This window comes from Sceloporus undulatus, chromosome 7 (genome assembly GCF_019175285.1).
Source record: "Sceloporus undulatus isolate JIND9_A2432 ecotype Alabama chromosome 7, SceUnd_v1.1, whole genome shotgun sequence".
Classification (NCBI taxonomy): Eukaryota; Metazoa; Chordata; class Lepidosauria; order Squamata; family Phrynosomatidae; genus Sceloporus; species Sceloporus undulatus.
The window spans coordinates 5378486-5448324 of NC_056528.1; the positions used below are offsets into that span (position 1 = coordinate 5378486).

The following is a 69839-nucleotide window of genomic DNA, read 5'->3' on the forward strand; positions in this document are numbered from 1 at the left end:
CCGGAAAGAAGAAACCCTTAAAGTGAATAAAATTTGGCTACCAGTCCTGAAGAACAGAAAAATAAGGACTCAGCAAATGCAAATGGGAACCCATTCAGATTCAGGGACTTTCCCAGCATATAACTGATCACCTGTTAGCAGACATTAATCCTCTTTTGCATTAGCCTCCCAGGCTGAGGCCAGCCATCAACACAGAATACATTCCCAGGCTCACACACTATATATACACCCAATTTTTCCAGGAAAAGCACTTTCCGAAGATGCCAGCCACAGAGGCTGGCCAAACGTCAGAAAGAAAACTCAGCAAGAACATGGCCACATAGCCCAAAAAACCCACAAAGAACTATGTCAGGGGCAAGTTTGTGAGATATCACAGAACAGCCTAGATTGAAACAGGCACCACGTTGAATCCAGAATCCTTCACATTTCACCTCCTATGCCGGCTATGGCCATGATGGTCTCTCTCATAGTGATGGCTTGGCCTTTCATAGGGGTGTGGCCGCTCATGCCTCTGATCCCTGTAGTAGTGGCTCTTCTTCTTGTACTTCCCAGAGTGATCTGAACGTTCCCGCGAGCGGCTCCTGGACCGGGATGAGCTGCGGCTGCGGGACTTCTGCTGCTTGGGGGAGGCATACTTGTACCCCTTGGCCTTTTTGTAACTCCTCATCTTGGAACCTTTGTAACTGGAACTGCTGCGACTGAATTGACGTGGGGGAGAATCGCTGCGGCTCCTTGAACGGCTATGGGATTTGGTGCCACTTGATGCAGAGTAGCTTTCGCTTTTCCTAGGGAGCGGACAAGAGAGCAATGGTAAGCTTTCTGCTGCGGCCCCCCATCAAGTACAGCATTAAAAATGTCCACTTGTACAGATAACACAGCCAACATGATTAGAATTACAAACCAAGAGTGAAACCATTTGACTAACAAATGTTAAGAGACACTTTGCTATTCCAATTCCGAGGAACAAAAGATCGCTACACTTGAAGAGGAAGCTACATTGACCATATGTACCTAATAGTGTTAGTACCCCTGGGTCTCACTGCCAAGATGGGTTACAGTTTGACTAACAAACAGACACACTTTGATATTAATGATGTTGACAAAACTGGAAATCCAAGATCAAGCCATCAGAAGCAGCGTCAAGGCTGCAGTGGCTGTGGTGAAAGGGACAAGTAAGGTCTCAGTGTCTTTCATGGAACTAGGATGCAAGACATTAGTCAAAACTCCAAATTTAATTTAAAGACAGTAAACAGGTTGGTCTCAATCCACTGTATAGTCCTACCTAGAAACCAACTGAAACAGTAAGTGTTAAGTTGACCTATCATTCAAAAACTTATTCAATGAGTCTACTCTTATTGTTACAAGCAATCAGATTTAGGCTGTAAGTAACAGCACTAATGTGTTAATAATCAAACCATTGAAGGGATTTAGTTTGTCAATGCTAAGAAATAAATATAAAATTGTTACATTATGACAAGCATGTAAAAGTACTAAAACGGCAATTACTGCTCAAAAATAAGTGTCATGGACATTTAATAATACAAAAAGCTGAAATTTGGTGTCAAAAATCGAGCAAAAAATTCATTTCCCATTAATTACTTTTAGACTCGTGTGACTTGCCCTAAGTGGGGTTCCATGGCCAAGTGGGAACTGAAATGATGCATGCATCCTAAGAATCCAGAAGCTGCGCCAAAGCTGCACTCCAGTGCTTAGGAATGGAGTGTGACTTTGGCGTGACCTCCAGACTCTTAGGACCCATGCATCATTTAAAGAGCATACCTCCAAAGAGACCTGAAGCAGCTTTATTTTGGTTGTCTGTAACAGGCCCTAGTCTCCAGAGTCATAGTGCAACACTCAAATGGCTTCACCTCATTGGCTCTTTGTAACTATCATGACATTAACCAGGGCAAAAAGATAGGAACCAGCTCCTTTGGCATCCACCCCTGAACAGAATGTAGAGGCTCCGTTCTTTGGTGAAGTACAAATGGATGCTCTCTTTTAATTCACATTTCTATCCCATCAAGATCCTAGTCTCTTTACATACAGCAATTCATTACATACCTCCGTTTTGGAGAAGGTGATCTTGAGGGTGACCTTGAATAACTCTGGTCTCTACTTGCACTCCGACTCTTGCCTTTCTGAATGCTGTCAAGTTAAGAAAGGAAATTAGGTGTCAACATGGAAACAACTGTCTACAGCCACTTTTGAGACCCAATTTCAGTGCATAAATATAACAACAACAAATACTTATTCTCCACCGCTCCCCATCTGTGCACAGATATGCTGGAGACAACATCTTTTGTCTGCATGAAGCTCAATACTGTAATCTCCTCAATGGCAATACTATGACTGATTGTTGTTGTTGATATCCACTCCCAAGTTAGGATACCCATGGCACCCCTGTAAATGAGACATCTCCAAGACTCCCTATGCTCCGCTGCTCTGCTCAGGTCCTGTAAATTTATACCCATGACCTCCTTAACAGTAATTTATTACTGTGGTGACCAAGCTTTTTGGAAAATATGCTTCACACCTTTAATGTTTCTCTTGTGCACATCAATGTAGCCTCCCTCCCCCCATGGCTGGGAGGACATTTAAGTCAGAGAGCTGCACACCTTAAAATAAGCAAAGAAAGGAGCACAAATATGACACTGTCACAGCCAAGTTCACAGTCCCTAGAGGTTCTGTCCAGCAGTGGGCGCATTGAGAAAACATCCAAAACAACCAGAACACAACATCCTTACCCATTGACGGGACTATTTGATTTCACTCTCTTCGTTCCTTCCATTTTTCTCTTGGCATTTTTTATCACCTGCACAGCAAGCGGGGAAGGCTTGGCACCTTTAGTTTCTTTTGGCGACTCTAAAGAAGCAAGAAAAAGAATCCAGTCAGGTAGTCTTCAGCAATGAGAATTGTGTTTTATAACACTCTCAGCACCCCCAAGCTGCAAACAGTCTTTCAGGGGGAGTGTTAACAGTAAGCTTTTCTGTCATGTCTGGATTCAGCTTCAATTTGTTTTCCCTCATCCAACCCATTATCTCCTCCAGGACACACTATCCTGAGTCTGTATTTGAAGGCATGGAGAAATATATTTGTGTATCATCAGCATGATGATAACACCCTGCCCCATGCCTGTGGATGATCTCTTCCCAGCAGTTTCATGTGGATCTGGAACCTGCCCAAGAGATAGGACTAGAACCAATGGAGCACAGTGCCTCCAATTCCCAAATCCCCAAGGGATTCCAGAAGAATATCATGGTCAATGGTATCAAACACTACTCAGAGGCCCAAATACCCTAGCAGGGACACACACACCATCAATGCTCAGGTAAAGATTATCCACTAAGCCAACCATAGCAGCCTCAACTCCATATCCCACTCTGAGCCAAGTCTGAAATGGGTCTAAATAGTTTGTATAATCTAAGACTTCCTGGAGTTGGAAGGCAATAAGAATTCCTTATAAGAAGAAACTGGCACAGCATGCAAAGGGCTAGAACAGAGACTCCCAATGCATTCTGTTTCCATTGTAAGAAATGTTTGTTGTGAAGTGTTAAGAAGCATTTAGAAGTGCTAGCCTCCTTCCAATAGAGACTATGAAGTACAGTAATGAATTCTGTTGCCTTGGTACTCTACTGCAAGTACTATTCAGGCCTATTTGCTATCAAAGGGGTGGGAACCCATGCAGAGGATCGAGAAGACCAACCAGTTTTGGGGACAGGAGAAAACCCCGACACAGTATCCAAACTGGGTGTCCCATCAGGTAAGAGGCCTTTTGCATGCGCTTTCTCCTCTTCTAGGGCCAATTTCCTCTTCTCTATTCGGCTTTCCAGGATAGCCAAATCAACCTAGGAATCCAAAGAGAGATGAGACTTTAAGAAAATACTTACAGGACAGAATAATGAATGAGGATATGTCTAACTACATGCACATGTATGGTTTAAGTATAGTCCACACAACAAGCCTATGTGGCATAAGGGGATGACAAACAGGGTGGACAAAATCCCCTGACTTGTAACAAGACATTTGAATTCTGGCTTCACCTTGAACCTGTGCACTGAAGTCTTACACATACCTCCCCCTCGCACTTGCATTTTTGGAAGGGCTCACAGAATAAGAAGCAACCAACCTTTTTCCATGTATATAGTTGTAAGATTTTAGTGCAGATATCCTGAATTTCCTCCTCTTTAGCTCCGAAAAGTAGAAACCAGTGGGGACGATTTGGAAGTGGAATCTGTAAATAACAGGACTTAAATTATTATTCAAGAGAAGCAATCTCCGAATTCATTATAAGGCAGCTTTCTGTGTTTCTATGATGGCATAATCATGTATTTTCAGGCTTGCACCAAAACAAAGACTATCTACTCCTTCCTGTGTATTCTGCACAATTTACAAGACACAGAACCAAGATGCAAAGAGGCTTGTTATTACTCAGAGCGCCATACAGGCTGTGAGAAACTGAGTTCAAAAAGGAAACAAGTTCTGAAAGTAAGTTGAGACACAATGGCCCCATACAGACAGGCCAAAATAAAGCTGCTTCGGGTCACTTTGGAGGTATGATGTTTAAATGATGCAAGCGTACTAAGAGTCCGGAAGCCGCGCCAAAGCCACGATCCAGTTATAAGGACTAGAGTGCAGCTTTAGTGCAACTTCCGAACTCTTAGTACGCATGCATTATTAAAACAGCATACCTCCAAAGTGACCCGAAGCAGCTTTATTTTGGCCTGTCTGTATGGCGCCAATGCAAGTCAGAAATTCCACAGCACTACAAGTCTCTTACAGAAGCCCAAGCTGGATATCAGTTTAAGCAAGGCTTGCTCTTTGGGCATCAAGATAGCTACAAGAGAAACATTCTTCTGAATAGTAGCCCTTTGCCTGACTAGTACCTTCTAAATTCAATCAGCCTGGTGCCCAAATTTGTCACATTAGACTTCAGGCTAATCCTTCCTGGCTGGGCAGCTGTTTGAATTCCCCATTATAGAAAGAAATACCAGGAAACACTAGAAAACATGAGACAAACTTCTACAAACCTGAAGAGTCCTAGCAGCAAGATAAATACAGGCACAAGCAATAGTCTCAGGGTGGAATCTTACAAAGACATCTGTCCTCAGGCTATCATTCATATAATTCCTGAGAAGACAAAGAAGAACGAAAATTGGAGAGCCCTACCACATTCCTTCTTGTGCTATCACTTTTTAAATGGATGTTGTGGCTAGCTCTCTAGACATCCTACAGCTAGCTTTGAATGTTAAATAACCCTGTGAAATCTGACAAGATGTTACAATGGACAACCTCCTTCCAAAGAAGGCTGTCCAGCAAAAACTTAATGATCTGGATGTATGAAAGAGAACCAATTTTAACTTCACTTTTCTGCCAGCTAACACCTACTGGCCTATTCTCATTCAAAGCATCGCCTTTATTTTATTTTGGAAGATAGGTACAACTTGTAGCATAGTAATAGTAATAAAATTTATTCGGTCTTTTTTTTCCTTGTAGCATAGTTTGAAGAATACTCATCAAGATCTAGGCTTAATCCCTTTGCAGAGAGCAGCATGCAAATTAAAACAAACAGACAGTCTGAGGTTGCAGATCCAGTGGAGTTTCTTTGGGAGAAGCAAGGATTTCTTCCATCCCTTTAGTCTCTTTCTTCTGTTGTAGTTTTCTATTGGAGGGAAACGTGTCCACTCAGGAAAATCATACGGCACAAACATTTCTTTTAGACAGCAAAACACAGCCTCAGTAGTTCAATCTCAGTGTTTAGCACTATTGCTGCTGGTGGATTACGTTCAAGTAGTTTTCTTCAATGAGTTGTCACTGGGCTGCCTCCAGATTGCCCTCACTGTAACAAGGTGTTTCAAAACAAATGTCCACAGAGTAAGGCAACTGTAAAACATTGCACATGACTCACAGTCAATACATTCCACACACTGCATTTATATGATTTTAAACAAATCTGAAGAACACACATTACTTTTTGGCAACTGTAAAGTGTAGTCATCATTTAAAAAAAAACAAAGGTTTCTACAGTTTTATCTAGTAATGGGCAACTATGCACTGTCAAGAATAAGGGGCAGAAACTGAATTCACACATGGCAATTGATGTCAGATGGGCTGCTCTAGCTTCAACTCAAGAATTGCTGCATTCATTAAAATACAGTTTGCTAAAGCATGGGGACCACCAGCTCTGTATATCTGAAAGTTATGCTCTTCAAATGGGAGAAATGAATAGGACTAAAAAAATTGCAGTTTCTTTCTCAAGATAGGTCTAAGAGGAAGCTTCCTACAGAGAGGAATTGGGACAGATGTCCTCTCATTTCCAAAGTCTCAAAGTAACTGGGTCCAAAGTTTCCTGATGCCATCTTCAACCCATGCGGAACAGCAAGCCAGCCTTTCCGAATCTGGCACAATTTTAGAGGTGTACAGTGCAGCTGAAATACTTGCTATCTTCTGCTTTTGTAGCTGACAAAAATGATATGCCAGACTTGCAAATAAGTTGTGCCACTCCTTTACTCAGCTTCTAAACGTTACTGGTTTGGGTGCCTCTTACAATTCTTTAAGCACCACCTTATCTAAAGCTAGGGCACTACAGACAGGATGCAGAATAAAAGCTAGTTACTGTGGGAGTGAGGTCAATGCTCAATCAATGCACATTGTTTAATTGTGGGGGGTTTTCCATCAATAATAAACTGTTATGCATGGAGGAGATTCAAATAATTACCATGCAAGGAACCAAAAGGTTTAGTTATATCCAGTGGGATCATGAATTTCTTTTAACTAAACTGATGATAAGAACATAAAGTAAATTTCAGAGTCCCACAAATGTCAAGCTGATTTGCTACGACGCACAGAGCAGATACTGAGGAAGCCTTACTGGGCACCTTTCAGCCACATCATCTGTTGCAGTGTGTAATGTGGGGCTACAATAAGTTAACACATTTCTTTGTTGCAAAACTCAAATGTTATATTTAAAACCACAGAAGTATCAAAATGTTACAAATGACACCATTTTCTAAAGAATTCCTCTCCCTCCCCCAACCCAGTACATCTTTAAACCCAAGTTTAATAAAGTATGTGCAATGAAAAAAATGCAAACCATGGCATCAGAACATCTTGTCAGTAAAACAGCAGTACTTCATCCGTTCAAGTGTGCAAAGAAAATTTCAACAAGTTGGAAAAATAACAGCAAGCAGAAGTCGGCCAGTTTTTAACTCTACTGGCGTACGCATACCACCTGTCTAGTCAGCCTTCTCTCTGTGGAGCCCGCTTGGGTTTGACTGAAGACGGCAGTTATCCCTGCACCATAGCGCTTGGGCAGCAGAGGAGAAGTCTTAGTCACTTACCCTCAGAGGCTACCCTTTGATCAAAAGAGTACAGAAAAGAAGAGTCAAAAGAGGTTCTCCTTCAAAATAGCACCAGACAGTTCATACATTGCGTCTAGATCATTTCAAATCATGTCAGTTTCACAGGTTAGCCATTGGTAAAGTACAAGACATTATAACATTGACACTGCGTAGCAAAAATCTTTTGTCGCTGCAGGGTACAATAGGTATGTGTGAAAGGGGGAGTTTCTCCATTCATTTTCAAGTAAAACAACTGAATGCCAAAAGAAAGCACTCTAGTAGACTTTATTTGGAGGCAGTATACCTTTTGGACAACAGCTGTAGCAAGGAAGAGCTGTCACCATCGCACCTGCTTCTGAGCACTTAAAGGGCAACCTGAGCACTGCAGGAAATGCAGCACTGACATACATGGGGCTTTGGTTGACCCAGCAAGACTGCTAAATTCTCACACAGAGGCACTTTCATTTAAGCACAGCTAAAAGGGCTGGGATAGAAGAAGAAAGAGCACGGGGTGTACTCATGAGAGTTTCAAGTTCTCTTACCATGGACAGTTTCTGAACCTTTAACAAAGAGGCCCTGTCAACTTCAAGGGTAGAAGTAGTATTCCAGGTTAAGACTGAAATACCACAAACTTGGCAGCGGAGTAAACATGGACTGCCCCCAAACATGACATATTTCTGCCACTGCCCTGCTGGCCTCAATAGAAACAAGAAACATCAACTTACCATGAGGTCTGGACCAGGTGATGGTTACGTTCACATTCTAATACCTGAAGGTACATAACGATAATCTGGAAGATATGGGTGATTGAGTTATACAGGTGACCAGGTTGTAGAGAGGTTTTAAATTAGACAGGAAAGTGGTCCAGGCAATCCAGCTTGCTTTGATATGGACCAATACACTTCAAGAGCATGCCTCTGGGAGGCAGAGATGTAATATTCAAAAGATGGATGCACAGAAGTTTTTTGCCTTTACATGCAAGTCAGGATCATAAATGTATGGGTTATAATTTGCTTTCAAGTGTCTCTTTACATACTCAAAAGACTGTTAAAGAGTAGTGATGCCTTCTTTCACTGCCCACCTCAAAGACACAGGAGGTTTAACGCAATGTATTACTAAGGCGGGTTACAGACCGCCATAAGGGATGTCCTTAGGATGTCCCATTTTGAAAAAAGGGTGTCTCTTCCAGATGCCCCTTACCCTGTTACGGACAGAATCTGTAACAAATGGCGGTGGCCGTTCCACACGGCTGTCGCCATTTTGATGTAATGGACGCTCTGTGCTTTGGCACTTGCGGCGTCTCTTCCGGGTTGCTGGAAGGAGCGCGATTTTCGCGCTCCTTCTTTGCAGCGCAGAGGAGTCGCGCGGGTTGGCTGCTGCGACTCCTCCGCGCTGCAACCGGCAGCGGCCCGAGACCGCCCCTTTTGGGCGGTCTGTAACGGGCCTAACAGATGAAAGAAAAAGCAGACTGTGGAGGCAGGGGAGCAAAATGGAAGTTAAAGTAAACTTCTGATTTAGGAGCCAGGGCTCCTAGAATTTTGTGACAAATAAAGGTGAAAGATCATGATAAAAGACAAAAACAAAACAAAACCATCCAAGGACTGAAAAGCTATGGAAGAGATAAGGTCAGGACTGCTGCATTATCAAGCACTACTGGTCAAGATATTCCTACTGATGTCTGAAAGGTTCCCATGCTGTTCACAGCAACAGATTTAATCCAACTTTCTATCCAATCCTTCCCTGTAAGGAGCACAGCCCTAAAACTTATGTGATAGTAGATGGAGAGTGGCTATCAAGTGACAATGCAAACTGAAGTCATTCTACCCATCACAGTCCTCTAGTTTTCAGTATCCTAGGGAAGCCAGCCTTGAAAGTTATTGCTGATGTTGTTCTAATACAAGTTGGCAGCCTACTGCATAACTACCAAGGGAAACAGAGTGATTTCCCTGCCCTACTTGGACCAGCAAATCCAACTCCCTGCCATGCAGGAATACACAATCAAAGTACCCCCAACAGCCATCCAGCCGCTGTCTAAAAACTTCCAAAGAAGTAGAATCCACCACACAATTTAAGTGAAAGTGGCCAACTACAACTCTCTCTTTCCTTCTTCAAATACTGTTTTGCTTGAATGACACTTCTCTCATATAACTTTAGGCAAAAAGAACCAGTTTGGTAAAGCATAGAGAACAGGAGACAAGATCAGGAAAAAAAGAGTATGGCCCCCTATATTACCACTAGCCTAAAAATAACTTTGCAAGTTCAGTGCTGTTGCATACAGCACTCATTGAAAGATCAAGCCCAGAAACGTATCACATATCGTTGCACAGTCACACAACGGTGTTACCTGCATGTACAAGAATACGCTCCTTTCATGCTAAGGACTTAGAATGGGGAATCTAAGTCTAATCAGCACTTAAAATCTGAAGCCACCAGTCTTCGCTCACCACATGAGACACAGGACCAACTGGTAGGCATTTCTTGAAATGAGAAACAGAGACAGCAAATGCTATTAACTACAGCTCAGCTACATTAAGCACAGGCTCTGGTCTATTCCATTCCACACTTACTCAAAACATGCACTGTTTCAATAAGAAAAATAAAAACAAACCTTGTGAGGATGCTTCACATGTACACAAAAACCCAGTTCCTTAAGAACTCGCCGCTCAGCCTTTATTATTTGGTTCTTCAAGTTAACATAATCCTGATCCAGTATCAAAGGCACAGGCTTCCTGTTTAGAGGAAAGAGAGAAAAAGGTTTGATCTGATGCCCAAAGACTAAAGCAACAGTGGGCATACGTCATAGTACTGTCCTCCTTATTGACAAGTCATAGAATCATAGAGATGGAAGAAACCACAAGGGCCATCCAGTCCAATATCCTGCCATACAGAAACATACAGTCAAAGATCTCTGGACACATGGCCATCCAGTCTCTTTTTAAAAACCTCCCAAGAGTTACAATGCTGGATGTTTTGTACAATTCCTCTTGGAATGAATCTCCAAAGTCCTCTCAGTCCAAAGAGCTGAGGAGGCATTTCATTAAATTTACATAGGCCCCATATAGACTGCCCAAATAAAACTGCTTTGGGTCACTTTGGAGGTATGCTGTTCAAATGTTGCATGCATCCTAAGAGTCTGGAAGCTGTGCCAAAGCTGCACTCCTGTCCTTAGGACTGGATTGTGGCTTTGACACAGCTTCTGGACTCTTAGGACACATGCATCATTTAAACAGCATAACTCTAAAGTGACCCAAAGCAGCTTTATTTTGGCATGTCTGTATGGGGCCATATTTAGTAACTGAAATTCAAAGTTTCCTACAAGTGCTCTACAAGTTTCTTATCAAACCCACAGAGTATGATCGCTAGCTCAGGTTGTCCCAGTTAAAGAGAACAATTCTGTGTTCTGTATGGGCTTTAAAGTCACTACAGTCAGAATACTTCATGAAAAGTGTATTTAAATGATTACTTAAAACCCTCAAAATACACATTTCATTCTGCATGGTACTGGGACAACATTCTACTATTCTCCTGGTCACCAGCCTTAATTCAAACTGTGCATGAGACATTCAACTGAAATTTCCACATCCCTCCCTACCTCTCTTGGCATCCTGATTTTCAATTAGTTTCTCCTTTGTCAGTAGGGGTTATTTCTAGACACTGAGCATGCAATGGCCAGGTCTATGGGTAAACTATGACAGCAGACAGAACATTAAAGAAAGCCCAATTGACTCTCAAAAGTAATATTTTAGTGGTTGGTAATTAGATCTAAAGTGACGTCCTTGTGACCAGTACCAGAGAATCTACAATAACATCTTGCTTATAGGCTGGAGAAGAAAATAAGCTATTTGCTGAACTTCAAAGACCAAGCCACATGCACATTAGATGTGGTCTACAGATGCTCACATGACTTGACATTTGGGATGGAAGTACAACACTGAGAGAGGCAGCAGAGCAGCATGGAAGCAGAAACAGGGTTGGGTGAGCAAATGACCTGAGACAGTTAGTGCAAAACTTCTGGTTGGTAATTTCACTCCTTTATATTCTACCTACCTCTTCTCTCTCAAGTATCGGAGTCTGTGGAATACGTTCATTACATCCCTTATACGTCTTGGTGCTTCTTCAATTTTTGATGCCAAATGGACACAGGCCATAGCCACATGCTGGAAAGTAAGCACATGAAATGTAACTGACATTTTCTACTGACTTATAGTAAGCCATCTCTAGCAGGTGACAGCCTGGAGGAGCATATTACACATTCTCAAGGAATTCCTTTTTGTGTATGTCTGTTTCTAGGCCTAACTGAAAGTAAGGTTTTTGATCTTTAGATCTCTCAACTGTCTGGAGTGAGGGTGGGTGAAATAACGCCTACATCTTTTTGCTTATGCTTGCCTGGGCTTTTCAGTAACAGGAGCATCAAATGTCTCTTAAAAGAGATTCCAAGCTCATTACAGTAGAGGGAAAGAAACACATTTCCTTCTATATTTTTGCTAGATTTCAGGGACAGGGAGAAATCTGCTAGGTTGGCTACTGATTTAGGAAACTTTTAAGTCTCTTGGTTTGTTTGAAAAAACCATGTTCAGACGTGGCATATGAATGACCAGTAAAAACACAGACTACTAAAAGCCCTGTATTGTATGTTCCATGCTAAAAGTAAATCATGATAGATATAAATGGCAAAGGTAGTCAAAGAATCATAGAGTTGGAAGAGACCCCAAGGGCCATCCAGTCCAACCCCCTGCCATGCAGGAAATCTCAATCCCCAACAAATGGCCATCCAGCCTCTGTTTGAAGACCTCTAAGGAAGAAGACTCCACTACACTCCGAGGGAGTTTGTTCCACTGCTGAACAGCCCTTACTTGACATGACTTGACATGAATGTCTAGTTGTAACCAACTGTAGGGGTCGGTGCTCATCATTGCTAAGCCGTAGAGCCAGCATTGTCCAAGGACTGCTCTGGTGGTCATGTGCCCAGCATGTCTGAATTGAACGCTATTACGTTCCCACTTAAGTGGTACCTATCTACTTGCATTTGCATACTTTCGAACTGCTAGGCTGGCAGAAGCTGGGACTGGTGGCAGGAGCTTACCCCATTATGCAGCACTCTGGCCTCCAACTGCCAACCTTCTGATCTTCCGATCATCAGAACTGTCATCTTAACTACTAAGCCACCACATCCCTTATAAGATACAGTCACCCCTTCAAGTCCATGGACTTGAAAATCGCAGAGGGGTGACCACCATTAACCGTAATGGGATGCCCGCCCACAAGGCCCATTCAAGCCTATGGGGCTTGAGTATGCGCGAGTTTTAGAACTTGCGGGGGTTCCGGAACAAATCCCTTGTGAGTTCCAAGAGGCAACTGTATACTGTACTAAACAGAATAAATAATTGATGTATATTTTGCCTTTCTCCCAGAAGTGGAACATAAGCCGTGCATGTCCATAGGATAGTAAATTAAATTATATGAGGACTATTAAAACATAAAATGAATAAAAGCATGAAAATTAAAATATATCAACAAAACACATTATCCACACAGATAGAAGAACCCTCTGGAGCAATTAGGTCAGTTGCCAAATGAGGCCTGTTTGTTCTTTTTCTGACTCCATATAGTTGTATACACCCCAGTTTTCTGGCAGAAACTTGTTTTTCAAAATACATGAACAAAATAATTTTAGAGCTCAGTTCCAAAATTAAAAATCAGTATATATGGAACGCAGGAGCTTAAGAATAACTTATCAACAGCAAACTATAATTATAACAAACTTGTCTGCGAGAAGCAACTGAGATATGTGGAAATTATCTGCAACTCAACATGATTAAGAATAGGATACCAAGCAGAAAGCTCAATCAATAGGCATCACATTCTGTTACAGAATCTAGGCATGTGCCTAATAATGTCATTAAAGAATTCCCATACCTCCATGGAATGCTTCACAAACGACTTTGTGTAGAAGAAACGCTGGAACAAGACCTGCCCAGTAGCCATGGCCACCTAGGAAGAACAAGCAACATTAGTGCGCCTGTAATGGAGATGCTCAAAGGAACTGCAAATGGATAAATGGGTCATTCTGAACTTACAAGGAGCTTGCGGACTGCGTCTGCCTATCTCTTTACTTCAGCACTGATATAACAGCAGCAAACTACCTTAAAGAACAACTGTGTATCTCAAATTTTTCCTTAAATCATGGTGACCACTAGTACCTTAAATCTTATGACCAGTGATTGTGGGTTAAGGGAATATATTGTCTGCACTTGGACAGCTTGGTATTCTCCCTCCACATATAAGAGGAATGAAGACACGAAGGCCTGTTACAGACTGCCAAAATAAAGCTGCTTTGGGTCTCTTTGGAGCCATGCTGTTTAAATGATGCATGCATCCTAAGAATCCGGAAGCTGCACCAAAGCTGCACTCCAGTGCTTAGGAATGGAGTGTGTCTTTGGCGCAACCTCCGGACTCTTAGGACCCATGCGTCATTTAAATAGCATACCTCCAAAGAGACCTGAAGCAGCTTTATTTTGGCAGTCTGTAACAGGCCAGAGAGTCCAACTAGGGATACAACTGACAAAGTCACAATACCTCTCTATATACTAACAGGTTCAAGTGATCGGAAAACAGCAACACCTTATCAATTTCGGTAATGACCTGAAATGTTTGGTTCTGATACTGAAATTTAGGTCTTGCAAATCCTATGCCCAAAATGCCTAGATCCACCACCCTAAACACAGAAAATGAAAAAGCTAGTAGCTCTTGAAAGCTGAGTAAGCCCAAGGAAGTATATGCATATACAAGTCTTTCCAAAGGTAATTCCTGGATACCAAATGCTAGACCAACATAGATATGAAGGCAACAAGAATCAAATCTTGTAAAAGGTTAGAATCAAGGCAGGATGGTTCAGACATCTTCAGCACAGAAACCAAAACTGTTATAGTTTGTTCATACACACACAAGAAAAATACAGTATGTCCTTCTCAGAGTAGTACTTAGTGGACCTTCCAGGAATACCTTGCAAACACAGAGGACTAGTAAGAAAGGGGACAGCTGTCATTTCCGGCGCAGCCTCTTGCATCACTCACTTCCTGGAATTGAAGGCTGGCAGTAAGCTTGGGAACCTCCATTAAGCAACATTTTCCTCTCTGCCTTCCTCCTCCTTCTGTCAGGGAAGCTCTAAAGACCTCTTCAAACATTATAGTATATTTAGGAGCCTAGAATATTTTTGTTCTAGGATTCAATTGCATTGTTTTGTCCAAATGAAGGAACAAAACCTCTGACATTCCCATGAGGGAAAATGAACTTCGGGGCAAGTCTAGTAGCGTATCCCCTCTCATTCATTTCCCTATTATGTCCTACAAACCAGAGTCCCTTATAGGAAGACTTCCCTCAGCCACAAGCCCAACAAAGTGACCCTCCACCAAGATGGTTTTTCATTGGCTCCATACAGACAGGCCAAAATAAAGCTCCTTTGGGTCACTTTGGAGGTATGCTGTTTAAATGATGCATGCGTCTTAAGAGGCCAGAAGTTGCGCCAAGGATGCGCTCCAACCCTTAGGATTGGAACATGGCTTTGGCGTGGCTTCTGGACTCTTAGGACGCTTGCATCATGTAAACAGCATACCTCCAAAGTGACCTGAAGCAGCTTTATTTTGGCCTGTCTGTATGGGGCCATTCTTTCCGAATCTGACTTCAACCAAAATCTTCCACAGAAGGAGTATGGCTGCTGTGACTTTCAATAAGTAGCAAAGTTTCTACCAAGATTATCTAGCAACTACATTTTCTAGACCCATCTCTATATTATATATAGCTTAGGTTTATTGCACAGAAGCTAGCTCTCTTGTTTTTCCTTTTAAGACCTTTTTAAAAGCCTTTGCTTTTAAGGGAGGGGGAAATCTCAGCCACGAAAGGCCTGGGCAGCAGAGCCATGGTGAAACCCTTGGAAGTCCATCGAATCCCCACCGCTTTCTTCCTCCTTTAAGAATATCCTCAGCCTTCTGTGCTGAAGATGTCTGAACCATCCTGCCTTGATTCTAACCTTTTACAAGATTTGATTCTTGTTGCCTTCATATCTATGTTGGTCTAGCATTTGGTATCCAGGAATTACCTTTGGAAAGATGAGCAAAGGCTCATCTACTACAGACCTATCCTCCAAAGAGTGCCAATAGATTACTAACTCATCTGAGTCCTGATACTAATAAGTACATTGTCCCCAACTGAATCAATATTAAGCCCACAGATGTATTCATAGGTGTGTAACTGATGCGTTGGGATCAATGTGTAACAAGATATAGAGAAGATGCCAAATGTGACCCTAAAAGCAGAGATATCCTCATTCAGTGAAGCATAGCCAACAAGAGACATGAACTGTGGTGGGATTGGTATGAGTATTATTATTGTTATTATCATTATTATTATTTAGGCATTGGACTAGGAGACTGGCAGACCAGGGTTCGAAACCCAGCTCAGCCATAGAAACCCACTGTGCAACCTTGGGCAAGTCACACTCTCTCAGCCTCAGAGGATGGCAGAGCCATGATTCGGAAACAACCCGAAGGCACACAGCAAGAAGTCAGGCGCATGGAAGGATTTCAACAGGAATCTAATTTAATCCCAACCTACTTTGACTGCAAAGAATTTAATATACTCACTGTAACAAACCATATTCGTTAGTGTCTTCTTTCTAGGCACCAAGCTGCGGGAATAACCCAATTTGGGACTGCTTTAACTGCCCTGGTTCAATGCTGGGGGATTCTGGGAACTGTAGTTTGTTGGCCCCAGAGCTCTCTGACTTAAGCCCACTTCCTCAGATGCCTTTGCAGCACCTTTGAGACTCATAGGTTGGCGGTCTGAGCTTTCCTAGACTTCAGTCCACTTCCTCAGATGCATTTAGAAGTCCAGGGAAGCTCCTGCTTCTTCCTTTCGGTGAGTCTCAAAGGCGACATTTAGCCAGAGAGCTCTGGTGCCACAACAAACTACATTTCCCAGGGACCCCTAGCGCTAAGCCGGGGAAGCCAAAATGGTCTCAAACTGGGTTATTTCCGCAGTGTGGACTGGACCCAAACTAACCCTTCAAGGGGGGAAAAACCAGTCCAATAAGCAGAGACCATTCGAAGGACTGGAAAGCGAGGCGCCAAGGAGAAAAATGGTGGCTGTGAAGGGCTTGAAGTCTGTCTTTGGAGCGCATTCCCAATTGGGGCACTGCCATCTCAGCCTAGAAAACAATGAGGACCCCAGACAGGAAAGCCATTTTAATAGATCTCTATCTATCTATCTATCTATCTATCTATGTCTGTCTGTCTGTCTGGATATCTATCTATCTATCTATTTGGATATCTATCTGTCTATCTATCTGGATATCTATCTATCTATATCTATCTCTATATCTATCTATCTATCTATCTATAGCTCTATCTATCTATCTATCTATCTGGATATATCTATATCTATAATGGCTTCTCTGCTCCTGAAGGGAAAGCATACATTGGATGCTGGAAAACAGCCCCCAAAGTATGACTTTTAGAACCTAAATCCATTTAGGGTTTGTTTAGTATTATTCTTATTCTTATCATCTTATTCTCCTAAACGTAAGACAGCCTCGTTAAGGGATGCTCCCCTGGAGCCCTGGAAGGCCCGAGCGGCGTTTCCTGACCCTCCTCCCGAGGCTCCTACCTGCGGGAGGCGGAGCAGGATTCCGGCGGCCTGGATGAGTTCGCAGCCGGTGATGCGCAGCTGGGTCTCGGTCTCGGCGTCCAGGCCGTTGGCCATCGAAGGGGTGAAGCGGAGGGCTTCCTCGGGGAGGAGGCAGTTCTCCAGCGTGAGCAGGACTCCCGAGTAGAGCCGGTCGCCGATGCGGATCGCGCCGGGGGGCGGAGGCAGAGCCGGCGGAAGGAAAGGTGTTGCCGAAGCCGCCGCTGGGCCGCCGCTGGAGGTCGAGGAGGTCGAGGAGGCCGAGCCAAAGGCTCTCGCGGAGCCAGGCCCAACCGCCGACATCCCCATCGCCGCCATTTTGTCTGGACGACGACGACGTCCTCCTCCTCCGGGTGACTCACTCACTCTCGCCCCCACTTCCGCCTCGCGCGAGGCTTTTGTCTCCCCTCTCCGCGGCCCCTCGTCTCCCATTGGCCAGCAGCCGCAGGCCAGGCCTGCCATTGGAGGAGGACGCCGGCTCTGCTTTGTGACGCAGGAGTGACGTCACCTGTTTATTTTCCCCCTCCGCTTGACATGGAAACAAGGGCGGTTGGGGAAAACGGCTGGAAGCGGAAGGTCCGTTGAAGGGAAGGGGAGGGGCGCCAACTCCGTCCCGGCATGCACCGCGCGGGAAGAGGCCGTCTCGCTTTGGAACGTACCACTTCCGCTGCGGGGGGCTCCCTTCACTCCAAAGCCACACAGAGGCTGCTGCTATCTGCTTTATCTCAAGAGGCAGCAGCCGGCAAACAGGGGTTAAACCAGAGTTAAACAGGAAATGCCTGGTGTTTATCACACACTTGTTGTTGTTGTTGTTGTTGTTGTTGTGTTACAAAAACAGAATCAGTCAGAACAGAGTTGAAGCCCCAGCCAAACACGTTTCCTTTTTTTTTTAATAAATTTTTATTTTGACATATAAAAATTGCAAATCATAACATTAAAAATACCAAAAGAGCTACTACAACATATACAGATCTCACATAACCATCCTTAATCCTGCTCTCTATCATGTTACTATCCACTATGTACTTCCTTAGGCTGTAACTCAAATTCCCACCTATTGTTTCTATTAACAGTCTACTAACTCTCATTGTAATAAACAATTCCATCCATTAGATCTATTAAAAATAAAATATATCAGTGCCTAGCGAAATAACTTTAAATTAAGATTAATCTTCATACCCAAATGCTATTTAAACCTCTATTTTCATCGTGTCTTTGTCTCATAATTCAAATGATCGACATTCCCTTTTCTCTCTTAGTATATAATTCTTCCAAGTGTTTCTAATGTTTCTTTACTTAGTAGCACTGTCAGTTTTTGCATTTCGCAGATTTCCATCACCTTTAATCTCCAATCATCTACTGTTGGACTAACTTCATTCTTCCAAAACTTGGCAAAGACCATTCTGGCTGCGACAATGAGGAAAAATAGAAGTTTGTCTTGATTTCTATCCAAATTTAGATTATCTGAAAGGTTTAGAAGATACAGTCTCGGGTCCATCCTTTTTACCATTTCCAATATTTTCTTAATTTCCTTATGTATGTTTTTCCAATAATTTTTTGCTTTAATACAGTTCCACCAGCAGTGTAGATATCTACCAATATGAGACTTACATTTCCAGCAACTATAATTCTTATTTTTAAACATTTTGGCCAGTTTAAAAGGCGTTAAGTGCCATCTAAACATCATTCTATAAACATTCTCTTTTATAAGAACACATGGTGTGTATTTAATTCTTGCCTGCCATATTTTTTCCCAAGATCCTAAATGAATTGGTGTGTCCAAATCCTTTGCCCATTTTACCATATATTCTTTAACTATTTCTTTTTCCAACTCCAATTTCCTGATTAAATTACTATATAATTTTGAGATTTGTTTCTTAGGGTCTTTCAGGATTCTTTCTAATTCCAATTCCATTGGTCCAAATCCCTTTTCTTTTGAGTCTAGTATGAAACGTTCCTTTAATTGCCTATATGTAAACCAGTTACATGTAAATCCTTCTTTATTCAGTTCTTCTTGGGATTTTAGGATTATTTTTCCATCTTTTAATTTCAGTATATCCTTATATGTCACCCAATATTCTCTCTTCAGAATTTCCCTTTTATATAATGCTTCGTTTGGGGAAGCGTGCATTGGTAAATGGGTACACCAAACCCTTTTGTATTTATTCCAAATTTTTAATAAACTTTTCCTAAAAATATGATTATCAAAATTTTTATCTACTTTCAGTTTGTCATAAAATAAGTAACCATGTAATCCGAATTTTAGTTCAAATTTTTCTAAATTAATTGTTCTCTTTTTTTGCAGTTTTACCCAGTCTAGTAACCAATCCATAACACAAGCATTGTGGTACCATCTTAAATTTGGAAATGCTAGACCCCCATTTTCTGTAGAATCATACAGAACCTTTAATTTTACTCTCGGTCTTTTATTGTTCCAAATGAAATTCGATATGTCTTTTTCCCAATTTTTAAATGTTCTCTCATTAATACTTATAGGAACATTCTGAAATAAAAATAATAGTTTAGGTAATATATTCATTTTAATTATTGACATCTTCCCAATCCAGGATAAGTTCAGATTTTTCCATTTTCTCAGATCAGATTTTATCGCATCCCACAATTTCTCATAGTTATTTCGAAATAGATCAACGTTTTTACTTGTTAGGGTGATTCCTAAATATTTCACTTTTTTCACCAGCTGAAAACCTGATTTTTCCTCCAACTGTTCTTTTTCCTCTTCATTCATATTTAACGTAAGAATATTTGTTTTTTCAACATTAATTTTGTATCCCGCTACTTTCCCAAATTTTTTGAATATCCTTAACAAAATGTCTATACTTTCAATTGGATTTGTAATAGTTAGGACCAAATCATCGGCATATGCCCTCAATTTGTATTCTTCCCCTCTTAATTTATAGCCTTCAATTTTTTCATTTTGCCTAATTTGTATTAATAATGTCTCTAATATAATTATAAATAACAACGGTGAAAGTGGGCAGCCCTGTCTAACTCCCCTAAAGATTTCACAAGTCTTGGTTCTTTCCCCGTTTATTATAAAGCGTGTGTCTTGTTTTGCATATATTGCCTCTATTGCTTTTATAAACTTTCCACCAAAATCCAATCTATTTAAAAGTCCAATCATAAATTCCCAGTTCACATTGTCAAAGGCCTTCTCCGCATCAATAAAATAAAGAGCCAGTTTTTTATCAATTCTTTTACTGTGTATTTCTATCAAATTTACCAAATTTCTGATGTTATCTTTAATCATTCTACCAGGGAGAAAGCCGGATTGATCAGGGTGTATCCAATAAGTCAAAAAAGTTTTGAGTCTTTCAGCCAATATAGAAGCAAACAATTTGTAGTCCGAATTTAATAAAGCAATAGGTCTATAATTTTTAGGAGACGTTAAATCTTTACCTTCTTTTGGTAATAAAACAGTTGTGGATTGTGACCATGTTTGGGGAATTTTTCCTTTTAGAGCTTCATTCATAATCTCTACCAACTGTTTTTTAATAGATTCTTCGCATACTTTGTAATATTCATTAGTAAAACCGTCAGGTCCTGGTGTCTTTCCATTTTTACTTCTTTGTATGGCCTGGGATACCTCCCCAATTGTAATTTCTGAGTTCAAAATGTTCCTTTGTTCTTCCGTAATTTTTTGAATTTGCAGTGAATCTAAATAGTTAGTTATTTTATTTCTTTTCACTATAGGTTTCTTAAATAACTCTTTATAGTATTTAAGAAAGCATTCCTTAATTTGGTTCTGATTAACAATAGATTTTCCATCTTCTTTCAATAATGTTATAGTACGTTTTGCCTTTTCCTTCTTTATTTGATAAGACAACAATTTCCCTGGCTTATTTGCAAATTCAAAAAATTTTTGTTTGGTAAATTTTATTTTTTTTCTCCATTTGATCCACTAATAAATTTGAGATTTGACCTTGTATAAATTTTATCTCTGATATAGTTTTCTGATCTTTAGGATTTCCTTTCAATTTTTTCTCTTTCTTTTTCAATTCTTCATTCAAATTCTCCAATTTTCCATTTCTATTCTTTTTAATTTCAGAGGTTTTCTTAATCGCCCACCCCCTTATGACAGCTTTGTGGGCATCCCATACTACTTGTAAATTTGTTCCCTTATCCAAATTCTCTTTAAAATAAGTATCGATTTCTTCTTTTAAATTTTTAATCAGATTCTCTTCTTTTAATATATTATTACTTATTCTCCAATTAAACTCCTTATTCCCTATTTTTAAATCAACTTGCACTGGGTTGTGGTCAGATAATATTCTTGGGAGAATTACAGATTTGTTAATCTTTGAAATCCAATGGGTGGAAACCAGGATCATATCAATACGTGACCAAGACACGTTTCCAATCTGTCGCTCCCAAACGCCATGGAGGCAGCGTGGCGCAGTGGTCTGAGCGTTGGGCTCAGGAGCACAGGGTTCGAATCCCGGCCGGGTCTCTTCAGTCACACTCTCTCGGCCTCAGAGGGCGGCCGTGGCAAGCCCTCCCTGAAGAAACTGCTAAGAAAACCCCAGCATGGGCCTCAGGGTTGCCGAAGTACGTAAGGAAAGGACCTGAGGCACAAAACAGCCGCCACCGTTGTCCCAAATGCATTGGTGCCACCTGCGCATGTGATACGCATGCCCTCTATGCCTTCATCCAAGTCATTGATCAAGATGTTGAATAGCACTGGGCCCAGGACAGAGCCCTGTGGGACCCAAATGACCGCTTCTCTCCAGGATGAAGAAGAGGAGCCCTGTGAAGAGGAGCCCTGTCAAGAAGAGCCCTGTGGAGTCCAGATCTCAGCCCAGAAGTCTGTTTTTCAAAGGTGCCTGGAGGACTTCAGCTACCCTCACGCTCCAAGTAGTGTCCATGGCCCACTGAACTCTTTCCTCTGGACTTGGACTACATCCAGGAGCACTTGGGCTGAACATGGCTTTGTGGTTGTTTAAAGCTAAAACCAAAAGCAAACAATTCTCATCCATATAGCCAGCATGGCTCACTGCTTTGAGCACTAGGACTCCAGACCAGGGTTTGAATCCCAGTGTAACCCACTGGCTGGCCTTCGGAGAGTCACATTCTCAAACAGTGATGGCAAATCCCTCCTGAGCCCCTGAGGCAGCGCTGCCCTTGTCAGAAACTTCTGGAAGGCATGCAAACAATGCTCATCGTACTGGGTCAGTTCATAACAAAAATGGTGGCATGCTCACTTCATAAACCATGCACAATAAACACTTTGCATGGCTCCTCTTCTTCATCCTGGAGAGAAGTGACCATTGGGGTCCCACAGGGCTCTGTCCTGGGCCCAATGCTATTCAACATCTTTATCAACAACTTGGAGGACAGAATTGGGGGCATACTTATCAAATTTGCAGATGGCACCAAAGTAGGAGTAGTACTTAATACTCTAGACAGGATCTACATTCAAAATGACCTGAATAGATTAGAAAGCTGGGCCAAAGCTAACAAAATGAATTTTGACAGAGAGATGTACGCACATGTATAGTAGACTCTGTGCAAAAGGGATCTAGGAGTCCAACTAGACCACATGTTGAACATGAGTCAACATTCAAACATATAGCCATAGTCTTAGAATCAGTATGTAAAGAGATCCTGTAGCACTGGTGTGCTGTTGTTTATAAGCAATATGTACTTAATGTGCTTGTTTTTAAATTAATGCTTTAACTGGATTCATGCTTTTAAAACTTTTGTACAACATATTGCTTTATTGGTTTTATTTAACTTTACTCTTAGCCACTTTGGGTCCCACACTGGGAGAAAAGTGGGATATAACTCAAATAACTAGCTCAACAACACTCAAAAATGTTCCTTTATCATCATCACTGGCTCATTTCAAGGCAGGACACAAGCAAAGGCCTCTTTAAGCACTCCTCTCATGTAAAGAGAGAGCTCTGGCAGAGCCTTCCTCTTCTTCTCTGCCTCAGTGCACTATTCTCATGTGAAAACAAAGCAGAATATACAGAACTGAGGTATCATAAAAACATGTTTAAAAACTCTTTGTATTAGGGTACATACAAGAGTTTCCATGGATGGGGCCAGTGTGATTCATGTACAAAAACTGGTTGCCAAATAAGAGTCAGACCCAAAAATCTTACGCAAGGTTATAATCCACCCATCTTCAAAGACCAGGAAAAGAAACAAGATCTTCCCACCACTTCAACAAGTCACAGATCGAAATGTTGCTGATTCTAAAATGATGAAGAGCATCTTGGTTCACAAACAGAGGCACACTTTTAAAAACTGTCCTTTTTTATTACAGCATAGCTCAGAGAGCATGCAGCATCTTCAAGCGCATTTCAAGAGGCGTGAAAATATCCCATTAGGTTCCTTTCCATCTCCTTGGGCAGCAAGAAGGCCTTCTTCTCCTCTCCTTTTGGCCAACGCGGCTAAGGACTTGAAAGTCTTTGGCTCGTAGATTGCCAGGTCGGCCAGTACTTTCCTGTTCAGTTCCACCTGACACTGAAATGTAAAGGAGAGAAAGACAGAAGTCATTGGTTGCCAAGGATAGCAGTAGCAGCACTTGCTGACAAATGGTCTCAAATATTTAGCTTTGGCTTAAGCATTAATAAAAATTGATTGATTGATTGAAATATTTAGCAATTTATTTATTGATAATTTGGATTCCCAAACAAATTCTATGTGCCAAGGAAAAAAGTCCTGGCAATCTGAGGCAAAAGACTGCATTTTCTCAGAACCCAGGAGAGTTCTGAAACTGGTTGTAAGAAGAGATTCCATGCTTTGGAACAGCTTTTCCAAAACTGATAGTTTCCAGTAGGCCTCCTATGGGATTTCTAGTCCATCTTGAAGAAGTACCAGGCTTGGGAAGCCAAATTTAAAACAATGATAAATGTTTTTTTGAAGAAACAAACAACAAAATGTGCCCCTATCTGTCAACAAAGACAGCTTCTATGCTTTCCTTTGCAAACCACAGAACTGGAAGAAACCACAAGAGTAATCTAGTCCACCCCTCCGGAAGGCAGGAAGACACAACTAAAACAGTCCTGAAAGATGCCCATCCAACCTGTTTAAAGACCTCCACAGGAAGAGTCCACCATCGGAAGCACTCTATTCCACTGTTGAACATCTCTTACAGTCAGAAAGCTCTTTCTAGCATTTAGGTGGAATCTCTTTTCTTGTAATTCGAACCCACTAGTTCATGTTCTACTCGCTAGAGCAGCGGAAAACAAGCTCATTCTATTATCTACACCAGGGTTTCTCGGGCTATTTGATGGGAACTGGCATCCCACCACCACCCCAAGGACTGGCACTGATCGAAGGACCATCACTTTGAGTAGCACTGGTCTACATGACATGACCATTTAGAAAGCAACTTAAGTAGCAGATTAATCAATTCAATTAAACAAATCAACATTAACAGTTCCATTTCTAATAGGTAACATGAAATAATTAATTTTCAAACTTAATACTCCATTTGGCCAGATGTTGGGAAGAAGCCACGTTGGTGAGCAAGCCCAGCCCAAAGCATTTCACAAATGAATGAATCCATTTCACTGCATGAAGATTCACAACAAAAAGCATCTCCCCACACCCTAAAGGTAAAGGTCTAATCGTAACTGACTGTAGGGGGTGATGCTCATCTCCATTACTAAGCCAAAGAGCCAGTGTTGTCTGAAGACGACTCCAGCGGCTATGTGCCCAGCATGACTGCACCGAACGCTGTTACCAACCTACCAAAGTGGTACCTATTTATCTACTTGCATTTGCATGCTTTCGAACTGATAGCTTGGCAGAAGTTGGGACTAGTGACAGGAGCTCAGCCCATCATGCAGCACTCGAGCTGATCCTCTGATCATCAGAATTGGCGCCTTAACCATGAAGCCACTGCATCCCTTAATACCCCAAACTACCCAAACTATTTTGGCACATTAGGCAGAAAACCCCTGAAGCCCCTTTACCTGTCAGTAAACAGATAACAAATCATATTACTATCTAATGTCCTTTTGTGACCACCCCAATATGCTTCCTGAGGCATTAAGTACATAATAGTAGGGCCAGGCTTATTGGTGAAGCAAAACCTCAAAATGGAATAGTCTTGAAGAAGAAAAGCAGCATACCTTGTAAAGGCCACTCATGAAAACATGGTACTTCACATCATGTTCAAGTGATGCAGCTTCAATCCTGGTCTGCCAGAGCTGGAAACAAAAATGAAGAATGCTGAACAGTGTTTATTCAGGCTGCAATGTTGACATGATCTGTCTGAGACAACAGTGGGGAACTTCTGGGCCTCTTCCATGTTGTTGGTCTCCGACTCCCATCAGCCTTAGCCAACAAGGACAACTGTCAGGGATGATAGGAACTGGAGTCCAACATCATCTGGAGGACAAATCCACAATGGACATTTTAATTTAAAAACTGCACCAAAAAATTAAACAAGGAGTACGTCTAAAACAATACCATTTTAGTACAAGTACACTAAATTTCAGTATAGCATTTTTAAATGTAAGTGATTACAAAACCTGTAAACAGGAGATGTAATAGAATGATCCAGATCTAATTTCTCCCCACTCCTGGTCTACACATTGCCAATGGTTCTCCCCCAGATGTTGCTCTCAGGGGTACCAAGAGATCCTGGGAGTTGAATCTGGGACCTTGTGCATGCTAAGCACACACTCTGCCACCAAACTATAACCCCTCACACATACACTCCCTCTTTCCTGTTATGCACTTTGTCTTCCCTCTTCACTTTGCCACTAAACTGAGAGTTCCCCAATTAAAGAAGAGAAAAGGTGCCTGAACACATGGCTTGTTCAAAGAAAAATACCTTCATCTGGAGTGAAATCTATTGGAGTGAATGGGAGGAGCATAACCCAAACTACAGGATGTGGGGGTCTTATCTAGTGGGAAACTGAACTCACTCCCTGAAGATCACTAATGGTCCTATTTTATCTACAAATTTAGCATGATTAGTTGGCTTTGAATGTTGATCTTTCCATTAGCTCCCAGGAAAGCTCCCAAACCCAGGTGTATATTACACTGATGTTAGGAACAGGGACCCAAAGAGTTGCCAAACGCCAGGATAGACTATTTGTCCATCTAGCCCAGGATTATCTACTTTGATAGGCAGCTGATTAGCTGATTGGAAAACCAGCTACAAATGGAACCGGAAAGGACTTTCCATTGTGTCCGTGTGCTAGTGTGGCCTGCTGAGAGTGTGCAGGGTGAACAAAGATCACTGCTCTCTCGACCGCTGCTCACCCCTGCTCTACTGGGTCAGCTTAGCACCCAATGCATCAAGGGAAGATCCACAAGATGCCACATGAAACTACACAACTGTCACAAACAAGGCAACATCTCTCCTCTTTACCGTTCGCATGTCTCTCTTTTTTTGACTTCTCGCATTGGTTGCAAACACGAATGCCCTCCGGACGGCACGAACCGCCAAGCTGTAGCAACGGTTTTTCCGTCCGCGGAAATGCTGGAAGGGAAAAGAGAGGGAGGACAACCATGAAAATGAGTCTTGTTTCCATTAATAATAGGTGGGTGAGTGCTCTCTTAATACATAAGGAGGTTTCTCTCCCATGCATACTGTCACACAGAACTTTGCATAGTCTATGACAGATGTTTCAGGAAGGTTGTAAATATTAATCCACACTTTGTGCTTGTGGCTTTGATATCTGAAGGGACTCATGAAGGCTGAGATCTGCTGGAGGGCCTTCATCTCTATCTCTTTGGTAGGAGCAAGGGAATGAGAGGAGGTCTTCTTAGCTGTGGCACCAGCCTCATGTTTTCATAGCCTGTGAGTGCAGCTAATAGCCGTCCCTTTGGAAGCCTGAGATGTCAACCTATGGCAGTGGTTCCCAACCTTTCTAATGCTGCGACTCTTTAATACAGTTCCTCATGTTGTGGCGACCCCCAACCATACAATTATTTTCATTGCTACATGCAAATATGTGTTTTCCGATGGTCTTAGGCGACCCCTGTGAAAGGGTCGTTCGACCCCCAAAGGGGTCCCGACCCACAGGTTGGGAACCACTGACCTATGGCAACCCTCTGGATGAGACAGCTCTAAGACCCCTGTTTTTCCCTGCTCTCCTCAGGTCCTGTAAATACAGACCCATGGCCTCCCTCATAGAGTCCATCTCACATAGGGCATCCCTCTCTTCCTCCTTCGCTCCACCTTTCCCAGCGTTATTGTCTTTCCCAAGGAGCCCTTCTTTCTCATGAAGCGTCCAAAGTACGACAGCCTCAGTTTGGTCATCTTGGCTTCATCCAGGGAGGTTTCTGGCTGCTTGATCTGCTCTAGGGCCCATTTGTTTGTCTTTTCAGCTGCCCAAGGGCTCCTTGGTGCTCTTCTGTCGTGCGGCAGCTAAAAAGGCCAATGTAATTTTAGGCTGCATAGATAAAAGTATAGTGTCTCAATCAAGGGAAGTATTCGTGCCACTCTATTCTGCTTTGGTCAGAGCCCACCTGGAATACTGCATCCAGTCCTGGGCACAATTCAAAAAGGATGTGGAGAAACTGGAGCCATGTGTCCAAAGGAGGGAGACCAAAATGGTGAAGGGTCTGGAAACCATGTCCTATAAGGAAAGACTTAGGGAGCTGGGGGTGTTTGGCCTGGAGAAGAGAAGGTTAAGAGGTGATAGGATAGTCCTGTTTAAGTACTTGAAGGGATGTTATATTGAGGAGGGAGCAAGCTTGTTTTCTGCTGCTCCAGAGAATAGGAAACACAGCAATGGGTGCAAGCTCCAGGAAAAGAGATTCTACTTAAACATTAGGAGGAGCTTCCTGAAAGAAAGGACTGTTTGACAGTGGAACACATTCCATTGGAGACTGTATTGGAGCCTCCTTCCTTAGAGGTCTTTAAACAGAGGCTGGATGGCCATCTGTCAATGGGGATGCTTTGATGGAGAGTTCCTGCATGGCAGAATAAAGGGGCTGGACTGGGTGGCCCTTCCTGGGGTCCCTTCAGTCCTTGGCTCCTGCGCGGAGCCTGTGGCTATGTGCCTTCCTCTTCGGACTCAGGGCCAGGGCCGCTGAGAAGGGCCTTCCCTTGAGGCCGAGGGAGTGTGGCTCCGTGCCCAAGGTCCCCAGGGGCTTCCGTGGCCGAGGGGAGGCTCCGGAGGGACTCCCGACCGACCCCTCCTCCGCGGCCCGGGGAAAGGAAGCAGGGCTGCCTGGGGTCGGGCCTCACCCGCGCGTGACGGAGCAGCTCCTGCTTCCGCCAAAAGCGGTCCTTCAGCCGGGAACGCAGCCAGAGAGAGGCGCTTAAGAACACCATCCCGCTTCCAGGAGGAGGAAAGGAGCAGCCGGGCGGCGAGGTTCCACTTCCGGTGCCGTTCGGGGAATCTCTTCCGGTGCAGAGGCTCTAAGCTGACCATAGAGTTCTGGGGAGAGAGCGCAAGAAGGGACCCGGTCAAGCCCCGCCCCCTTCTGCCGCCATGCGCAGCGGTCTTCAAACTGTGCTCTTTAAGGTCTTTTGGACTTCAGCTCCCAGCATCCCCTGCTGTTGGCCAAGATGGCTGAGGCTTCTGGGAGATGAAGTCCAAAATCTCTTAAAGTGCACAGTTTGAAGCCCATTGCTCCCCCCCAAGAAGGGCCCCGGTCTACCGCCCAAGAGCCCTCTCCATCATCCCTCTTAAGGGGAGAAAGGGCTTTGGGGGGTTATATTTTAAGGCCTTGCTTGGCCCAAGGCATGAGGAAGGTTCATGCATCCTTCCCCCAAGGCTTTGTGCCAAAACACTAACCCTGTGAGGGAGGCTAGCAAGCTGGCAGCAGGCCTAAGGCCACTCACTGGTTTCCATGGCTCTCTGGTGATATTGTTACTAATATCATCATCAGGGACATCATCCTAAGCTTTCCCCCGATCCAGGACTCAAGATGCCTTACAAAAAGGAATAATAATAATAATAATAATAATAGAGTATTATCTCTAGGAATTTCTAGGTCTTTCAGTGCAACTTTTAGTTAAAGTTGACCATAGAGTTGCACTGGAGGACCTAGATATTCCTAGAGAGAACATATTAATCAAATCCGCAAATATCAAAGCCACAAATATGGAAGGATGACTGTATTAAAAAGAACAAGTGACAAACACAGATTATAACATTAGGTTTGAATTAGGTCTTCCCAGTTTTCACAGGGCTGGGCCAGTTTCATAGAGAAAGCCTATAGCTCCCATAGTTGTTTCTCAACCTCTGTCTTAAGTAGGGCTTTCTAGGATTTGTAGCCTCCCCCCCCCCCCCAAAAAAAAATCCCTTTCCTAAACCCTTTCCACTTGTGCTGCACATGTGTGTTGGCATTCTGTATAGGAAGGCGAGTCCCTGGCAGCATTGGCTTGTTTTCTGCTTCACAACTACTGATTTGTAGAACAGAAACAGGAGGGGGCTTCTTTAACACACAACATTAACCAAGTTGCCCCAAAACCATGGTGGATGCCAGTCTTCCCCAACAGTTAAATGTTGAAGGCTATGGTGAGTATGTCTCCTGGTCTGGATGTGCAACAGTTCCATGAGATTTCTGCCAGTGCCTTGAGACCTGACCTCCAATTATAATAATAATATAATATTTATTTACTTATACCCTGCTCTTCAGCCAAAAGGCTATCAGAGCCTACAAATTGTTAATTGGACATTTCCCTGCCCTTAGGCTTACAATGTAAAGAGACAAGACCCAAAAGGAGAAGGGAATGGCAATGGGAAGGGGGAAAGTCCAGCAGGTCTTCACTCCCTCTTATGCCTGGACCAGGGCAGATGGACTGGAGGGAGGGCCCTTCTTATTATTTGTTATCTACAATGCCCATCAGGCCTAGCCAACATTGCCACAGGTGAAGGATGATGAGAGCTGTAGTCCTCAAATAGCTGGAGGCGTGCAATTCCCCATTTCAGTTTTAAAAGATGGGACATCTTAGACATTATTAGACTGGCAGTGGTGAGGAAATGAGGATGTGCTCTCGCTGGGGGACGGAGGTGTCCCAGCCATGGCTTGCCTGGGAATGACTCCTAAACCTGAAGCTTCTGACACCAGATCTTCTGCTGTCTCCTGCCACTGAGTCTTCAGTGTAAAGTCTGCACCTTTTGCCAACAAAAGTCCCACTAAAGGCAAGCATCGTTTTTCCGAGGCCAGGTGCAAAGGGGTTTTGCAGAGCCATCCAACTGCATTGACATGGGCTCCATGGTCCAGGAGGCAGCTGGCAATGTCAACGTGGCCACAGCTGGCAGCTCTGTGGAGTGGAGTGAGATGAAGACTGTCCTTTGCATTAATGTTCACAGCACTTTCTCCCACCAAGAGTTGGACGATAAGCAGGTATCCAGCGGTTGCGGCTTTGTGGAGTGGCGTGCGCCCATAATGATCGGTCAGGTTCGCATCTGCTTGAGCATTGAGAAGCTGCTCCACAATCTAGAGAGGGAGAAAAGGAGAGTAGCATTATGTCCTCCCAACGTCCCCAATCTGGAGAAAATGGGAGGAGGAAAGGTAAACTGGGACATTTTAAAAGCAGTTGAATTAAGTAGGGAGAAAAAGGATTAATCAGGACTGTCCCTGTCAAACTGGGACAGTTGGAGGGTATGTAACAGTAATGAATTACCTTTCCTAAAGGAATCAATTAATAACAAGAATGAATTTATTTTTAAAGATTAATTTAATTTTGCTACTTCCCAGAATTAAATGCGAGTTCAACAACGCCCGCTCCTTCTACTAGTAGTTATTTCTTAGACGGCCAACCTCATGATTGCCAGTGTTAGAAGCAATGGAAAGCGGTGTCCTTCCCAGGCCGTCCTGGACATTCACACTGGCCCCCTTCTCCAGCAAGAGATGTAGTGCTTCAGTTTTTCCAACTTCGGCTGCTATATGCAGTGGTGTGATGCCCCCTTGGCTTCTGAGACCTGGACTGCTGTGTTGGGAAATGAGTAGGTCCATAATATGCAACTGGTTGTTGGCTGTTGCCCAGTGCAAGGCAGCCCACTGGTTATGGTCCACAACAGCTGGATCTGCGCCATGCTGTAACAGTAGCTGCGTCATCAGGATGTGCCCATTGGCTGCTGCACAGTGAAGTGGAGTCAAGCCTCCGTGGCTCGATGCTGTTCCTGTGGCACCTCGACTCAGGAGGAACTCTGCCACTTGAGTGTGCCCACTCCAGGCAGCATGGTGCAGGGGTGTGTGGCCAGCACTGTCACCTGCATTAATCATGGCTCCACGCTGGACAAGAAACTTCACCAACATGGTGTAGCCATTCAGCGACGCAGCATGTAAAGGCGTCCACCCATTCTCATCTCTAGAAGAGGAAAACAAAGTGCAAAAATCCGAAACAAAGATATTTAAAACATCTTTAAATATCTGAAGTGAAGTCACGTAGAAGATGGAGCAAGTTTGTTTTCTGCTGTGCCAGAGGTTAGAACACAAAACAATGGATGCAAATTATAAGACTCCGAGGAATCTACCTCTTTGGAGGTCTTTAAACAGAGGCTGGATGGCCATCTGTCGGGGATGCTTTGATTGAGATTCCCTGCATGGCAGAATGGGGTTGGACTGGATGGCCCTTGCGCTCTCTTCCAACTCTACGATTCTATGATTCTAAGATTCTTAGACACATCCTGATAGTAAAAGCTGTTTGGCTAGACTGCCTTAAAAGATAGAACCCTCTTTCTTTGGAGATCTTTAAATAGAGGTAGGATGGGCAGAAGAAGTGTTTAATTGCATTTTCCCGAACGACAGTCAAAGAATCATAAAGTTGGAAGAGACCCCAAGGGCCATCCAGTCCAACCCCCTGCCATGTGGTTGGACAAGATGGCCCTTGTACCCCTTTCAAATCTAAGGGTCCATACAGAGACAGGCCAAAATAAAGCTGCTTCAGGTCACTTTGGAGGTACACTGTTTAAATGACGCATGCGTCTTAAGAGGTCAGAAGCTGTGCCAAAGCTGAGCTCCAGTCCTTAGGAGTGGAGTGTGGCTTTGGCATGGCTTCTGGCCTCTTAGGACGCATGCATCATTTAAACAGCTTTACCTCCAAAGTGACCCCTAGGATATTATGTCTAAACTATTTTAGTGCTTTGACTATAACTCCTGAATAATAATAATAATAATAATAATAATAATAGGTTCAGTGGAAATGGGTGAAAATGAGTTTCTGAAAGGTTGCATGAGAGTAGATGTGACCTCTGATTAATAAGAGGAAGAAATATACAAGGGAGGCAAGTAACAAGGGAAACCCAATGTATGAATCAAGAAAGAATTCGAAACTCTCAATATTTCTAGAGACTTTTTCTCCTCCCCAAAGCCACCCAGATTTCTTTTATGATGGAATCTGAACTTTTTGGTTGCTTTCCTAGGTACAAGGTTGGCTAAATATGGCAGCCGAAAGAAGACTCACCCACCATCCATGTGCCCCTCCTCACCTGCTCTCTGTGGCTGCCCCTTGCTTCAAGAGCCGCTTTATCAGGTATGTGTCCCCATCTCTGGCTGCCCAGTGAAGCTCCTTCCAGCTCAGTTGCACAGCAGCTGGATAGACATTATTTTCAGAGGGCTTGGCCATTAATTCACAACCCTCCCCAGCCATGTTTCCACCTGTAGTAGCTTCCTCGCTCAGCACCATCCACCTCCTCTCCAACTCAGCCTTTTCATGTCTTCTTGTGCCTTTTGAAGGAATTATAGTTATAAAGGAATTATGAGAAACAAGTCATTGAGTTGCCTGGGGCAGAGCAGCAAAAACACCCACCCACTTACTCCTACTCACTCATTCAATCCCACATGCAGAGTAACTACAGCGCTACATAAATCTACAGCGCTATATAAAGTATAATAATAATAACTACAGACAGGCAAATTATTTCAGCACTTGAGGTGGAAAATTCCACAAGTATCTTCCTTCCCTACTTGCTCTGCAGTAAAAAAAAGTAATACTGTATAGATGCGGTACATACCACCAACAAGTGATGTACCGGCGCCAATTCTGGGGTTAGGGGCCGCGCGGCAATCGCACGGTCCCTAACCCTAGAACATGCGGGCGGTGTAACAATGGCAGTGTCTTTTGTACATGGGCGCCGTCATTGTTACGTAAGTGCTGTGTGGCATCTGCACGTTGCCGCGTGGCGCTTACATAATGAGTGCGCCAGTGGCACACTTGTTACACCGCTCCTGCAGCTTAAAAAGAACCCGCTTTCCCCTCTTCTAGAACATGGCCACATAGCCCGAAATCCCCACAAAAAACTAGGGTCATATTTCGCTTACCCGTCATTTTTCTTCCACTGTGGATTGGAGCTCTCTTTATTTATGGCAAGGCTGCCCCTGAACAAAAATGCAGCTTGTTATTCCTCCCGAGTGTTGGCTTGCTCTGGAATGTGTGTTTGTTCTGGAGTTTGGGCCCGGCTCTGTTGTTCCTTCTGCCCTTCTAATCTTCTGGTTTACCTTTTGCTAACCCTTCCTTCATAGCCACACAGGGTTGTCCTTGGAAGAGCACCTCTCCAAAGTAAATTCGTTTGCACACAAGAAAGCTGCAGGTGCCCATGATAATGACAGTCACAGAAAGTTATGAATCCGCTGCAGTTGGCAGAAGACGCCTCTCTCCCCCAAAGAATTCCTAAAGCAGCAGGGGGAAAGAAATCAGTGAGCAGATCATATATTTGGGACAATTATTTGTCCCATTGATACTGGTCAGCTCAGACATGGAGCCAGTGAGCTCCTTCCGAGGTATTGCTTCCCTGTGATCTGTGCATATTTGAGTGCGCTAAGCGCTATTTACTTAATGACTAAATGGACTCAGAGAGGAGGGAGGGCTGCCTGGCTACTAATACTTAATAGGATATGGCCTGTTGATTCTCTCTGCTGTTCTCCATTACACATACACATAGAGGGAGAGAAACACACAGATGGAAATTGTTGAGTTGATATTCCATTACCATAGAACAGACTTCCTTTATTTAGTGCCAGACTACAATTCACATCATTTCCAGACAGATGGAAGTGGTAGTTCAATTAGGGCTCATTCCCATTGCAGATTGCTCCGTTTCTGTCACTCTCTGCTCCCAGAAGTCCCATTTCTCTCCATTCCCAGGATGTCCCAAAAGTAATGCTCAACCCCATGATTGCACCCAGGATGCCCCTGCATTAACCATCCAATTTTTGTCCATGTGATAATGTCCTCTGTTAGACTGGAATATAGTCCCTTTCCATGTTCACCCTGTCCATGTGCTTCCATACATGTCAAGTTAATGAAATGCTTAACGTTGGCCCCATACAGACAGGCCAAAATAAAGCTGCTTCGGGCCACTTTGGAGGTATGCTGTTTAAATGATGCATGCTTGTGGTCTGGAAGTCATACCAAAGCCTTAAGGTCTGGAGTGTGGCATTGGCGCAGCTTCCAGACTCTTAGGGTGCATGCATAATTTAAACAGCATACCTCCAAAGTGACCCGAAGCAGCTTTATTTTGGCCTGTCTGTATGGGCCCATTGGAACCACTCTTGTGACAGATCCTGCTTTGATTTAGCAGCCAGATCTTCATGGTTGTGGCCCAGAGAGACATTGACTTTGAAAGAAGGGGAGAATGACACCAGTCATCTGGAGATCTGGTTACAGACAACCTGGCATGCACTGACATGCCCTTGCTGTGGAATTCCTCCTGTTGTTGTAGCAAGATGGTTCTGTTCTTGCCAGCATAGAATTTGATCTCTTGACAAGGATCAACCTCCAAGGTTTGGGCAGCGGCACTGCAAAAGTAGCTTCAATCATTAACCCATCTTTTCACCATGACCTAGCCAAATGGCCTTTAATATTCCTATATCCAGTGCTCAGTTATTAGGAAAATAAAGTAAAATTGAGGAGTGGGGGAGGAGAATACTTATTAGGTTCCTCCGGATGGGGCAAATGGGTTGGGAGATTCCAACATAATCCTCATTTGTGTACACACACAATATACATACATCACACAACATTTCTGTTGCCCTGGACAGTTTTCTGGCAATTCCCAGCCCAGCTCTTTTAGTGGCTTTCTAATTCTGACATACGTTGGAACAAAAAGATATCCTTTGCTCCTATTTGATTTTTTGAAATGTTGGAAAAGTATAGCTAAATGATGTGGAGGAGTGGGCTGCAAGCGATTTAAAAAGTGTATTGCCCTTCAAGAAGGCTTTTTGGAGAGGAAATTCACCCTTCCTAAGGCCAGATAGGCTCAGTCTAACAGAGGACAATATCACATGGACAAAAACTGGAAGGTTAATGCAGGGGCATCCCAGGTGCGATCATGGGGATGGCTCAGGGAGTCGGGAAGGATCAAGGACCATAAAACAACCTTGGGGGTACATATGCCATGTTTGGCCACACTTTGCTCATCCTTCCCTGAGACTAACAACCCATTTCTTTTTTCTGTCCCCCTGCCTTCTGGATACTTTTTGCACTGTTTCTGTGCATCTGCAGGCAAGGATTGTTTTGTTTTCTTGGCACAGGTCCTAGAAAGCTAAGTACTTAAACAAATCTGAAATAGTCAATAGTGTTGTTTTTGTCTGCTTTCCAACTTACGGCAACCTTAAGGCGACACTGTCATGTCATTTTCTTGGCAAGGTTTGGACAGAGGGCCTTTGAAGCGATAGAGCGTAATGCCCAAGGTGACCCAATGAGTTTGCTAACTCAAATCCTGGTCTCCAGAGTTGTAGCCCAACATTAGAATCACTACACCATGATGTCTCTCTGGAAACACAAGCAATAATAATAATAATAATAATAATAATAATAATAATAATAATAGATTTGTGTCTATTTATGACACAAAAGGAAAAGGGGAAGGAGAGATAGGAGGGGGGAAAGCAAAGAGTATGATTGACCTGCTATCCAGGATGGTCCAGTCCTTGACCTCCTGTCACTCATTTGGTCCTTTTAGCCTTAAAACCCCTTCTGGGTCTGGGTCTAAAGGACAAGTTTATTGGCCATCTGTCGGGGATGCTTTGATTTAGATTTCCTAGTTGGCCTTAATTGATGGTTTAACGAACAAGCCTCTAATTAACAGACAAGCTTGGTAGATGTAGGGAATGCTGTGGATGTAGTATATCTTGATTTGTCAAGGTTCCCCACGATATTCTTCCAAACAAGCTAGTAAAATGTGAGCTAGACAATGTTATTGTAAAGGTGGAGTTGTGATCTCTTCCAATGTTACGATTCTACTATTCTAACATCAACAGTGAGAAATATAAAGTACTACTCTTAGGCAGAAAAACTGAAATGCCTAGATATAAGATGTGTGATGGGAAAACATGCAAAAGGGATCTAGGAGTGTCAGTGGACCGCAGGCTGAACAGCAATGGGATGCAATAGCTAAGAAAGCCAATGAAGTTCTAGGCCAGTGATGGTGAACCTTTTAGCGGCCGAGTGCCCAAACTGCAACCCAAAACCCACTTATTTATTGCAAAGTGCCATGTCCCTCTGGCTTTCTAGTAACAAACTCTGGCAAACTTTATGCTGCGGTGATGGCACATGTGCCCAAAGAGAGGGCTCTGAGTGCCACCTCTGGTACGCGTGCCATAGGTTCGCCATCACTGTTCTAGGCTGTATCAATGTGAGTATAGTGTTTCGAATGAGAAACTAATAGTACCATTCTGTTCTGCTTTGGTCAGACCTCACCGCAACTGTGACTGGTTCTGGTCAGCACAATTCAAGAAGCATGTTGTCGAGCTGGAGTTGGAGAGGGTGACCAAAATGGGAAAAGGTCTGGAAACTATGCTTAGGGAACTGGGTCATTTTAGCCTGTAGTTAAGAGGTAACGTGAAAGTCCTGTGTTCAAATATGAGACCAAATAGTCTCCTACTCCCAAATTGGGAAAGAAACTTTCCCTTAATGCCACCTCTGTTGTTTCTGCAAAGCATGTTATGCTGTTCAAATATTTGAAGTGGTGTCATACTGAGGATGGAGGAAGCTTGTTTTCTGCTCTCTCGGAGATTAGGACATGGAGCAACGGATTCAAACTACAGGAAAAGCTATCTGACCTAAGCATTACAAAGAAATTCATGACAGTAAGTGATGGAATCTCCTACTGTGGAGGTTTTTAAACAGAGGCTGGGTGGCTATCTGTTGGGGATGCTTGGATTGTGTTTTTCTGATTATATATTTTGAGTGAGAGGACACCTTAAAATTATTAACTGAACTACACTTGGCAAATTTGAGCTCGTTCGAGTACCACATGCCCAAATTATTAAAGCAAAAACAAGTTCTTCCATTGCCCCCAAGATGGCACCATCGGTACAGGAATAATGATAAAAACAAAGAGAAGCTGCCTTAAGTAAGAAATTTCCAGAGTTATTAGCCTTATTAGTCTTTTGCAACAAAACCAATCAGTTTATATCACATGAAAAATGCATTTTCCACAACAAATTGCAGCCCAACTTCAAGTTGCATGATAACAACTATCCTAATTTGTCAGTACAGTTCCAGTTACCCCTCTGTCTCCCTACTTATTTGTCCACCTTTAAAATGTTTTACATTTTACAGGTATTGCTGTACACTTCTCTCTCTTCCTTCCACCTACTTTGTGCTCAGATTACTTTGGTTGCTGCAAACTGTAAACCAGTGTGCAAAAATACTTGATATTCCATTAATTCAGCAACAGGGAGAAGGCAGGATAAGGTGTAATGCTCAGGCAGAAAGTAAGCTACTGCAACATCTCTTAACTTGTACGTTCTTCCACATTAATATCTGCTCCAAGCATCTGGTTCTCATGTTTTTAAAGTCATTTTTGCATTGCATGTCGCTTCAATGAGTGAATTCTGTGAGGTGACAGCCAGCCTGTCATTTACACATCCGCAATGATCAACAGTTGGCCATGCCCTCCCATTCGGTGCAGTGCTTTGAGCATTGGACTAGGACTCTGGAGGCCAGCGTTTGAATCCCCACTTGGCCATGGAATCCCACTGGGTTCAAGTGGGATTGAAAAAAATTCAGGTCAAGGGGGAATCAAATGCTCCTATAGAAAAATGTTGTGCCATCTATTCTTTGTGGGCCTCTGTTCTATACTGCCTTACCTCCTCCCATCAAATCCAGTGGCTCTACCATTTACAGTGAACCCATGCCATATGCGGACTCCTTATAGGCGGCTTTCAGCATACACTGAAGCTGCCTGGGAAGCGGGCGAATGCCTGGTGCGCGCGCATGGCCACACAGCAAGCACGAGCCCCATTATATCCAATGGGGCTCGCGAATGGTGTGCGTGACTGCAAATGGTGCAGTGAGCACCAGCCCTATTGGATATAATGGGGCTCAAGCATATGTGATTTTTGCTTTACGTGGCGGGGTCCGGAACGGATCCCCGGCATAAAGCAAGGGCCCACTGTATTTCATTGTGGCCCAAAATGTAGATTGTAATTTCCATTCTTCTTCTTTCAGCTCCTCAGAAATGCCAAGCTAGTCGGAACAGTCACTTTGGGTTTTGCTGGTCTCCCTGAGTGTTTGGTACAGCATGACAAATCGGCTGCCCTCAGGCTTCCTCAAAGAACTGGTGCTCTCATCCAAAGCGATCTTGCAGAGTTACCATCAGGCACCGCAGGCAAGTGGGAGCTGGGACTGTATTCCTGTGTTAAATCCCCTTTACTACAAAGTCACTCAAATACAATCTGAAGTGTGAAAGCGTCCACCTCGGATAACCCCCTCAAAGCTTGAGGAAGTTAGTATTCAAGACAACGTTCTCCTAGATGGGAGATTCTGGGAGCTGCAGTCCAATTTATCCTCTCTAAGCTCTGAATACTTTTTTGCCCTCTTGTTTGTGCGTTTTTTAAAGGATGCTATTTCTGCATTTCTTTAAGGACACCAATGTCCAGCTCCTCTGGGACTGATGTAGTATTTTTGGATTGCCTCAAAATCTCTGCAGAAAGCAGGGAAATCTCCGGGTGAAGGGCAAAAAACGAAAAGGATTGATCCGCAGTTCTGAAGAAATGTGGAGTAAAAGTTAGGTGTAAATGTGAGTAAAATCAACGTTTAGGGTTAGACCAGGGCATATGTGGGTCACCATGGGAGTTATAAATAGCTGTGGTGAATCAGTAAGGCTTGAGTCAATGGCTCACTGTGAACCGTCTGAGGTGTCACCTTTCAAACTCGTGCCCCAGCCACAGTGGCTTAGCCTTGCAGATCTTGTTGCAGTGTTTACGGGAGATTTGTCACTAGTGACATCAGTAACTGGGTGACTTGCCTGGATTTCACCAGAGCATACATGGAAAAGGGGGCCTCTTCTTAGAAATCTTGCTGGCATAATCCATGGTTGCCTACTTTCTCTATATTATTAGTCCACTAGTCCATTACCCATCGCTGTGACAAAATATATGCACATGAGAAATAGGCTTGCATAGGAAAAGGTGCCTCTGGAGACTTGGCATGTTAGATACTACTTTACAATATGGCTGCATCTTATGGAATATTGTGATTTGTAATTTAGTCAGGGATGGCGAGAGAAGTCTAGTGCATTCCCTTGAACTACAGAAAAAAGAGCTTTTCTAAATTCTAAGTGCCTCATCCGACTACAAATCCTAGGAGATTACTACACCACAATTTATTACACAAACAAACTGACTTGATTCTGTTTTTGCAATTTTCCTATTGCACAACCGCAGGAGACAGGCTCAGTTTGGGTGCAAAGTGCTCATTTAATGAATGGGAGGAACTTGTGAATTACCACAATATCATAATAGTATGCCGCCACCATTTTCATGTGTGATCATTCAAAACGCTGGCATTGCAATATCACAAGAATTGTGTGGTGTTGCTGGGTGTGCTTTTCTCCTTTCTCCCTACTAATGGGGGACGCCTGGCTGAACTAGAGACTTATACGTGTGAAAGGGATCTAGGAGTCCAAGTAGACCACAAGTTGAACCTGAGTCAACAGTGTGATACAGCAGCTAATAAGGCCAATGCAATTTTAGGCTGCATCAATAAAAGTATAGTGTCTAGATCAAGAGAAGTAATAGTGCCACTATATTCTGCTTTGGTCAGGTCCCACCTGGAATATTGTGTCCAGTTCTGGGCACCACAATTTAAAAAGGATGTTGAGAAACTGGAGCCATGTGTCCAAAGGAGAGTGACTAAAATGGTGAAGGGTCTGGAAACCATGTCCTATGAGGAACGACTCAGGGAGCTGGGTATGTTTAGTCTGGAGAAGAGAAGGTTAAGTAAGAGGTGATATGAGAGCCCTGTTTAAATATTTGAAGGGATGCCATATTGAGGAGGGAGCAAGCTTGTTTTCTGCTGCTCCAGAGAACAGAACCTGGAACAATGGATGCAAGCTCCAGGAAAAGAGATTCCACCTCAACATTAGGAGGACCTTCCTGACAGTAAGGGCTGTTTGACAGTGCAAGACACTCCTTCCTTAGAGGTTATAAACAGAGGCTGGATGGCCATCTGTCGGGATGCTTAGATTGTGATTTCCTGCATGGCAGAATGGGGTTGGACTGGATGGCCTTTCTTGGGGTCTCTTCCAACTCTACGATTCTATGATTCTACTTACTGTTTCCAAAAAAAAAAGCCTCGCTTGAGTGTGTGTGTGGTGGAAAAGCTCCTCATATCCCCCAGAGGACATTTGGGAATATTTCAGGCCTTTTAAAAAGTTTCTCTTTTTACTCCTGCCATGTCTTTTCAGGAAATGGCCTCTACAAATCCTAGAGGTCATTTAGGGGCATTTGGAAGCAATTTTATTTAAATGCCATTGCTTGAGTGCCAGGAGCCCAGTGAGAGGCCATATGCATCACACTGGGGGTCACACTGCGCCCATCCCTTCTTTAGCTAGTTATGGCCAGAGAGTCCTATGACTTTGATGAAGGACTTGAAGGCATGCTTATCAAATCTGCAGACGACAAGGAGATTCAAGAGAAATGGAGAAAAACCACACGCTGGAAAATACAGCGGACCCTTGTTATCCGCTGGGGTTTGGTTCCAAGATCCCCTGTGGATAACAAAATCCGTGGATGCTCAAGTCCCATTAAATATAACAACATCACAAAATGGTGTCCCTTCCAAAAAATGGAAAATCAAGGTTTAATATTTTAAATGTAGACTTCTTTGGAACATTTTCAAATGGTGAATGCTTGAACCCATGTATAATAAATTAGTGTATAAGAAAGGCTGACTATCCTTTCTAAAATGGCAACTTGAACGTGTGTGCAACTAACATCGCTCTCCTTGACCCATGACAGGATCTCCCCCTCCGACGGCCTTTTCTGCAGCATTCCTGCCAACTCTGGTGCAGCTGCAAAACTAGAAAAGTTGGCAGCTCTCTGTGAAGCAGTTGGGATGCTTCCAAAAAGGCTGGCAGCGCCAGCAGCTCATTGGGGGCCGTTGTCCATTGCTGGTGATGCTGCTCCAGAGAGAGGTGGTTCCAGCTGCTGGTGTGCACTTCCCTCTTTTTTCCCAGAAGGGTTCAGAAGCAGCGGCAGAAACACCAAGAGACCAAGGGGGCTGTCTCTGAAGCAGCCACTCCTGTCCAAAGAAGAGGAAGAAGTCTCCTTTTCCAGCTGCGCCAGGCGAGGATTGGAAAAGACTAGAAAGGCTGACAGCCGGTGTCTGGCTCTTTATACTCAGAGAGCCAGAGCAGCCTTCCACTGAAATCCGTTTGTAGCATGCCCAGACTGTGGCTCTCTCTTCCCAGCTTCGAGAGCCTGGGTTTAAGGTAGCTGCAGTGCTAGGCGATGGATCCTGAAGTTCTGCTACTTATCCTCTGCCTTCCTGCCCTTCTTGGAGAAAGGCTCCTTCTGCACAGAGGTGAGTCTTTGGAAGGTTCAAAGCAAAGCAATAATTAATAGTTTAAACATCAACGTAACATTCTATCCGAAAGAAGAAAAAGGAAATATATATATATATATACACACACACACCAAATACAATAGACAAAAGTTATGCACCTTTTGCTACATATTCCTTACTCTGGCGGTAAGCAATTGACATTCTCTGGGTTTATTGAGGGCTGCTTCTCTGGGTGTTTTTGGAAAGGTCTCTTGGGTGTCTTTCAAAGTAACAAGAACTGAATAAAAATTGCTTACAGTCACACAAATGCAAAGAGGAAGGAATACGTAGCGATAAGTGCGTAACTTTTGTCTATTGTATTTGACATATTTTCCCCTTTTTCCCCTTTTCTTCTTTCTGGTACAACAAAAATTATGTTGATATTTAATGTGTTAATGATTGTTTTGATTTGAACCTGTGTTTGATGAACTTCATTGATTTGTAATGCTTTTAGATTTCCACTTGATTGCTATTGTATTTATATTGTTCATTGATTTGAATTTATTATTACACCATACAGCCAGCATAAAATAAGAAAATGTTTAGAAAAATTACCTTACATCCAGTTAGAAACATTTATATTCCAACATATATAAACATTATATTCAAACATATCATGTAAATGCATGAGTACATGCAAATGTTAAGGATAAAACTTGGGACAGTGTTTCTGGAAGGATTTAGGAATACAAAAATAATTGATTATCTACTATCAAAATAACTGTGATTTATTGGTTTTGTTTTGTTTAAGTATTGGTCAGGGGATTGGGAAGGGATTATTTGTACTGTATCTTATTGTATTTTCTGTATTGTATTTTCTTACTGCTGTTAGCCGCCCAGATTCCCCGTGATTGGGAGGGATACAAATAAATCAATATTATTATTATCATCATCTTTATGGCAGGAAGGAAAAATATTATCGTTGTGGGACTTTTTTTTTTCTTTTTCTTTTTGGTAGACTATATTTGAAACTGTCTTTTTTTCCGTTTCCATGCCACCAGACATTATTGTAGTGCAATGTGCTTGGAGAAGTGAAGATGCAAAATCACAATGCTGGTTATGTACATGACGCTAATGCATGCAGCACTGTTTTATGTGAAAAAGAGGCAGGAGGCTACATCAACAGAAGTATAGTCTCTAGGTCAAGGGAAGTAAAAGTGCCACTCTGTTCTGCTTTGGTCAGTCCCCACCTGGAATATTGTGTCCAGTTCTGGGCACAACAATTCAAAAAGGACACTGAGAAACTGGAGCCATGTGTCCAAAGGAGGGTGACTAAAATGGTGAAGGGTCTGGAAACTATGAAGCCCTATGAGGAACGACTTAGGGAGATGGGGATGTTTAGCCCAGAGAAGAGAAGGTTAAGAGGTGATATGATAGCCCTGTTTAAATATTTGAAGGGATGTCATATTGAGGAGGGTCAGAGCAAGCTTGTTTTCTGCTGCTCCAGAGAACAGGAGCAATGGATGCAAGCTCCAGGAAAAGAGATTCCACCTCAACATTAGGATGAACCCCCAAACAGTAAGGGCTATTCGACTGTGGAACACACTCCTTCCTCAGAGTGTAGTGGTGTCTCCTTCCTTGAAGGTCCTTAAACAGAAGCTGGATGGCCATCTGTCGAGGATGCTTTGATTGAGAGTTCCTGCATGGCAGAATGGAGTTGGACTGGATGGCCCTTGCGGTCTCTTCCAACTCTACAATTCTATGATTCTATGATCATACATGATACCAGTGGTGTCACTAGGGGGGGTGTGGTAGGGTGCGGAGTGCACCAGGTGAGAAGCGACCCCACTGCTCCTCAGGCATCTGCCTTTGGGCAGAAATGGCCTGGGGCCTTCTGTGTCCCTTAGAAATGCTGAGAAGATGGGGTGAGTAGGGTGAGGCTCAGTGGGAGGAGAAAGGAGAGGCCTCACTGTTTTGTTTTGTTTTTAATTAAATTTAACTAAAAAATGTAATTTTAATTTTTAAAAAATTCCTTAAACACATCACCTTTTACCAAATCTTCACTTCAATGACATGAAACAATCTATATAGAATCATAGAATCATATTATTCTTATTATTAAACTTTATTTATATAGTGCTGTAGATTTACACAGAGTTGGAAGAGACTCATAGAGTTGGAAGAGACCGCAAGGGCCATCCAGTCCAATCCCCCCTTTTTGCCATGCAGGAAATCACAATCAAAGCATCTCTGACGGATGGCCATCCAGCCTCTATTTAAAGACCTCCAAGGAAGGAGACTCCACCAAAACCTCTAAGGGAGTGTGTTCCACTGTCGAACAGCCCTTACTGTCAGGAAGTTCCCCTAATGTTGAGCTGGAATCTCTTTTCCTGGAGCTTGCATCCTTTGTTCTGGGTCCTGTTTTCTGGAACACAACTCCACCTACACAACAATCAGGATATGACCCTTTTGCAACATCCTAAACAGTGCTGCTGCTACTGCTATAGTTATACCAGCAAGTGTCACCAAAGAGAACCTAGCAAATGTCTCCCTCTAATTCCAGAGGCAGGGAGTTGGTTACTGCACTGAGCGATGTAAACCCCAGTTGTATCCGCTGCAGGATACAAAAAAGCACGTACAGATAATCACATATAACATAAATCAAACATGGGTATTCCCAGAACACTTCATAGCTGTCTCTGGTGTGCATATTTTCCAGATCTTCTTGGCAGCAAATTTATACACGTCTGCTTGCAAATAGGAGATCACATCCACATCTGATAAAATGCATGACATGCCAGCTACCTGATAGAGGAATGGAGGCAATTGGGTGCTTTCTGACCGGATAAGTAAAGAACAGAATGAAGGGACATTTGGATGCTACCCTTTTGCTGTGCCTTAGCCAAATGGTTCACCACCGGATGCCTCCTGCCAGTCGTGGAGTTTAGACATGACCGCAGATGACCACTTGTTGCAGTTTGGGTAATGAGCCACCACTGATACCACATCAATAGTAACCAACTCCCTGCCTCTGGAATTAGAGGGAGACACTTGCTAGAATCTCTTTGGTGACACTTGCTGGTGTAACTATAGCAGCAGCACAATGTTGCAAAAGGGTCATACCCTGATTGTTGTGTAGGTGGAGTTGCGCTTTTTAAGGTGTTGTGTAGCTGCTTGCACTAGTATACTGATGTATATCAAACCATCTTGTCATATGTCTCAAGCATACTGTATGAGACTAACGTTTGAGACTAACTGAGTGAAATAAATTACAGCAATAGCTTTCATAGCTTTTGTAGCTAATGCTACAATTCATTTCATTCAGTTAATCTCAAAAGTGCTACAAGATTCCTTTATAACATTAACGGAATGGCACTGAACCGCTGATCCATCCAGTCCAATGCTGTCTGCTCTGTTTGTCTGTAGCTCACGCAGTAATTCCTCATCATCTCCTTCCTTAAAAACATTTAACTGGAGATGCTTCTCAATGCAAAACAATGGTTCTGCACCAAAACAATATGTTTTGTATCCCTGGCTGTGAAAATAAAAGGTTGGGTTGGGTTCCTTCTGTGGAGGTAGCATCCTGTAGTCTATAGCATTGTCTAATCCCAATCTTGGAAGACCACTCTACCTAAAGGTATTAGGTGCCAATCTGGGGACATCACTCCTGATCTAACTGCAGTCTGTTGTGGCTGAGGTTTCACTGTTATGCATGTTTTAGCATTGATTGTAACTCAGAGATGTACAGTTTTTCTGCAGTGGGAGAATAACTTTCTTGGTGCCATCTGACTGAGCAATGTTGGTTATGATGAGTGACAAGTAGAGAAACTTTCCCCATCCGTCAGCTTCCAGTGATTGCTAACCCAAATCAGACATGGAAAGGAGCTTTCAAGTTGTGAAGTTGAAGGCTTTCATGGCCGGCATCCATCGTTTTTTGTGTTTTTTTCGGGCTATGTGACCATGTTCTAGAAGAGTTTCTTCCTGACATTTTGCCAGCATCTGTGGCTGGCATCTTCAGAGCTTTCAAGTTCCTCATCCCTATCAGCATATGCTCAGGTCAGAACTTGGAACCATGACTTCTTGGACTAACGCTCCCAGAATCCCCAAGTCCCCAAATAACCTTTTTAAATCTCTGGAAAGATCCCAGAAAGTCATTTTTCTAAGCTCTGGTGTGCATATGCACACATGTGCTTTCTCCAGCCATCCCCCACTCCCATAACTGCAGGAAAGTGCTGATGCAGAACAAGCAAAGTTCAAGAGAAGTGGAGAAAAACCACAAGCTGGATACTTCCTAAAACTCAGGCAACTTGAGTGTCTGTGTAACATCACTTCCCTTGACCTATGACAGGATTCCACCCCCCCAATCCGCCCCCCACATGTTACATCATTGCTTGCTTTCTGCCTTTCAATGGCAAGGCATGTTCAAAAAGGACAACCTTCTGCTGGCACAACTGGAAAACTCTGCTCTCCTACAGAAACTTGTACTTGATATTAAGTGGAACCAGTTTCTCCACCAACCACCCCAGCCCTTCACACCGAGTTGTTGCGAAGAAACAAACTAAACACCAGTAGCATAACATACTGGTGTTAAGTGTCACAACTGGTGGCTTGTCCGTTTCAGGTTGTGCCATCTGTGAATCTGTTCCAGGTTTAGTCTGTGAGGTAGCTAGGTAAGGTGCTGGACTGAAATGGACTGCTCCATTAAGGTTCACACTTATCCCAGAGTGGACTCTTGGTCCCAATAACATGGAAACCATCCATGTAGTGTCACAAGGCGATGCCTTTGGAGCTCCTCCGAGTTCTAGCTGCTGTGCAAGCACTGTGTACATAACAGTTAATGCTCCGCTAGAGATGAAACCCTAGATCAGTGGTTCCCAACCTGTGGGTCGGGACCCCTTTGGGGGTCGAATGACCCTTTCATGGGGGTCGTTTAAGACCATTGGAAAACACCTATTTAATTACAGTTATGAAGTAGCAATGAAAACAATTTCATGGGTTTGGGTCACCACAACATGAGGAACTGTATTAAAGGGTCGCGGCATTAGGAAGGTTGGGAACCACTGCCCTAGATATTCTCAAGTTACCATGCTGCTTGAGACGTATGACAAGAGCATTCTCCCACAACCACCACCCCAAACAGGAACTGACTGGACTACTGGCAACTGAATGATAAGATGATAGGATGGCACACCTGAGAAGTGGCAGCTTTTTAACCTTGAGAGTAGCCATACCCAATATGGTGCCTTTCAGAGGTTTTGGATTACAAGCCTCTTTAGCTTGTGTCCATCGGTAATGGAAATTGTAGTACAACAACTGGCTGGAATAGCATTGGAACAACAGAGGGCAAATTTGCGCCATCTCCCATCCATTTGATATCTGAAGAGTGTTTAATTATGCTTCATCATCTACTCTTTTTCTGGCTGAGTATACACAACTCATTAAGCCCAGCTTTTCTCATCCTTATATCGGCATCTACATGTGTCCAAACCCCCTCTTTTCTAAGAAGTGATGCCCTATGTGGCTTTTGTGCACCTTAGATCGGAGTGGATGAGGGCCGATTCAGATCCACTGGCACATTGCTGGATGCTTTGCACTAAAATGCCGGTGTGATGCTTTGTCTCCTTGTTAACTCAATAATCAGAAAGAGATTATTGCAGCAGCTCAGAACAGAAAGCCATTTTTGCCAGTACTGGCTCAAACATGCAGTTAGATTCATATAGCTCTCTTCATGCCCACACCCCCTCAGTCTTTTGCATTCCTTCCCAGCGGCTGCATGGCCTTGAAAGCTAGTGGTAACAGTTAGTGTCTTTGTCTTTCTCAAGTGCCACTCTATCTATTCTGCTTTGGTCAGACCCCACCTGGAATATTGTGTCCAGTTCTGGGCGCCACAGTTCAAAAAGGATGTGAAGAAACTGGAGCATTTGCAAAGGAGGGCGACTAAAATGGTGAAGGGTCTGGAAACCATGCTCTATGAGGAACCACTTAGAGAGCTGGGGATGTTTAGTCTGGAGAAGAGAAGGTTAAGAGGTGATATGAGAGCCCTGTTTAAATACTTGAAGGGATGTCATATTGAAGAGGGAGCAAGCTGGTTTTCTGCTGCTCCATTGGAGAATTTTGTAGGTCAAAAAGCATTTTTTCAAATATTTGCACAAAAAATTCTCAGAGCATATTGCAAAACCTTTAGTCCTCTCCTGCAGTTATATCTCTGGAAGTGGCATTGAAAGTTAGTCTTTTCCCAAGTGTGGGGGCTTCATTTATCCATCCCGATAAATATCTTTTGATAGACCTCTCTCTGATCTCCATGGATTTATCTAGTCGTTATGGCTAGTTGTGATTTGTGCTCTGCAAATTGCTAGCTTGCTTGTTGGAATCGCTTCGCGGCATCTGATTTGGCTGGAATCTGCATTATGATCCAAATGGTTGTCTTCATCAGTAAAAACAAGCCCAACAGCTTCTGTTTCAGGGGCCTTCTGGAAAACTTGAGTGCATGATCTGGCAAGGCCCAACTGTGGGATTCAACTTGTAAAGCTCAGCTCCAAAAAACTCAAAGCCAGCTGGCCCTGGGCATGATTTGCAGAGGGAGAAACTGCTTTGTCCCTCTTTTGCGTTGGGAGGAATTTAACAGCTTCACTGGCAACAAGAATCCCACAATAGTAAACCTAAAAAGGCCTGGTGTGCCATGAAATCCAAGACTTTAATGAATCAGGCTTCTTTGTTTCTGCCAAACAGAGCCGGTATAGACAGCTTCCAACCAAGAAGTTTGGATTTGAGGAGTTTGGCCTGAAATAAAACGGAAAGGCTGTGATGAAAATGGCCTTGCTGCATCTTGCAAACAGTTTGTCTCCTCCAGCTCAAAATGTGGTGTTCAGTTTATACTACAGTATGTTTACTCAGACATGAGTGCTACTAGGATCAGTGCGTCTTACCCTCAAGTGTGTGTTGTCAACTTTATCCCATTAAACAGATTTAAATATATATAAATGGGGCTCAACAGTCCGCCCTGAAAGGTGATGCTATGAATGAGAGACCTCCAAGAGCTGCAGGCATCAACTGCCTTGCTCAGGTCCTACATAGCCAGGCTTTTTGGGAAGATCAAGTGGCATGCCCTCCCCTCCCCAACATCTTAAATGAAACCTGAAAACAAGAGAAAACTTAAAGATCATATCATAGAAAAGCTACCTGACCCATATAATCTGGAAAACAATTAATGGAGCAAGACAAGATTCTGTAGCAGAGAACAAACCAAACTAAATTTTCAATAGCACTGGGAGGGAACAAGAGACGTTACAAGAACACCCCTGTTTTCACACGTAAAATGTCACAACTCATATTGTTTTTCCTTCTTCCCTTTCTCCTTATCAAACAGAATTTTCCTTTGTAGTTACACAATGAGATTTAACTATAGTCCTGAAAAGATGAGACTTTTTGTATGGCCACTTTAGACTAACCATCCGTTTCACAAGCGTGGCCATTTTCTCTCCCTATCCTCTCACACACAGGCATTCCAAGTATGGCAATCTGAGCTGGTTGCAATGTCAGCACTGAAGTTATTTTCTCTGTTTTCTCTCTCTATCTCATCACAGAAGGACTCCAGAATACAGCCTGCTGACATCTCTATGCAGATAATATCTGCTGACTATGAATTATCAGGGTCTTCCGTTCTCTCTTTTAAAAAAACCCTGGGGCCTTTCCTTTCTCAATCCCACTGAAACTCACCCCATTCACCCCATCTCTTCAGCATTTGAAAGAGATACAGGCAAATGTATGGCCAGTGGTCAGCAAAGATAAGAACATTGAAAAGGACCCTGCTAGATTAGGCCAAAAGTCTCCCAATCCAATATTTGTTTCACATGTGGCCAACCGTGAAATGATGGGAGCTGTAGTCTAAGAATGCATTGCCAACCTTCCTCACCCTCGTTCTGCAGCAGACCTGCACAACTTGGCAGTAGGTAGGGGCCAACAATAAACTTCTTTGGGCCGCAGATAGATTTTAATTAATTAATTAATAATATTATTAATATGAATCCCATCCTCCTCTTCCTTTGCCCAGCCCTCTCTTCAATGGAAAGCCAAGTGGTGGAGGAGCCTCAGCTGTCCTCCTCCACCTGGACTTCGGAGAATGCTGAGCAGCGGAGGAGCCTTGTGGGGCAAGCATTCACTCTTCCTCCTCCTTCTCTGCACGGACTTCTTCTCAGGAGGAGGCTGAGAGTCAGGGAGTATTGAAGTCATTCCACATCCTTGCGGGCCTCCCAAAATCCTTTGGCGGGCCGCATATGGCCTCCGGCCCATATCTCCTGCATGCCTGTTGTACAGGATTGTTTTCTTCCAGAGCAGTGGGGTCCAAAAGAATGACGTAACAGTTGCTGTTTGCTGCTGTTTTAATATGCTTTCTAAACACCCTGAAGTAGAAGAAAGCAGCCAACATCTACACTGATCATAGCTTGCGATGCAAATCCAGCTTTCTCAGTGCCTCAAGTAAATATGAAACTCCTGGAATTCCCAGCCAGCTGCGAAATCTGTTTCCTTTCCTGGCCATATTCCAGTGGCCAAACGTTCTCATCAGTCTCATCCACAGAAAGTGTACACATGTGTCCAGTGGCTAACACCCGCCAGCCATGAATGTTGATTCACTCAAGTATTCTCAGCCATTGGCGTCCATTCAGGAAGCACCTGAAAGAGACCAAAAGATGACTAGCAAAACATCACATCCTCTCTTGTTGCATGCCTTCAAGTTGTTTGTCTTTGTTGGTCTGTAACCGTAATAAAGATCCTATTCTATTCTGTTATTTGTGAGTTAACTAAGCTGACCCTGTTCGGTTTTCTTGGCAAGCTTTGTTCAGAGTCTGCTCTTTGCCGGCGTCCCGTTTGGGACCATGGCAGTAGCCCAGATCAGGACTGGGCTGTTCGGTTGCTGGGGTCTTGTACCAACCAGGGAAGGGCCCAGGAAGGAGACATATTCCAATCCAATGTGGGTGGGACCAAGTATAATTCTTACTAACTGGAACATTTTCCAAGCACCATGTGTAAGTTTATGCTTGTCTACTCAGGAGCAGTCCCCAGAGCAACAGCTTCAGACGGTGCAAAGTATATCCGTTTACTGAAGACTTAAGCACAGAGCCAAAATATGTCAGACTGCTCAGCTCAGTTCTACCTTAAATAGGTCTAATCCAAGTAAAGCCAGCACTGCAAAAGCTTCCCAAGCAAAACACAGCTTGGTTATGTATAATAAATGAGTCTTTAAGGCAGTCCGTAATTTTGGGTGCGACAAGGATTCCCATTCAAGAGGGAATCAAATCTATTGGCAAGATGACATGCTACAAGTCATGAATGTGTTACTTGTGGGCAGCATATACGTAGCATTTGAAGAGCAGGAAGACATGAGCAAGAAAGAAAGGGCTGGTTTTTAAAGAAGGCGAAGACTGAAGCTGCTGCCAACAGTCATCTGACTGCCTTCATGTATACAGCAGAGAAGAATTTGGCACTGGCAGGCGGTTTGCACTAGCTGTTAGAAAACATTGCATTAATTTTAGGCAGTGCTTGGAAAGTTACCAGCACTAGTCATACTGTCAGGAAAGTAATTGTTACTTGTTAGAAGTGACATCTTGCACTCTTTCCTTGCATTTCTCATACTTGTTCATTAACATGTTACTTTGGGTGCAATGAGACCTTAGCATTGATAATGTATTGGGAATAGTGTCTGAAACTCTGAACATTGGCATAACATTTGTTTAAAAAAATCCTTGTCTAAGCCAACAAAAGTGGCCCCTTTGAGAATATTCTGCAACTGAAGGAATTGAACCATCGAGAAACCATTCAATTAATGCTTCTTCTTCTTCTATGTCTGTTCTAGGTCCTCAGCCCTCCGTTCCTGATTTAGAAGGGGACCTTCTCTTCCTGTTGGACAGCTCTGGCAGTGTCTCTTTCTATGAGTTCTCCAGAGTCAAAGAGTTTATTGCTGACTTTCTCCATCCGTTCACTTTTGGGCCCCATGATGTCCAGACTGGTATTGTCCACATCAGCAGCATGCCCAGCCTTGAGTTCCCCTTTGACCGCTATCATTCCAGCGGGGCAGTTCAGCACGCTGTCCGCAACATCCAGCAGAAGATGGGAGACACCAACACAGGCAAAGCCCTCTCCTTCGCTAAGGAGAAGCTCTTCACAGATGAGGCTGGGGCCAGGGCCAATGTGCCCAAAGTGGTGGTTTGGGTGACTGACGGCTTCTCCACAGATGACATTTCCCAGCCCATGCAGCTGCTGAAGGACATGGGAGTCACTGTTTTCATTGTGAGCACTGGACGGGGGAACTACTTGGAACTTTCTGCTGCTGCCAGCCAGCCCCCTGAGAAGCACCTCCATTTTGTGGATGTGGATGACTTGACCATCATTACTAAGGAGCTCAGAGATGCCATCGCTGGTAATGTCACTGTTAATACTAATACAGTGCACCTGTGTTATACGCAGGTGCGTTTTACACAGCTTCCAGCATACACTGGAAGCCATGATGGAAGTAAGGGAGGTGCACACCAGAGGAAAACAATGGTGCATGCTCCCGTGGCATGTGCCCCGTGCGCCACTGCTGCATCACCGCCGGCACAAGCCCCATTCATTTGAATGGGGCTTGAGCATCCACGCTTTTTCCCTTACGTGGGGAGGTCCAGAACAGACTCCCGCGTAAGGGAAGGGCACACTGTATAGGCACATCTCAGTTAAAGCTTCTGGCAAAGAAGCTCATTTATACAAAGTGTTGCTATTCCCTTCTAACCCTCCTCGCCTTTTCTTACTTGTTCTCTGTCTAACTAGGCATTTTTAGTAGCACTGGCATCAGGAGGATGGTGAAGAAGGGCTGGAGAAATACTTTTGGTGCCAAGTTGCAGCAGCATGTCTGTAATGAACAATGCAATAAAGTCTGAGCAGGGAAGAAATGGGATTCTACTCTAGCTGATCCTAGGCCCTTATCACACGACATGAGCAAAATTTCAAGTTATCCCAGGGGCAATGTGAAGGCAATGCAGGGGCAATCCTGGGGTTTCAATCAGGCACCATCCTAAACACAACCGGGGGTCATTCCAGGGTTAGTTAAATCCTCTTTTCCCCCGAATTTACCTAATCCTGAGAAGGGTATATTCTATAAAGGAAGACACAGGGCCATTCTATCCATAGACGTCACTGGATGGATTGCCAGGTGAAATAAAGGACAGGGTTCCTGTCCCTGTAATGGTTTTATAAAGGGTAATTTAGGTGGGTATTTTTCCCTTTAAAGAGCCAAGAGTTCCTTTTTTTACTTGCCAATCCTAAAGGTATGAGCCCCATCATTTGGCCTGTCTTGCCAAGGTAGAATACAGACTGTAGTCTATAGCTTGAGTTATGTCCTCAACTGTCTCACAGGAATTCAGCTTCAGAGAATCAATCAATCAATCAATCAATCAATCAATAGTTTATTCAATCATTGACCAGTATAAAATATAATAAAAAGATAAATACTGAGATAATAGTATGATCAATACAGTACAGTTATCGGAACAAAAGTCAAGGGCAAAAGGGCAAAATCAGATCAAGCTTCTATCATCAATGGCTACAGCTTCAGAGAATGTATTTCAGGCTCTTCCACTTTGCAATTCATATTTTCCCATACGAAGTTTGCCTGCCTGTTCATTGCTCACAGTGCACTTCCTTACTCCTTTTCTCCTTTTCTCTGGGCATTGCCTTACAGCTGCAGTCCTGGATCTGCTAATAATTTGGAAATTCATGAGGGTTACTATGGAGTTGGGAAACTTTTCCATCTATATATATATATTTGGCTCCCTTTTAATCTAGGGAATGATTTTTATTTTATTTTTTTAAATCCTTCTCTCCATTTTGGAAGGTTGCTTAGCATTATTTTCCAAGTCTCTCCCAGCCAACATTATACATTATACTCCTAATAGCTATGTTGCCAGGGGATTGTGGGAGTTGAAATCCAATATCTAAATTGCCCACACTCCTTATGCACTACGCAAATATTTAACAGTGATGCTGGGGACAGCTGGATCTTGAATTTTAGTGCGCACTGTTAAAATAAAGACATTCCCCACTATCTATCCTCTGGATAAATTAGAAGTTAGGGATAAAATAGCCAGAGACTGGTGTCAAAAAGAAGGCCTGTCCCAGATAAAACAAGTCAATTGGAGCATATGGCTGCAGCCTCCAAAACATCTTTTCCCAACTTGGGGCTATCCAGATATTTCAAACTATAACTTCTCTCATCCATAGCCATTAGTTCTGATGCCTAGGCCAGGGAGCAGCAGTTGAGAGCAACTGGAGAGACCTGAAAAGGCTGCTACAGACCCTTCCATTTGCCATCCCTCATGGATCAATGCTGCTTTGTGATTCTGGGCTCTTCATCAGAGGTTAGATGCTTTCCACCCACAGGGAGAAGGCAACCATGTCCTGGAGCTCACATTGCAGGGTAACCCTCCTTCTATAATCTGTGTTTCCTTGAGCATAAAAAGCAACAGAGAAGAACCAGTAAGGCGTAGTGGGGAACATGTTGAACTCGATCTTGGGAAGTCCAGGTTCTAGTCTCACTTCTAGTCATCAAGGTCTTCAGGAGGCTCAGTCATTCTATTACAGCTTGGCCTATCTCATATGGTTACTGTAAGAATTAAAGCGCAGTAAAGCATGTGCAACAACATTTAAATATGAAGCATGGGACCCAGGCTGCAGGGCTGGGTGGGCAGAACCACCCAGAACTGGCAGCCTGGGAATATGCCCAGACATTGCTCTATGATATCATATCATATACGCGAGGTTTTCAAAGGCCCTTTTGTAGATGCACAGAGAGGCATTGTTCTCCAACTTGGCCCATCTTGCTTTGAAATTCCTTGCGAGTTGCCAGTTGCTTGCTGGAAACTTCTGCACCCGCAACCATCCCCACCTCCAGGGCCATCTTATCCAAGATAAGCAGATGTTGCAACCTTGCGCCAGACCCCTCTTGGATTGAGAGCTGCCTGTTCTTGTTTCATGGTAGAGGTGGCACAGAGACTTGTTATCCAAGTCACAACACTTTTTGCGAGGACATACGTGGATGGACCTTTCTGGTCTTCCTTTAGCTGCCCTTGGGGCGAAGAGGGAGACATGAAGAAATGGAGCTGGTGGAGAGTCAGTGCTGGAGAACAACCAATAGCAAGGGTTGGGAATGTGTGGTCCTTCTGATCTGAGCTAGTGTAAGCAATGGGGTGGGATTATGGGAGTTACAAGTCGACAACGTCTGTGAGCGAAGGACAAGATTACCCACATACCTTTCTCCTAAGTAGCAGGTCATAGAACTTGGGAAAGTATCACCACAATTTTAAAAGGATGTTGAGAAACTGGAGCATGTCCAAAGGAGCATGACCAAAATGGTGAAGGGTCTGGAAACCATGCCCTATGAGGAACGGCTCAGGGAGCTGGGTATGTTTAGCCTGGAGAAGAGACAGTTAAGAGGTGATATGATAGCTTTGTTTAAATACTTGAAGGGGTGTCATATTGAGGAGGAAGCAGGTTTTGGGAACAGGACCCAGAACAATGGGTGCAAACTGCAGGAAAAGCGATTCCAGCTCAACATTAGGAGGAACTTCCTGACAGTAAGGGCTGTTCGACAGTGGAAGGCTCTCCCTCGAAGTGTATTGGAGTCTCCTTTCTTGGAGATCTTTAAACAGAGGCTGGATGGACATCTGTCGGGGATGCTTTCATTTAGATTTCCTGCATGGCAGAATGAGGTTGAACTGGATGGCCCTTGCGGTCTCTTCCAACTCTACGATTCTATGATTCTATGGCCTGTTACAGACTGCCAAAATAAAGCTGCTTCGGGTCTCTTTGGAGGTATGCTATTTAAATGATGCATGCATCCGAAGAATCCGGAAGCTGCACCAAAGCTGCACTCCAGTGCTTAGGAATGGAGTGTGGCTTTGGCGCGATCTCCGGACTCTTAGGATCCATGCATCATTAAAATAGCATACCTCCAAAGAGACCCAAAGTAGCTTTATTTTGGCAGTCTGTAACAGGCCTTGGCTTCTATTTTAGACTACTGCTCCTAGAATTCCTCAATAGCAAGGGTTTTGGAAGTTGTCCAAAAAAGTAAGATTTCTGAGCTCTGGAAGTAAAGCTGTTTTGGCATTTCTTAGCCTGGTTCCTCCCTTGTCCTGTAGTTTATGTGCTCTCTAGTTTTGATGAAGTGATTGGGAGTACTGGTATGCAGCACAGAAGAGAGATCAACAGACCAAGGGTCACCTTATCTCCTGCCACACTGGGAGATTTAAATGAAATGTGCAAGAATGTTGCCTTACACTTTGAGGGCCAGCCTTACCATTAAATAGGGAGAGGTAGGAAATTATCAACCAAGGCCAATTCAGCGATCATCCCAGTAATGAGGGCTGGGGAGCAACAGTTGCACTATAGTGCTTGCAGTTTTTTTAACTACCATACCCAGAATCCCCATCAGAGCGGCCCTAAAGCAAGCCCTGGTCTGTCCACAGATTTGCAATGTAAAATACATGAAACAAAGGGAAAGAGGATAGGAAGGGAAAGGCAAACTTGGGCATTAGATTTGTGTTTGTCTTGGAGGGCTTTCTAATGTTCCATGATTTATATTTTTCACTGCTTAGAGATATATTTTTTTTAAAAAGAGGAGTGCTTTAGAAATATTTTGAACAAATAACATTTCTTCCAGGGATCATGCACGCTAAGCGTCTGCGAGCTACAGAGATTTCTTCAAACAGCTTCCGACTCATTTGGCCCCAGCTTCTGACGCGCGACACTGGATATTATGTTCTGGAGTATGCCCCAAATGGACACCCCAGGCAAAAATTGACCAAACAGATGCCCGGCGACCACACCAGCATCGTAGTGAACAACCTGGAGCCCCAAACCACTTACGAGGTTGCCCTCATCCCAGAGTCGAATGAGAGGTACATCCCTCCTCAAGTCACCAGGGTTGCCACTTTGGAAGGTAAGAATGGAGGCAGGATGAACTAGTAGTTGAGACTCTTATTAGCAGGCATACACTGAGATCCTACTATGCGCATGTGTTGCTCCGCACATGCAGGTCCAAGTACTCATACCCTCCAATGTTTCACAGAGTAAAACTTGACCTTTGTGGAAAGGCAACATCAGTGTAGTCAGGAAGAACCCATTCTAGGAGAGGCTGCAGCAGTTTGCTTTTGCCTACAGGGAAAGGCACTATTCTACTGTCTAAATATTAGTTATGAACTTCATTGATTTGTAATGCTTTTATATTTGTATTTATATTGTTTATTGATTTTGTTTTGTTTAAGTATTGGTCAGGGAATTGGGAAGTGATTATTTGTATCTTATTGTATTTTCTGTATTGTACAGTGGACCTTGTTATAGGTCCAAGACCCCCCGTGGATAACAAAATCCATGGATGCTCAAGTCCCATTAAATATAATGACATCGCAAAATGGGGTCCCTTATAAAAAATGGAAAATCAAGGTTTGATATTTGAAATGTATACTTTTTCTGAACATTTTCAAACCGTGAATGCTTGAATCTGTGTACTTGAGCATCCACGGATTTTGTTATCCACGGGGGATCCTGGAACCAAACCCCAGCAGATAACAAGGGTCCACTGTATATGACTGACACAGAATTTCATTTTAGTTAATTGTAGAATTTGCATTTTCTTTTCTCCATTTGAAGCAGGGATCTGTTCTGGGCAAGAGTGAAATTGAGAGAGATTCATGTCTAGCACAGAAACTTGAAATCTGCCTTATAATACATGTAAAAAAATATATACTCTTTTCCCTCTCCCCATAGAAGTGATCAGCCCAGCTCGAGTCCTCATCTCAGAATCCAAACCCCACAGCGTTAGGGTCAGCTGGTCTCCAGTTCCAGAGAGTGTGGCCAGCTATCAGATCATGTATGGCCCTCTGCCTGGGAATGCCATCAAGATCGTGGAGGTGAAAGGGAGCCTGAACAGCACTGTCTTGGAGGATCTGCTGGCCAACACCACCTATCTGGTGACAGTCTCTGCCATTTATAAGTCGGGCAAAGAGAAAGCACTGTCGGCGAAAGCCTGCACTCAGGAAGGTTAGCATCCTTTCCAAATGTAGAGCAAGGCATACACACCATTTGAATGGTTGCTCAAACCATTACAAAAATGGAATGCTTGTTACATGGTTGGGGGACAAGCAACACCTGCTAAAATGCCCTCTTCTACACAAGCACTAAAGCTACAGGTATCCTCTCCAGTTTTCATTCTGGCAGCCCTAGTTAGCTTCATCTTCTTTTTCTACCAATGGCTTTTCCTTTTGTTTCATGTTTTTATAAGGTTGAGGGCAGGGACTGCCTTGTCATTAATCCTTGTTTTATGATTACTCCTTAGTCACATTGCAAGAGAGGGGGCTAAAAAGCTGTAAATCGGAGGTGGACAACTGTGGGGGGAGGGGGGGATCTTACCCAGCCCTTGAGAAAATCAGTGACTTTACTTATATCCCACCAGAGGACTGATAACATCCAATAGAAGGGATGCAGAGAAGAGATAAAGTCTCAGGGTATTGAAAAATTATTTTATTCTTGCAATTAGCTATTAAAATAAAACAGTCTTTTTCAACACGCTGAAGCTTGTACTACATCTGTACTGCAGAAGTAAGGCAGTTTGGCATGACTTTAATTCATCAATGCCATACAATTACAGGATTTGTTGTTCTGTGAGTTATTTAGCCTTCTCTGATGCCACAACAAACTGCAAATCCCAGAATTCCATATGTGTCTGCAGGTGTGTCTGGGATGGAAGGGTGGGTCCCAAGAGGTCCTGGCGAATGCAAAAGGGTGGTTCACCAAGATCAATATGAGGCCATGTCTCTTGATGTCACCCCACAAAACCTGTATGGCATTTTTACTTCCCCCCTTTCTATGTCTGTTGTCTAGAGTACTCCAAAATAAAGCACCTCCGCTTTGAAGACATGAGCCCCACCACTGTAAAGGCCTCCTGGGACCCTGCAGACGGCAACGTTGTAGGCTACCACATCCGATGCCGGCGGCAAGCGGGCCCTTCGACCCTCCTCAGTGTCTCGCCTCAGATTCACAGTGTGTTGCTGTCAGATCTGGCTGCGGGCAGCACCAACAAAGTGTGTGTGAGGCCCGTGTACAGGAATTTGCTCGGCACAGGGCTGTGCAGGATGATACACATGCAGCCAGGTAATCTGTGATGGATCAGGCGGGGATGCATTTTATCATTCCTTAGAGGTCTTTAAACAGAGGCTGAATGGCCATCTGTCGGATATGCTTTGATGGAGAGTTCCTGCATGGCAGAATGGGGTTGGACTGGATGGCCCTTGTGGTCTCTTCCAACTCTATGATTCTATGATTCAGGTGTCAAAAGGATGGGGTTCAGGGGCTGCACTATATCCACTCCTGCTGTATAGCTTCTACCGCTTGGAAAAGTTATTCTGCTGGTAGGATTGCCAGGTGAGGGCTATCTGAAGCCCTGAGATTTCAGCACCCAGGTGACACATTGAGGTGTAATAGGAGAGAAGTCCTGGTGATGTTATTAACCATGATGCATTAAGTACCAAAAGGTAAAAGGTAAAGGTAGTCCCTTGACATGAATGTCTAGGTGGTCATCTCTGTTACTAAGCCACAGAGCCAGCATTGTCCAAGGACTGCTCTGGTGACCATGTGGCCAGCATGACTGCACCGAACACTGTTACCTTCCCACTGAGAAGTGGTACCTATCTATCTAGTTGCATTTGCATGCTTTCAAACTGCTAGGTTGGCAGAAGCTGGGACTGGTGATGGGAGCTCACCCATCATTCGGCACTCGGGTCTCGAACTGCCAACCATCCAATCTTCTGATTGTCAGAATTGTCTTAACCACTAAGCCACCGCATCCCTTGAGGCATCAACACAGTGACAAAAAGTATACCACTCAAATAAAAAAATAAGTCTACCAAATGAGGAAAATATCTGTATACATATTTAGGTCAGATAAATGAACTGATTTCTCAGTGCAGAATAAAAATCCATCAGTGGGCTTGTTCCCACTATGAAAAGAATTGAATCTGTGATCAGTGTAAATGATCCTTGTTCCCATTTGAAACCAGTTCCTGCTATGATGTGATTGAATCCTGTCGTGACGAAGCGAGGCAAAGGCAAAAAATCCAGTGTTTCCAGAGATCGATTCTGAAGCAAGTTCCATAAGTGGGAACCATAGATCAGAATCAATTCATTCTGAAGACGAGGGACAAATGGCAGAGGGGTGCTTGCCATCCCTCTTCCGTTTTTGACAGGGCCACCATTCCCCCCCCCCGATCCAAGGGCCCTGCTTACATCACTGATGAAACACATGATTGACATGCATTTTGATGCAGCGCAAACAAGTGGGGACGACAATGGCACCAAAAGAAGTGATTACAGGGAAGATTCACCACAAGGGTGAATCAGGAATCCATTCAAATTGATTCAAACTGCACATGGGAATGACCCTGGCGATACCTTTATTGGCCAACCGAAATGCACAATATACTTGTTGCAAGCTTCCGAAGCTCCATGGGCTTCTTCTTCATGCATTGTTTAATGGCAGAGTACCCTCTGGTGGACAAAACAGGAAAGCAGCGTGCAAAAGTTTCCTAATTACAACTTGTGGGGTATGCAACAGCTGGCAGTGGCTTCCCATTTTGTGCAGCTATCTGTGATTGCTGTGGATGTGATTATTTAGTAGCAAACATGTGACATCTGAGCAAAAATTCTTCCTAGTCCACTGTCCATGCACATCCCTCCAGTCGGAGCCTATGAACTGCTTGGCCCCTTCAAAGCATGCAAATGCAAGTACTACTTAAGTGCAAAGGTAACAGCATTCAGTGCAGTCATGCTGGCCACATGGCCACCAGAGCAGTCCTTGGACAACGCTGGCTCTTCAGCTTAGAAACGGAAATGACCACACACACCCTACAATCGGTTACGACTAGACATTCATGTCAAGGGACTACCTTTACCTTTACTTTTTACCCCCTACTCAAAAGAGCCAGACTTACTCCCACACCCCCAAAATGTGCACTGGCAAAAAATGTGACTCAGGCCTGATACAGACAGGCCAAAATAAAGCTGCTTCGAGTCACTTTGGAGGTATGGTGTTTCAATGATACGCGCATCCTAAGAGTCCAGAAGCCGCACCAAAGCCACACTCCAGTCCTAAGGATTGGAGTGCAGCTTTGGTGCAGCTTCCAGACTCTTCAATGCATCATTGAAACGCCATACCTCCAAAGTGACCTGCCTGTATAGAGCCATAGTGTGTGAAGGTGAGTACATACCTTGCTTTAGAGCTGACTTCCACAGGCCTTTAAAACAAGGCACACACTGTCCATGCGCTTTATTATTTAGAAAATGCTGTTTTAAAGGAATATAGCAAGAGAAGCATTTTGGTAGCAAATTCAGCAGCCTGGGTTGATCCCCAGAGAGCTAAGGAGGCACTTCTTAGAGTTGCTTTCTGCTTGTTTAAAGCAAAGCTACCTTTCCCGTTAGCAAAAACGTTTCAGAGTGGTTCCTTACCACCACAGGTCACTGTTACTCACCAGGCATGACTAAACATGTGGCTATTTTACAAGAACACTGTATGCGATTACTGATCTCTTCTGTTTCTTTCTTCCTAGCTTCATTACCCAGAGGCTACAGGCACCAGCAGAGAGTATGAGCATTAATGGACTGGAGAGGAACCTCTGTGGAGCAGAGGGAAAGGACTGGACACAAAAGAACATGGCAGGTGTACCTATATAAGCCACACTCCCAAACCCACCAGACCCCTAGCTCCCTTGTAGCCATTGTGTCTGAAAATGCCCAAGATGTTGTTTGTGCATAGAAGACTCTCCACCCAGACATTGATATCCACCTGGATGCTGCCATGATGAGCTACTGGCTAATGCTTTCCTTATTCTGCCTGATACCGTATTCCAGAAATAGCAAAACTCTGGGAATCAAAATCTCTCTGTCCGTAATGTATTTGTATTTATTTGTGTTTAGTGTTGGTCATAAATGATAAAGAAGGTTGCAGGTCTCCCTTCCCCTATTCCCTCCAGATATCCAACTTTCTTTCTTTTCCTCTTTGCCACGAGACCAGGGGTTGAACTATGTCTTGGCCATGGAAACCCACTGGGCAAATCACACTTGGGCAAGTCACACTGTCTCAGCCTAGGAAGGCAATGGCAAAAGGCCAAACAAATATTTCCTTCACCTTAGGGTTGTATCACTGTTTAATCTTCTCTTCTCCTGGCTAAACATCCCCACCTCCCTAAGTAATTCCTCATAGGGCATGGTTTCCAGACCTGTCATCTTTTTGGTTGCCCTCCTTTCGACATACTCCAGCTTCTCAACATCCTTTTTGAATTGTGGTGCCCAGAACTGGACACAATATTCCAGGTGAGGCCTGAGCAAAGCAGAATAGAGTGGCACTATTACTTCCCTTGATCTAGGCACTATAACTCTATTAATACAGCCTAGAATCACATTGGCCTTTTTAACTGCCACATCACACTGTTGACTCATGTTCAGCTTGTGGTCTACTTGGACTCCCAGATCCCTTTCACATGTAGTTTCATTCAGCCAGGTGTCCCCCATCCTAGATCTGTGCATTTCATTTTTCTGCCCTAAGTGCAGTACCTGACATTTCTCCATGTTGAAATTCATATTGGAAGATAGATACAGGATTCAAAAGGCCTAAACTAGAAAACTGGGCAGGAATGGATAAAATGAAATTCAATAAAATGAAATGTGAAATTTTACATTTAGGCCACAAAACCCAAATGCAAATGTATAGGACGGGGGTTACATGGGTTAGCATTACAGTACTACATGTGAAAAGGAGGGATTACCCTTATCACTCCTCTTACATTTGATATCAGTTTAATATTAACAGGGACATTGAAGGAGTGGCTTGTGGGTGACCTGGGCTTGTCCCCATAGCAGGACATTTGGCCCATTGCAGCTGGCTCCAGCTCAGGTCCAGAGGAGGGCATCCACCACAATAGTTCCACCCAAAGACATTGGCATAATCCCTCTTGATCCACTGGCAAAGGAAGGTAGCTTCACTAACAAAGGTCACTCTTGCCAAGGTGTGAGTTTGCCCTTTGTCTCACAAAGTAACACCTCTCTCCGAAGATTTACAACTCTTGACTTCTGGTCTGAGAACATTTGCTGCAGCCACCTGTCTTTTAGCCAAACAATCATAGTCACATCTATTGCAATTCTTATCTAATACTCCTTCTTGGAAAACAGTTTGGTATAATCCTTTCAAGTGCTTGGCGTCTGCCCTCAAAGCACATTTGACAGTACAAATGTAAGCCTTAGTACCACCATTTTGGGGTCTGGAAGCAGGCATCCATGCTGCCCGTTATCCTCTAGATTCCTCAATAGCCACACTTTTTCAGACCTTTTCTCTTCCGGATCTCCTTCAATTGGAAGCAAGGTTTATAGTTGGTAATGTATCACCATTAGTTCTAAGTTGTGTGAGTGTGTGTGTGTGAATGTCTGTATTTTTGGATGTGTGTTGTTCATTCTCCTAATAAAATTATATCATTAATTTGGAACCGCTTCTGGAATTGTGTGATTTGGCTCCAATAGCATTGGGTTAAAGGTCTCCAAGGCTGCCTCCTGTTGCCCAGGTCATACTATAACTCTATTATTCTATTATGATATAACTTTAATATTAAAATTCCCCTAAGACACAGCAATTTGTGCATGCCTTCAATGATTCCCCAGCATTTTGGGTAACAGGCCTTTGGAATTGTTGCTGATCATAAATTAAACCTAAGCCAGAAGTGTGATGTTGCAGCAAATAAGGCAAATGCTATGTAAGCCTGCATTAATGGAAGGAGGCTGAGCCCTAGGAACAACGCTCCTGCTGCCAACTTCTTTCTTCTCAAAGGCTAGTGTGCAAGGTGTCTTTCCAGAGTGACCTCTCTCTCTTTGGCTCGTGGCCGCCTTGGGTCCCTATGATGGGAGAAAGGCGGGATACAAGACAATGAACAATAATGTCACTCTAAGTTTTCAAAGAGGGAGGGCTTAGGGAACCCGGAAGCTCTCTTCTCTGGCGGCGTCCAGGCACTCTTGAAAGTATGGCTCTATGTGTCTCTCTCGTCCAATGAGCGCCGGGCGGAGGCCGGAAGGGGCGTGTCCGCGCCTGCGCAGAGCCAGAGCACCGCGTCCACGTGTGTCGAGGCAGGATTCCGGAGTCCGCCGGCTGCTCTAAGGGAAGGACGGCTGCTTCATGTCGTGGCTCTTCGGACTCAGCCGCGGAGGCGGCAGCGGCGACCCTGGCGCTCCCTCGGTTCCGCCTCCGCTGCCGCCTCCTCCTCCGGGAGCCTCGGGGGACGGAGGCGGCGACGGCGGCGGAAGCCGCGCCAAGGACAAGTGGAGCAACTTCGACCCCACGGGGCTGGAGCGCGCCGCCAAGGCCGCCCGGGAGCTGGACGCCTCGCGTGAGTGGAAGCGGGGCAGAGGGAAGGGAAGAGGCCCCGGAGCCCTGGGTCGCAAGGCCGGGCAGCAGGAGGGAAGGGAGGAGGCCATCGGGGACCCGGTTCGAATCAGGGAGGGAGGGAGGGAGGCTGGGGCTCCAGAGGCAGCAGAGGGTTACCTTCGTCTGCAAAGCTCTCTGGGCTCCTGAACAATAGCCCCGTTTAAAGACTTGAAGGGGTGTCCTATTCAGGAGGGAGCGAGCTTGTTTTCTGCTGCTCCAGAGAATAGGATCCAATGGAGCAATGGATGCAAGCTCCAGGAAAAGAGATTCCAGCTCAACATTAGGAGGACCTTCCTGAGAGTAAGGGCTCTTTGGCAGCTTGGAATATAGTGGAGTCTCCCTCCTTGGAGGTCTTTAAGCGGAGGCTGGATGGCCATCTGCCAATTTGGATGCTTTGATGGGGAGTTCCTGCATGGAAGAATAAAGGGGTTGGGCTGGATCAGGGCCCTTCTTGGGGTCTCTTCCAACTCTACGGTTCTATGAATACCATTCTGCAAATGCCCTGGAGAGGAGCACTGTTTCAATCATAGGATCGTAGAGTTGGAAGAGTTGGAATAGAGCAGCTCAAGGGCCTTGATCCAGGCCAACCCCTTTATTCTGCCATGCAGGAACTCCCAGTCAAAGCATCCCCATTGACAGATGGCTTGGTTCAGAGACGGTCTGCAGAGCCAGTTCTGGAGCCCTATACAGACTGAAGGAGCCTCCAAGTCGGACCCTTGTCAGAATCCATATTTGCCCCCAAACCTGACCTGGACTTATAGCTGAGGTTGACTGATAGTTGGATATATATGGTAATTGAAATCCAAGGAGAGGTTTCATAGGCTCTAGCGCACCTTCATTTCCCTGGTGCTCTTCATGCTGCGCAGTGCTTGGTTCTGGAAACATACGTAAAACTAATCCCCCACATCTTTCCCATTGAAAATGCCAGGCAGGAGGAAACGGGAGGGATGGGCTCTGAAGGCCACAGAGCCATTGGCTGCATTTCTATCCTTCTTTTCTAATGGAAAGGCTATCAGAGTAGCTTGCATACAAAGCCTTGCCTGAAGGTTTGATGTTTTAAAGACACAATTCAAAAGGGAAAAAGGCTGGGGAAGAAGGAGGAAAAAGCAGACTTAGGCCCCATACAGACAGGCCAAAATAAAGCTGCTTCGGGTCACTTTGGAGGCATGGTGTTTCAATGATACATGCGTCCTAAGAGTCCAGAAGCCGCACTAAAGCCACGCTCCAGTCCTAAGGATTGGAGTGCAGCTTTGGTGCAGCTTCCAGACTCTTCAATGCATCATTGAAACACCATGCCTCCAAAGTGACCCGAAGCAGCTTTATTTTGGCCTGTCTGTATGGGGCCTTAGGTGCCAGTTCTTAAATAATGCTTTTAGGACATCTGTCTTAGAATCCGTCTAAGGAAGGACAAGGGGAAGAATCAGACCCTAGAGCTGCTGTAAATGTCAGGAATGGGAGGCTGAAGTCACCTTTCTAAAATGGTGACTTTGCTCTTGTTTTGAAGTGCTGAGGGACATTTTGTGGTTTTCTTGCATCAGCGGTTGGCTGGGAGTTGCCCTTTGAACCTTTAGCTCTCATGTGACTCTGTCTTTTGAACTGATGCTCAGCAACTACAAGAACTGTTTGCCATTTGAAAGCAGAACCGGGGCTAAGGAGGCAAGGAGAGCTTGTGGCTCAGTGGCAGACACCACACTTTGCTTGCAACACGTTCCAGTTTGGCATCTCTCTGTTGGAGATCCTAGCAAGGAGTCCTTACACAACAGAGACAAAAAACCCATACCTGATTTTAATCAAATATATGTTGGCAAGAATCAGAAGTGCCAGGTTTTCCTCCCCAGCACTAAACCATAGTTTTGCAATGGGTCTAATTGCCACTTCCCCAGCTCTAGTGCTCCCAGATCCCATTTTTCTCTGCCCCAGTCATGTGTTAGATCTGAGAGTCTTTTCTGGGTTTCATTAAAGGTTGTTTGCCATTTCCTTGACTGTAGCAAAGTTATAGCCTGTCTTTACCTATGCCTGGTTTTAAACATTTAACTTCAAACCTTGCTTTATAATACTGGCTTATTTATATTACAGTCGGTCCTCCTTATAGGCAGGCTTGCCTTCCTCACCTTTGAGCTTATGCGGAAGGCAAGCCCTAGCAGAAATAATGGGGCGCATACTTGTGCCGTGCGCCCCATGCACCGTCACAAGAACGCACTCCATTTTCTATGTATGGGGAGGGCAGACTGTAGTTGTAGTCAGGAATAACCACTGTTCTGAGATCATACAATCTGCCGAGCTGCAGTTAACTGAAAGCAGAAGCTTCAAACTTCTCCTCTTGGTGATGTTGGAGGAGGATCTCAGAACCCAGGAGTAGGGGTTACGTTCAACTTGGGTTAAACCACAGATAAGCATGATGTCTGTGTGTAATTGTTGTGATATCTACACAGTCCCAAATCTTGAACAGCTTTCATATTTGGGGTGGATAGCTTATCTGCTTTCCAAGTTTGTCAGTCTTGTTCCTCAGTAGGACATGATACAGACTGGAATAATTTTGGAGGGGGAACTTGTAATCGTGATCCTATTGCTTATCATGCTCAGATAATGGGATTTGGAACAATGGGTGCAAGTTACAGGAAAGGAGATTCCACCTAAGCATTAGGGGCAGAGACTGATTTAAACCCTTTCTTTTTCAGGACATGCAAAAGATGCCCTCAACCTGGCACAGTTGCAGGAACAGACACTACAGCTGGAGCAGCAGTCCAAACTGAAGGTAAGCTAAGTTTTGGGATCCCAACTGTGTTGTTAGATATGTTGTGTTGTTAAACCCTTTGTTTTCTTTGTGGGGACGTATGTGTGTGCGTCCACATGTGACTTCAAATCGCCTGTCAACTTGTGGTGACTCCATGAATGCCACAGCATTTTTTAGGCACGTAATAGTCAGGGATAGTTTTCCTAGTTCTTTCCTCTGAAATTGGGTTTCCCCCCCTCCCTCCTTTTTAGCTATAGATATAATAAAGACTTGAAAATTACTTCAAGAGTCCTTCCAAGGTAAAAAACAGTGGAGCTTGAGAGCACTGACACAGGGAATAGTTGCTGCTAAGCTTCGGAGGAGGCATGTGGTTGTGGTGGTGGGGTCCCTGAAGTTGACTTGCTGTTAGAAAAAGGCCTCTCCAGGCATGGAATCATCCAAAGAGTGCCAAAAATATGTTTTAATCTCTGCTGGGGAGCAAAACCTTAAAGAGTGTTTTATGGATGTGGTCTTCCAGTGTCCTATCTAGACCACTTTGATCTCCTGAATCCTGACAGTTTCTCTGTATAAAAAGGACCTGAATGCTTGGAAAAGTTCTGTCCAAACCCTTTGACTGTTTTTTAACTATCTTTTCTCCCTCTTGTCCTAGGAATATGAGGCTGCCATAGAGCAACTGAAGAACGAACAGGTCCGGATACAAGGAGAAGAGAGAAGGAAAACGCTAAGTGAAGAGACAAGACAACAGCAAGCAGTAAAGGGTTCTTTTCTTACCACTCGTGTTCAAATATCAACAGCAACAACTCCCCCAAGTTTCTAACTAGAAAAGAGATCAAGCAAGCTCCAAATCCCCCCACAATTGTCACATGTTGGCAGAAAAAGGGATGGAAAATGTATTTATATGCTGGGAATATGTACATCCCAGGTTCAATCTAGGCATCTCCAGTTAGGAGGTTGCCGTAACTGAGAGCATCAAAGATGTTGCAACACTGGAAAGTAGCTGCTAGTTAGAATAGACAGTACTGGGCAAGATTGACCCATAATCTAACCCATTAGTAAACACCACCCTATGTTTCTGACTCTTGGGGCAATATTCTTTCATCCATAGAGCATCAATATCAAAGGTTAGTCTTTTTAACAATACATTCGTTACTGTTTGAGGAGTAATTTAGTGCTATTGCTCCTTACATTGTTTGAAAGTTAGCTTGTTGCTGGCTTTTATAACTTTGGGGTGAGACATCTGAGAAATGATAAGAGAATGAGAGCAAACATGGGGAAATTATTGTCTAGATATAATTCTGCAAACGAATTAAAAAGTATATTAAACTTTCAAGTGTAACATGAAGATTTTATATCAGGATTAAAAGAAAGTATTAAAAGAAGGGTATTGTTCGTGAACAGATAGTCTGTAAACACTGAGAAAGGATTATCATTATTATTAAAAAGTCAGCATGGATTTCTCAAAAACAAGTCATGCCAGAGTAATCTTATCTCTTTTTTTGATAGAGTCACAACTCTGGTAGATGAAGGGAATGTAGTGGATGTAGTGTATCTCGATTTCTTTGGCTGGGGTGTTCCTAGTGTAAGAGGGGAATTTTTGGTGCATGGCATCAGCAAATAGCAGCAGTGATGGAACTCATATTCATAGCTACATCTGACAATGCAGGTTCTCTGCCTCTGTTTACTAATACATTACAGTGGCCCTTCCCTTACATGGGGGATCTGTTCCGAAACCACCGCATAAAGGAAATACCAAGGAAAGTCAAGCCCCATTAGAAACAATGGGGCTCATTCCCACGGTGTGCACCTGGCGCGCCCCATTGTTTCTTCCGGAGCATGGGAAAAACCTTTCTGACATGGTTTCCAGTGTATGCTGAAAGCCACATATAGCTCACCTGTGTATGACACGGGTGCACTGTATATTCTTTATGATTCCATCTTTTCTTCAGTGAATGTGTTCACAATTTTAAAGATTTTATTGATTGAATGTTAACATTTTTTTCTTTTTCAAGAGGGCACAATACCAGGACAAGTTGGCCAGGCAGCGATATGAAGACCAACTGAGACAGCAGGTGAGGCCTGGCTCCATCCAGGGAATATGCCTTGTATTCAGTCTAGGTTTCCTGTCATGGGAAAGATTGCAGCAAAGGAGAAGGGGCAAGGGGAAGAGAATCCACTCAAATACACATCATGGTGATACCTTTATGAAGCCAACCAAAAGGTATTTTGCACATTTTGGTTGGCCTAATAAAGGCATAACCATAGTGTGCGTTTGGGATCTTGCTGTATGCCCAACATAGCTACCCCTATAATATCTTTGGTTTCGTTATGGGAAATAACTTGATAACCAGGGGGAGCATATATTTACTGATGGCTCTTAATCTTGACCTGTTCCTCTTAGAACAGATATTTAAAAGGAAAAAGGGTGTGTGTGCATTAGTATACTATATAGTTTGCTTTGAATTCTCCCTAGAAGCAAGAATGAGGAACTGAGGTTATCATACTTTGGACATACAATGAGGCTGCACAACACATGGAAAAAAAGATGATAGTGCTTGGTAAAGTGGAAGATAGTAGGAAAAGAAGAATAGCATGTTATAGATTGATTGGCTCATTCATGGAAGCTGCAGTCCTGGGTTTGCAAGATCTGAGTAGGGCTGCTTTAAAAACAGGGGCTCTTGCAGGACACTCATTCATAGAGTTGCAATAACTTGAAGCCAGTTTGACAGCAGATAACAGCAACAATAAATATCAAAACTTATTTAGCTTGGAGATGAGGAGACTGGGAGATACAAACCAATAGATTCAAATTGCAATAGAAAAGATTTCAGCTAAAATTAGGGAGAACTTTTTATTGTAAGAACTGGTCTGTTTATGCAGCTTAGATAAGTTTTTTGGATATCAACTAATTTGGCTTTCTTTCTCTTTCTGTTTTCAGCAACTCCT

The 69839-nt window shown here is 43.7% G+C and overlaps 5 protein-coding genes across 8 annotated transcripts in view; 2 read left to right on the forward strand and 3 right to left on the reverse strand.

Moving 5' to 3' along the window:
• Nucleotides 1–217: 217 nt before the first annotated feature.
• Nucleotides 218–17568, reverse strand: CCNL2 (cyclin L2). Of its 3 annotated transcripts, none has more exons than XM_042478578.1 (11): nt 16998–17556; nt 13254–13328; nt 11385–11494; nt 9946–10066; nt 8063–8127; nt 5028–5127; nt 4127–4231; nt 3704–3845; nt 2745–2862; nt 2062–2145; nt 218–785 (listed from the first exon to the last, which is right to left on the reverse strand). In XM_042478578.1, exons 1-11 carry the CDS (start codon nt 17475–17477, stop codon nt 428–430), a joined length of 1758 nt encoding a protein of 585 aa, XP_042334512.1. In that variant the 5' UTR covers nt 17478–17556; the 3' UTR covers nt 218–427. The 3 variants fall into 3 exon arrangements, 2 of the variants coding, with proteins under 2 accessions (XP_042334512.1, XP_042334513.1); XR_006104961.1 differs by lacking the exon at nt 218–785 and adding an exon at nt 2534–2615 and having other exon boundaries at nt 16998–17568; XM_042478579.1 differs by lacking the exons at nt 8063–8127; nt 9946–10066; nt 11385–11494; nt 13254–13328; nt 16998–17556 and adding an exon at nt 7091–7334 and having other exon boundaries at nt 5028–5836.
• Nucleotides 17569–23276: 5708 nt separating this feature from the next.
• MRPL20 (mitochondrial ribosomal protein L20) lies at nt 23277–28360 on the reverse strand. The gene is made up of 4 exons (XM_042479751.1): nt 28198–28360; nt 26371–26481; nt 25121–25198; nt 23277–23504 (listed from the first exon to the last, which is right to left on the reverse strand). Exons 1-4 carry the CDS (start codon nt 28282–28284, stop codon nt 23331–23333), a joined length of 450 nt encoding a protein of 149 aa, XP_042335685.1. The 5' UTR covers nt 28285–28360; the 3' UTR covers nt 23277–23330.
• Nucleotides 28361–28484: 124 nt separating this feature from the next.
• On the reverse strand, nt 28485–33724 carry ANKRD65 (ankyrin repeat domain 65). Of its 2 annotated transcripts, XM_042479749.1 has the most exons (4): nt 33228–33724; nt 32396–32633; nt 30726–31275; nt 28485–30401 (listed from the first exon to the last, which is right to left on the reverse strand). In XM_042479749.1, the coding sequence occupies exons 1-4, from the start codon at nt 33232–33234 to the stop codon at nt 29910–29912; spliced, it is 1287 nt and encodes a 428-aa protein (XP_042335683.1). In that variant the 5' UTR covers nt 33235–33724; the 3' UTR covers nt 28485–29909. The 2 variants fall into 2 exon arrangements, with proteins under 2 accessions (XP_042335683.1, XP_042335684.1); XM_042479750.1 differs by lacking the exon at nt 33228–33724 and having other exon boundaries at nt 32371–32502.
• Nucleotides 33725–41196: 7472 nt separating this feature from the next.
• VWA1 (von Willebrand factor A domain containing 1) lies at nt 41197–61906 on the forward strand. Its single transcript, XM_042480339.1, has 6 exons — nt 41197–41718; nt 51530–52093; nt 56366–56644; nt 57472–57744; nt 58585–58854; nt 61305–61906. The coding sequence occupies exons 1-6, from the start codon at nt 41646–41648 to the stop codon at nt 61343–61345; spliced, it is 1500 nt and encodes a 499-aa protein (XP_042336273.1). The 5' UTR covers nt 41197–41645; the 3' UTR covers nt 61346–61906.
• Nucleotides 61907–63842: 1936 nt separating this feature from the next.
• LOC121936754 (ATPase family AAA domain-containing protein 3) overlaps nt 63843–69839 on the forward strand; it is a 16867-nt gene continuing 10870 nt past the window's right edge. Inside the window, exons 1-5 of the mRNA XM_042479299.1 lie at nt 63843–64124; nt 66841–66917; nt 67546–67647; nt 68906–68965; nt 69832–69839. The exon at nt 69832–69839 is cut by the window's right edge and continues 62 nt beyond it. Coding sequence (XP_042335233.1) covers nt 63914–64124; nt 66841–66917; nt 67546–67647; nt 68906–68965; nt 69832–69839 — 458 coding nt within the window. The 5' untranslated portion in view covers nt 63843–63913. The remainder of the gene's footprint in view (nt 64125–66840; nt 66918–67545; nt 67648–68905; nt 68966–69831) is intronic.

Coding starts and splice junctions, on each gene's coding strand:
- CCNL2 (XM_042478578.1), bottom strand. CDS start 17,477: ATGGCAGGCCTGGCCTGCGGCTGCTGGCCAATGGGAGACGAGGGGCCG. Junction 13,329..16,997: donor TCCTGCTCCGCCTCCCGCAG/GTAGGAGCCTCG, acceptor TGTTCTTCCTAG/GTGGCCATGGCTACTGGGCA. Junction 2,146..2,744: donor TCAAATAGTCCCGTCAATGG/GTAAGGATGTTG, acceptor TTAACTTGACAG/CATTCAGAAAGGCAAGAGTC.
- MRPL20 (XM_042479751.1), bottom strand. CDS start 28,284: ATGGTGTTCTTAAGCGCCTCTCTCTGGCTGCGTTCCCGGCTGAAGGAC. Junction 25,199..26,370: donor AAAAGAGAGACATGCGAACG/GTAAAGAGGAGA, acceptor TTTTGTTTCCAG/CTCTGGCAGACCAGGATTGA. Junction 23,505..25,120: donor TCATGAGTGGCCTTTACAAG/GTATGCTGCTTT, acceptor TTTACATTTCAG/TGTCAGGTGGAACTGAACAG.
- ANKRD65 (XM_042479749.1), bottom strand. Junction 31,276..32,395: donor GGGGCAGCCACAGAGAGCAG/GTGAGGAGGGGC, acceptor TTCCTCTTCTAG/AGATGAGAATGGGTGGACGC. Junction 30,402..30,725: donor CTAACACTGGCAATCATGAG/GTTGGCCGTCTA, acceptor CTCCCTCTCTAG/ATTGTGGAGCAGCTTCTCAA.
- VWA1 (XM_042480339.1), top strand. CDS start 41,646: ATGGATCCTGAAGTTCTGCTACTTATCCTCTGCCTTCCTGCCCTTCTT. Junction 52,094..56,365: donor GCTCAGAGATGCCATCGCTG/GTAATGTCACTG, acceptor CATTTCTTCCAG/GGATCATGCACGCTAAGCGT. Junction 58,855..61,304: donor GATGATACACATGCAGCCAG/GTAATCTGTGAT, acceptor CTTTCTTCCTAG/CTTCATTACCCAGAGGCTAC.